Source organism: Bos indicus x Bos taurus, chromosome 6, assembly GCF_003369695.1.
Source record: "Bos indicus x Bos taurus breed Angus x Brahman F1 hybrid chromosome 6, Bos_hybrid_MaternalHap_v2.0, whole genome shotgun sequence".
NCBI lineage: Eukaryota > Metazoa > Chordata > Mammalia > Artiodactyla > Bovidae > Bos > Bos indicus x Bos taurus.
The window spans coordinates 72007194-72079282 of NC_040081.1; the positions used below are offsets into that span (position 1 = coordinate 72007194).

Below are 72089 nucleotides of genomic sequence, written 5' to 3' on the forward strand. Positions count from 1 at the left end.
TAAGTCTAGTAGAATGGCCATCATCAAAAAGATGAGATAACAAATGCTGCCTTGGATATAGAGCAAAGGGAATCTTTGGTACTGTTGGTGGGATTGTAAATTGGTACAAAATTTTCATTACAAGGAGAATTTTTTTCTATTGTATCAATATGAGATGATAGATGTTAACTAAATCTATTGTAATCATTTCATGATACGTGCAAATCAAACCATTATGCTGTACACTTTAAATTTATACAGGGATGTTTGTCAATTCTCAATAAAACTGGAAAAATAATATAGTTTGTTTTTTTTTTAAAGAGGGGGATTACATGGTAAAGAGGTTAACTCTCTAAGCAGATATAATGATCCTAAACGCAAGTGTATGTGCTTTGAAACAGATTTCAGTTCAGTCGCTCAGTGGTATCTATGACCTCATGGACTGCAGCACGCCAGGCTTCCTGTCCATCACAAACTCCCAGAGCTTGCTCAAACTCATGTCCATCCAGTCGGTGATGCCATCCAACCATCTTATCCTCTCTCGTCCCCTTCTCCTCTTGTCTTCAATCTTTCCCAGCATCAGGATCTTTTCCAATGAGTCAGTTCATCGCGTCAGGTGGCCAAAGTATTGGAGCTTCAGCTTCAGCATCATTCCTTCCAATGAATAGTCAAAACTGATTTCCTTTAGGATTGACTGGTTTGATCTTGTAGTCCAAGGAACTCTCAAGAGTCTTTCAACACTACAGTTCTGACTTAACACCACAGAAACACTTCAAGGAGGCACAAACAGCAGGTCAGGAGTACGCCCCTCTTCTTTTCAACTGCTTCTCATTTCTTCCGGGAGGAGCCCGGGTGGGCCCCAGCAGCTTGGAGTGTCCCCTTGGCAACCGGAGAACCCGCAGAGAGGGGCCCAGGGGGCGGGGCTTGTCGGGCGGTAGCCGCAAGCGGGTTTGGCTCGCTGGGGCTGGGCGCGGGCCGCCCGCATCCTCTTCCATCTTCTGGAAGGTGACTGGCGTCCGGCAGTCAACCAGCGGGAGCGTCTGGGCCCCCAATGGAGAGCCAAGAGTTTTCTGGTCCTTTTGGGCTGTCCGATGGGCACCACACGGCAGAAACATCCGCTCGCTCCGAAGCCCTCCAGAAGCCCCTTGTCAGGATATTCGACATGAACGAGCAGCTAGAGGAGTCTGAGGAGGCGGGGTTTTCCGAGGAGGCCGACGATCAAGACCAGCGAGGCGAGTCCGAGGAGTATGCAGAGTCAGAAGAGATCCCCAATCACCCCAAGGCCTATGAGCTCTACCAATCCTATGAGTCTCACAAGCCTCTCAAACCCCATGCACCCTACGAGCCCCATGCGCCCCGTGAGGTCCGCAAGCCCCGCGAGCCCCGAAAGCCCCGGGGGCCCCCTGTTCCCCGCGAGCCCCACAAGTCTCAAGAAATCGAGTTGCTTCCTAGAGCCGGCGTAATGGTCTCCCCATCTCTGCTGATGAGACTCCCGCCACGGATTCCGCCGTCTTCCCTGAGCGGTAGGTGTTGGGGTCTCTCCGGGGCACTAAGCAACCCAACCCCATCTAGACCTGGGGGCTCTAATGGGAAGGTTTGTCTGCAAGGGCCCATTTTGATTTAAAGGAAGGTGATACTTACGTCATTTACCTACTGCTTTTCAGTGCCCTGTCTTTGGACCTAAAGAAGCCCTGGTAGGAAATCAAGAGTCTTGTTAATGAAACCATCTCCTTTCTGCCCTCTCTCCACCTGGTGACTTCCTAGCAAAGAGTACATTCACTAAGTGTTTACTATATGCTCAGTCTTCACCAGGTTCACAAGATAACAGGGCTGATGGAATTTGGGGGTATAAACATCCAGCTCACTTACCGCCTCTCATTGATGACTTTACCCAGAACAATTCCTTATACACACTGGGTTTCCAGTCTCTTGGCTGACCATGTTTTATCTCATGTTCTCCTTGACTTTTCTTTATCAGTCTTGATTCTATGGTCTGTCATTTCAGTTGCTTACTCACAACATCTTCCACCACCCCAATGGCTCTCTGGCCATTCACCGTACTTCTAGGAAAACCTCAATTTTGGTTAAGCCCAACCAACCACCCTCTGCCTACACCTGAGCAGCTGACTCTTCCTGTACAAAATCACATAGCCCTACTGACTGTTTTTATTTCAGTTTCATGACCACAGATCTCAGCTGGTCACTTGGCACTGCCTAGCAAGCCCATTTTATTCACCTAGAAAATTAGTTCCCCTCCTTGGAAGAAAAGTTATGACCAACCTAGATAGCATATTCAAAAGCAGAGACATTACTTTGCCAACAAAGGTCCGTCTAGTCAAGGCTATGGTTTTTCCTGTGGTCATGTATGGATGTGAGAGTTGGACTGTGAAGAAGGCTGAGCGCCAAAGAATTGATGCTTTTGAACTGTGGTGTTGGAGAAGACTCTTGAGAGTCCCTTGGACTGCAAGGAGATCCAACCAGTCCATCCTAAAGGAGATCAGCCCTGGGATTTCTTTGGAAGGACTGATGCTAAAGCTGAAACTCCAGTACTTTGGCCACCTCATGTAAAGAGTTGACTCACTGGAAAAGACTCTGATGTTGGGAGGGATTGGGGGCAGGAGGAGAAGGGGACGACAGAGGATGAGATGGCTGGATGGCATCACTGACTTGATGGACGTGAGTCTGAGTGAACTCCAGGAGTTGGTGATGGACAGAGAGGCCTGGCATGCTGCGATTCATGGGGTTGCAAAGAGTCGGACACGACTGAGCGACTGAACTGAACTGAACTGAATCTGTGAGAAGATGTCTAAATGTCTTCTTTACATCTCCTCCAGCCTTCACATCTTTGACTCCAAACAGCTGAAGACTTTGCCTCACACTTGAGAAAGTAGAAGCAATGTCATTAACTCCCTTATTTTCTTACCACTAATCTATTGCCTTACTTGAATCTGCATCCATGGATTCTGTCTCTTCTCATACTGCAGGGAAGAGTCACACCTCTTTCTTTGAGAAGCAAATCTTCCACATGTGCTTTGGAGTCCACTCTTGTCTCCTGAAGAACTTTGTTCCAGCAATTATTCCCCTCTCTCCTACAGGATCAATTTCTCCCTTTCTAATGAGTCAAACCCATGAGCATACACATACACTCTAGAATCTTCTGTCTTGAAGTAACCCTTAACCTCAAGTCTTCTTCAGACCTTTCTCCTTCAGTCAGCTCCATTTTTCTGCATTTTTCTGCAAGTCATTGCAGAGCTTGTCAAAAGAGTTGTCTGTACTCACTGACTCCTTTTTCTTGCCTGTAATTCTTCCCTCAACCCACGTAGTCAGGCATCTTTCTTATCCACTCCACTGAAACTGCTCTAGTTGACTACCTTTCTGTCCACTGCCAACCCTGTTGTCATGCATGGAGATTTCAGTATCCATATAGGTGATCCACTTGGCTTCTTAGTTCTTTGACCTTGTCACCTTGAATGACGGGATCTTTCACCCCATCTTAGACATCTACTCCACTGGCCTTTGATAATGTCAATTGCTGTACCATTTCCAAAATATCTATTTCAAGCACTCTAATCACTTCCCATTTTTCCAGTTCACTTACTCTGACTTGTACCCTCTCAATTCTTCAGCTTCAAAGGGACCTGTAATCCATTGATGCTATCAACTGTTCATTATATATCACTCACTACCTTATGTCTTTTTGTCTCTCCTTTCTCACTTTATAGTCCATGGTCTACCAATGGAATTACTTCCTTGCAACTATTGGCTTCATTGTCTCTCCCTCTATCTTTCTTGATTATTTAAATCCAGTTCTTGTCTGCACTTGAAAAGATAAAAAAAAAAGAGAGAGAGAGAGGGAGAGAGAAAACAAACAACTGTGTTGACTGGTCTTTAAATCCATGACTGTAAAATTCAAGTGTGCTTTCAGTGGTGCTTAGCAATGAGAATGTGCTTAGTGGTGCTTACATTTCCCTAATCAATTCATTATCTAACATGGAACCTACCAAACTACCAGGTTCTATGTATATACTCTAGCTTTTCTTTTGTTAATAATAGACAAACTGTCTTTGTTCTTACCAGAGGCCATTCTCTCAACCTTTATGTTAGATCCTATCCCACATAACTTTAAGCTCTTTACTCCTCTCTTTCCTGTATCATTTTATTTCACTCTCAACTGGATCATTCCTATCAGCACATGAACTTGCAGCAATAACTCCTAGCTTGAAGAAACCAAACCTCCCCTTAGCCTTATGTATCCTTCCTGGTACCACTCCTATTCTCTACTCCTTTTTAGAGAAAAAAAAATCCTCAAAATAGTTGTTTATGAGTCATTATTTCCATGTTCTCTCTTCCCATTCTCTTGAGAACCTACTTAAGCTTTTATCCCCTCTACTTAGCTGAAGTTGCTCTAGTTGAGGTCACAATGACCTCTGCTTGCCAAATTCAATGACTGATTCTTCATCCTCATCTTACTTGTTTGATACCTTCACTCCTTTTTTCTTGGAGGTCTTTCTTTATTTGACTGCTGGATACCCCTGCCTTCATCATTATCCTACCTCATCGATTGTTCCTGACTCAATTTCATTTGCTAGATCATCTGTATCTTCCCAGCCTCTCAGTTGAAATGGGTGATGGCTCGGTGCTCTCAGATTCTTTAGACTTTCCTTGTTCCATGGGCAGTGTCATCCGTTCTAGCTTTAATCCTATGCTAATGACTTCACAAATTATCTCCAGCCTCAATTTCTTTCTTTCCAGAATTTTATAACCAGTTGTCTTTTAACATTCCTACTTGAATATCTAGTAGGAATGTAAAATTGAACATATCCATAACTGAACTCTTACTTTTACCCCCAAACTTGATCTTCCTCCATTGTTCCCCATTTCAGCAAATGACACCACCATTCATTCATCCAGGTGCTCAGGTCAAAAACCTGGAGTCATTCTAGACACCTGATTTTCCTTTACACGTTACCTCCAAGCCATTAGCAAACCCTGATTTTGAAATATGTCATGACAATATCCATTCTTAACATCCAAACTTTCACCACCTTTGTAAACCACTGTCATCTCTTGCTTGATCTGCTGCAGCAGCTTCCACTCTTGCCCCATTCACGCATCCCCCACTCTATTCCCCCAGTTCATGCTTCATGTAGCAGTCTCGGGGATCCCTGAGAACATAAATTATATGCAAATTTTCTGCTCTCAGCTCTCCAGAGAGGTTCTCATGTCACAGAGTTTGTAGTTGAAAGTCCTAAGCAGGCCTACAAGGCCTTATCTGACTGTCTCTCCAGCCTCCTGTCCCAACACTCTTCCCACTGTCTCTGCTCTCGAGCTACATGGGCCTCCTTGCTCTTAACTCAGTCGTTTCACTTGCTTTTTCCTCTGTCAGCTTGCTCTTCTCTCAAGTATTTGTCACCTCCTTATAAATACGTACCAGATCACTCTGTCAAAAATGTTCTCTTTGAATCACTACAAATGACCCAGTTTCATTCCTTTTTATGGCTGAGTAATAATCCATTGTATATATGCACCTCATCTTCCTTAGCCATTCCTTTGTCAGTGGACATTTAGGTTGCTTCCATGTCCTATCTATTATAAATAGTGCTGCAGTGAATATTGGGATATATGTGTCTTTTTAAATTATATAAACTTTCTTAGTGCTTACTCAGTTACTAATGCTATCCTAACATAGATAAAATCAGGTGAAATGAAGCATGTATTTGAAAATAGAGAAAAAAGCCACGAAAGTACAGACTGAGGGGTATGAGAGGAGACATAGCTTCATAGGTAGCTTGGGGAGGTGATATTTTTGAGCTCTAGTTTGCATGGAGGTCCCAGTTTTTGCTGTTGTTACATCAGAAAGAAGAGCTTGGCCTCTTCTTCTGCCTTCTCACCGGCAAGCAAAAGCCTTTCCCATACCACATGACCACATGACCCAGAGCTAAGGCAGAGGGGAGCACAGTGCGAGGGAGCTGCGCCTGAGAGAAGATCAAAGAAGGATGAATAGTAGTAATGATTATATAGCTTAACCTGTCATGTCAAAGAACATCCCAATGTCTGTTTACATGGTCATACCCAGCATAGAACTCGACTACTTTAAGACCAATCTTCAAAATCATCATGTACCTAAAACAAGCACAAATTTTACTTCAGAAAGCTCTGAGAAGTAATGTAGGTTTTACTGGAGTATATTCCAGGGAATTATACCATCTCATACAGAGCAAAGCAGGCTAAAATGTTATTGAGACACATCTCTTCCCAAGTCTCTGCCACCATGACAGCTGTCCCCCACAGACACCTTTCCTCTTCCTCTCAAGCGCCAGCTTGCCTCTCTCTTGCCCATAGATGTGTTCTGAGAGGTGCTCCCTGCCTTTCCTTGATAGATCAGTGGTGTTCTGGTCACACCTGAGGGCTGAGCAGCTCAAACATGGGCTCCTTAAGAAGACGGGGTAGAGGGCAAGGTGGAGAATAGTTATACTTTGGTACCTCATCCTTTTCATGTTACAAATGCTTACTGCTACACGCGGAAGGAATCTGGTGTAAGGAGTGCCCCAGTCCCCATCAGGGAACAGCCTTGATCATGCTTCGTCCCAGCAGATGGCAGCCTTCCCCAGAAGATGGTCTGGAGCACAAGCCAGCTCGTTCCACTTGCTGGCTTGGTGGCAACGTGAGCAGTGTAGTTTGTGTGCTAAGGAATAAAATACAGATATCTAAAGGGCATAGCACAGCAATAACATTCTGATTATCTCTTAAAGGGAGATGCTTTTCACCATCCTGCTCAGAATCCTTTCGGGGCTTCTTCCTGTCAAGAGAGTCCGAAATGCAGTACTTGGATGCAATCTCAAAAACGACAGAATGATCTCTGTTCATTTCCAAGGCAAACCATTCAATATCACAGTAATCCAAGTCTATGCCCCAACCAGTAACATTGAAGAAGCTGAAGTTGAACGGTTCTGTGAAGATCTACAAGACCTTTTAGAACTAACACCCAAAAAAGATGTCCTTTTCATTATAAGGGACTGGAATGCAAAAGTAGGAAGTCAAGAAACACCTGGAGTAACAGGCAAATTTGGCCTTGGAATACGGAATGAAGCAGGGCAAAGACTAATAGAGTTTTGCCAAGAAAATGCACTGGTCATAACAAACACCCTCTTCCAACAACACAAGAGAAGACTCTATACATGGACATCACCAGATGGTCAACACCGAAATCAGATTGATTATATTCTTTGCAGCCAAAGATGGAGAAGCTCTATACAGTCAGCAAAAACAAGACCAGGAGCTAACTGTGGCTCAGACCATGAACTCCTTATTCCCAAATTCAGACTTAAATTGAAGAAAGTAGGGAAAACCACTAGGCCATTCAGGTACGACCTAAATCAAATCCCTTATGAACCTAAATCAAATCCCTTATGATTATACAGTGAAAGTGAGAAATAGTTTTAAGGGACTAGATCTGATAGATAGAGCGCCTGATGAACTATGGAATGAGGTTCGTGACATTGTACAGGAGACAGGGATCAAGACCATCCCCATGGAAAAGAAATGCAGAAAAGCAAAATGGCTGTCTGGGGAGGCCTTACAAATAGCTGTGAAAAGAAGAGAAGCGAAAAGCAAAGGGAAAAAGGAAAGATATAAACGTCTAAATGCAGAGTTCCAAAGAATAGCAAGAAGAGATAAGAAAGCCTTCTTCAGTGATCAATGCAAAGAAATAGAGGAAAACAACAGAATGGGAAAGACTAGGGATCTCTTCAAGAAAATCAGAGATACCAAAGGAACATTTCATGCAAAGATGGGCTTGATAAAGGACAAAAATGGTATGGACCTAACGGAAGCAGAAGATATTAAGAAGAGATGGCAAGAATACACAGAAGAACTGTACAAAAAAGATCTTCACGACCCAGATAATCACGATGGTGTGATCACTGACCTAGAGCCAGATATCCTGGAATGTGAAGTTAAGTGGGCCTTAGAAAGCATCACTACAAACAAAGCTAGTGGAGGTGATGGAATTCCAGTTGAGCTATTCCAAATCCTGAAAGGTGATGCTGTGAAAGTGCTGCACTGAATATGCCAGCAAATTTGGAAAACTCAGCAGTGGCCACAGAAGTGGAAAAGGTCAGTTTTCATTCCAATTCCAAAGAAAGGCAATGCCAAAGAATGCTCAAACTACTGCACAATTGCACTCATCTCACACGCTAGTAAAGTAATGCTCAAAATTCTCCAAGCCAGGCTTCAGCAATATGTGAACCGTGAACTTCCTGATGTTCAAGCTGGTTTTAGAAAAGGCAGAGGAACCAGAGATCAAATTGCCAACATCCGCTGGATCATCAAAAAAGCAAGAGAGTTCCAGAAAAACATCTATTTCTGCTTTATTGACTATGCCAAAGCCTTTGACTGAGTGGATCACAATCAACTGTGGAAAATTCTTCAAGAGATGGGAATACCAGACCACCTGATCTGCCTCTTGAGAAATCTGTATGCAGGTCAGGAAGCAACAGTTAGAACTGGACATGGAACAACAGACTGGTTCCAAATAGGAAAAGGAGTTCGTCAAGGCTGTATATTGTCACCCTGCTTATTTAACTTATATGCAGAGTATGTCATGAGAAACGCTGGACTGGAAGAAACACAAGCTGGAATCAAGATTGCCGGAAGAAATATCAATAACCTCAGATATGCAAATGACACCACCCTTATGGCAGAAAGTGAAGAGGAACTCAAAAGCCTCTTGATGAAAGTGAAAGTGGAGAGTGAAAAAGTTGGCTTAAAGCTCAACATTCAGAAAACGAAGATCATGGTGTCTTGTCCCATCACTTCATGGGAAATAGATGGGGAAACAGTGGAAACAGTGTCAGACTTTATTTTTCTGGGCTCCAAAATCACTACAGATGGTGACTGCAGCCATGAAATTAAAAGACGCTTACTCCTTGGAAGAAAAGTTATGACCAACTTAGATAGCATATTCAAAAGCAGAGACATTACTTTGCCAACAAAGGTTCGTCCAGTCAAGGCTATGGTTTTTCCAGTGGTCAATATGGATGTGAGGGTTGGACTGTGAAGAAGGCTGAGTGCCGAAGAATTGAAGCTTTTGAACTGTGGTGTTGGAGAAGACTCTTGAGAGTCCCTTGGACTGCAAGGAGATCCAACCAGTCCATTCTGAAGGAGATCAGCCCTGGGATTTCTTTGGAAGGAATGATGCTAAAGCTGAAACTCCAGTACTTTGGCCACCTCATGCAAAGAGTTGACTCATTGGAAAAGACTCTGATGCTGGGAGGGATTGGGGAAAAGAGGAGAAGGGGACAACAGAGGATGAGATGGCTGGATGGCATCACTGACTCGATGGACGTGAGTCTGAGTGAACTCCGGGAGTTGGTGATGCACAGGGAGGCCTGGCGTGCTGCGATTCATGGGGTCGCAAAGAGTCGGACACAACTGAGCGACTGATCTGATCTGATCTGACCAGGGCCCATTGTGATCTGACAGTGAAAGTTAGTCGCTCAGTCATGTCCAACTCTTTGCAAGTCTTTGAACTGTAACCCACCAGGGTCGTCTGTCCATGGGGTTTTCCAGGCAAGCGTACTGGAGTGGGTTGCCATTTCCTTCTCCAGGGGATCTTCCCAATCCAGAGATCAAACCTACATCTCCTGTGTCTCCTGCATTGCAGGCAGATTCTTAACCTGCTGAGCTAACATTGCTGCATGCAAACTCTTTAGTTGCTGCATATGGAATCCAGTTCCCTGACCAGGGATCGAACCCTGGCCCCCTGCATTGAGAGAACAGAGTCTTAGCTACTGGGCCACCAGGAAGGTCCTTCTTGTATCACTCTGCAAAGTACTTTTTTTTTTTTTCTTCCTGAATGGGAAACTTTATTTTGTTGGAGTAGTAGGCAGGGGTCCAGTCTTAGAACTTCTGAAATTACATCTTGGTGCCAGCAGCCTTGGCGAAGTCCATGTTGAAGCACATTGTCTTGCTCAGAGGCCAGCACTCACCCGCTGTGGCAATGTTGAGGATCTTGACATCCCTAAAGCAGGAGGAAAGGTGCATGGACATATTCTTACGGTACGAAGTGGTTGATGCTTTTGGGTAGTGGAGGTAGTCTCAGTGATGCCAGTGGTCCTCTGCATCTTCATCTTAGCCACTAAACAGGATCCACACTTGGATGGAGATGATACCATTGGAAAAGAAAGGGCATTTCTTCTGCATATAAGTGGCCCCCCAGGCTTCCTTTGGTGTATTAAAGACCAGATCAATGTTCTTGTTGTATCGTGGGACCGTCTTCTTGCCAGTTTCTCTAAGCAGGACCCTCTTCTTATTTTGGAAAATGATTGGTTGTGTTTCGTAGGCATGCCCAGTCTGAATGTCTGCCATCTTCCTGGCCACTTGAAAAAAGGCTCTGCAAAGTATTTTTGTCCTCAGCTTACAGAAGAGGAATCTGAGACTAGGTAGTTTGTCTGCAGGTGTGTAGTGGTGGGACCAGCATTCAAAGCCCTGTCGGTTTGATCCAAAGCCTGGAATATCTCAGGGACTAGACGAGTGAGAGTGGGGATCACTGGGAGAGAAGAATGGTGAAAAAAAGTACTGTTGTTAATCTCTAGGAAAAAGGAGCTGGAAAGTATTTTAGGGAGTGTTACTAGAGTCATGCTCAGGAAGGTCTACCCAAAGGATGGATTGGATATGTACAATCCTGCCCTCGCCCCCAAAGAAATATGGCTGCTTGAACCCTGCTATGCCCGAGTCATGGCTCCAGCCACATTCTGGGAATTTCAATGCAAGCACATACTTAGTAGAAGAGGGAGCTTGATGCTATTGGAAAGAGCACTAAACTAGGAGGTAAGAGATTTGGAAGTTACTTTTGGTCTTGTCATAGATGCGTGTTTCCTTTCTAGTGAAATGACATGCATGAACCTGTTTCCTTTCTAGTGAAATGAGATGCGTGAACTCACTCTCTACAGACACTTGTAAATGCTGAGAGTCTGGATGTTAATACAACTGCTTGATTTGATACAGCAAGGTGTTGCCAAAGTGAGATTACTATAGATTCTTGAATATAAGGAAAGAAAAAGTTCTGGCCAATTTGAATAGATAATCTTTTAGGGAGAAACACAGAATAGACAAACGTTTGTTTAGAATTGTGTTAACTGTGCTATACCTATAAAATTAAAATAACATTAAAATCAATGGTATAATTTAGAAAGTTATTTCTAATGTCATATTTCATAGAAAAACAGTTTTATTCAACTTTTTCACTTGCATGCTTAATACCACTATGGTTGCCTCTTGACTAATTTATCAGTTTTTCCAGAAAAATCATTTTTATCTCTACAGCTTTATTATAGAAATATTCAAATGCACCCAAAATAGAGAATGTTATAATACACCCCCATCTAGTTTTAATATTTATCATTTTGCTAATCGTTTCATCTAGGCATTCTCCTGCCAACCCTTCCTACTGTGCACACATGCGTGAGCACATGCACAAGTGCACACACACACACACGTTTTGGGGCCTCCTGTAGGACAAATTGTTGTAAAGAAAATACTAGACAGCATGTCGTTTTGCCCATTATATCTTGTATGCCTTTCTAATTACTAAGGACTTTTTAAAAAAACGTATCATGTCATTATTTGCACTTTGAATCTACAATTATTATTTAATACCATCTAATACCTGTTAAATATTTAAACTTCCTTAATTGTCTCTGCCTGCAATACAGGAGACCTAGGTTTGATCCTTAGGTGGGGAAGATCCCCTGGAGAAGGAAATGGCAACCCACTCCAGTAGAGTTGCCTGGAGAGTCCCATGGACAGGGGATCCTGGTGGGCTACAGTCCAGGGGGTCACAGAGAGCTGGAATAACTGAGTAACTAACTTTCACTTGTAGTTGTCTCAAAACTGTATTTTTACAGCTGGTTCGTTCTAATTAGGCCTCAAACAAGGGTCACACGGCTCTGTTACTCTTTAACACTAACTCTAATACTCTCTCCCTTTTAAAACACACTTGTTAGAAAAATTGGGTAAAATATCCCATGTTCTGAATTTAATTTGTTTTTTGTGATGTCTTTAACTTGTTCTTTTAGCTCCTCTGTTTCTTGCAAAGCATATAGACTGAGAGACCTGCTTAGATTGAAACTAAATTGTTTCGAGCAAGAATTTTTCATAGGTGGTGCTGACACACAGTGTCAGGCTCTCCCGTTTGTGGTGATTCTCAGGTTGACAAGTGAGTTCAGGTGAGGTTGGCTCCATCCCTCCTTGGTAAAGCTCCCATCCACATTTCAGCAGCCGGTTTCAGTTTTTGCCTAGATTCCATCATAGCATTAGGGATAAGACAGGTCCCTTTTGGATCTATGTTTGATGCTGTTCCTGGCTATTGTTAGAAACCCATTCATGTAATGTAACAGAACTCTTAAAAATTCATTCTGTAGCTGTACTTTTATCTTCACAATACAATCACCTCATTCTTTGTGCTTTGTCTTTCTTTTTGCTTTTTAAAATGACATCCAACATCCAACGCTTAAGATTATAAAATTATATCACCAAAATATTATTAAATCTGTTTTAAATTTCTTTACCTCTTCCCTCTTTTGTAAAATACAGATTTAAACTTAAATTGTATGGAGAGCTCTATAATTATTCCATTCTAGCATTAACTGAAATTATTTCAGGCTGCTGTGTTTTTGTTTGCCATTTCTTTGTTGGGAAAATAAAGTAATTGAGGAAGTGCTTCCTAAGATGAGTTCTTATAAGGACTTGCATGTAAGGTAACCTTTTTTCTGAGAAATAATTTTTGGGAACAAAATCTAGCCTTATATTCAGTTATTATGATACTTTACTGAAAACTTCTTATTTTTTAAAATTTATCTTAGTTTCATGTAACACATATATCAAAAATAAAATTTGAAGAAGGAAAAATCTAAGAAAATAAGATTTTCTTCATCTTTTCATTATCAAGTCTTATAATTTATTTAATGTGTGTGTGTATAAAACCATTAAGAGACTTCACAAGAGAAGTTTCTTTCAGATTTCATATTAGGAAAAGTTTACGGCTTTTGCTTTCAGTGGTAAAATGTTCAGATATAATGGTACATGACTTTATTTTACATTCTTCATTTTGTATTTTTATTTCCCTTCTTCGTCCACTTTTTTTCTACCTGTTTTCCTGAATTTTTCATCTTAGATAATATCCTGTTATGTGTTTATGTAAGCAATCTCAAATCCTTTTAGAAATGAGGGGGAGGGTATAAAGGCATAAAGAATCCAGTGAAAATACATGTTAATACAGGTGCACAATTAGGTTCTCATTGCATTAATATTACTTTTCATAGTTGGAACCCTTAACAGTAAATTATTTAAACTTTACAATTACTCAAACTTAATAGTTACTTAAACTTTTTCTTTACTTATAGAAATTTAAGCAGAATCCTAATTTTAAAATTTTTAGTATTCCTCTGGGTCATCCCAGTGCACCAGCCCCAAGCATCCTGTATCATGCATCAGACCCGGACTGGTGATTCGTTTCACATATGATATTATACATGTTTCAACAGAGGGATGGTATGGGGAGGGAGGTGGGAGGGGGGTTCAGGATGGGGAACACATGTGCACCCGTGGCGGATTCATGTTGATGTATGGCAAAACCAATATAATGTTGTAAAGTAATTAGCCTCTAATTAAAATAAATAAATTTATACTTAAAAAAAGAAAAGAAAAAAATTTTTTAGCATTAATTATTTAATTTGCCCAAGATTGAACAGTTGAGTAAGTAACAAAACTGGGGTTTGAGCCATGTCTGTCTGATGTCAGAGCACACCCACTTTCCTTTACCCTGAACACTCCAGACGGTAGAAAATGTTATTTCAGAGCTCCCAGATATGGTTAGAAACTCCCCAGGAGAAACTGGAACAATTTGTCCTAAAGAGGCCTACTATAATAGGCCTTAGGATAAGGCCTATATTTGCCCACATTAAAAAAGAACTTCTAAACATGAATTTTAATTTGCTTCCATTTCGTCTGTTTTGGATAATACAGGTGTATCCAGCTTTTTACTGCTGAAGATACCACCGTTAACATTTTTGTGCATAAGTCTTTGCCCACACTTGTAGTTACTTCTTTAGAGGACTAAAGAAAGTGCTCTGAAGTACTTCTAAAGTACTTCTATTTTAGAAGTAGAATTAGGTTAAGGAAGGTAAGTATTGCTGACTCATACACCAAATTATTTTTCACAAAATGAACTAATTTAAATATCCACCAGCAGCATGGAAGTACTTACTTCATCTGATGCTTCCAGCATTGTTATCCTTTGTAAAAACTTTTTGCTAATGTGATAGTTTTTTTTTTAAATCTCATTCTTTATTTGCATGGTTTTGATTACAAGCAAGTTTGAACTTTTTATGTTTATTAGCCCTTCATACGTCTTCCTCTTCTTTGAACTCCTCTTTGTCTGTTTAACTTTTGAAACCTTTTTAGTGTTTTTCTTATTCATCTGTACTTTTATACTCTTCAGATATTAAGACTTTATCGTTTTGTTACTACATATTTCTCTCAATTTTTGTTTTCTAAGGTTTATTTTTTGACACACATTTTAAGTTTTAAATATTTTAATCTGTATGTTTCCTCTCTATCTTTCATCACCTTGAATGCAGATTAAAATCCAGTCATTAAGTACATATTCTCTTATTTTTACTCTAATTCAGTTTTTAAAAAGAAAAAATTTAACTATTTGATTTACTTGTGGTTTACTTTGGCAGATGTGCTGTGCTTAGTCTCTCAGTCATGCCTGACTCTTGCGACCCCATGGACTGCAGCCTGCCAGGCTGCTCTGTCCATGGGGATTCTCCAGGCAAGAAGACTGGAGTGGTTGCCATGCCCTTCTCCAGGGATCTTCCCAACCCAGGAATCGAACCCTGGAGACCAAAGCAGGTCTCCTGCTTTGCAGATGGAGTCTTTACTGTCTGAGCCACTTGGGCCTTTCCCCCAAATAGTTATTTTTTCTAGTCCCTTTGTTTATTGATTTGTAATGGCTATTTTTGATCATATCTTTTATTTTTTTTAAACTTATTTATTTGGCTGCCATGGGTCTTAGTTGCAGCTTGGGAATCTTCAATCTTCTTTGCAGCATGCTGGTCTTTTTTAGCTGTGGCACGTGGAATCTTTCAGTTGTGGTGTGCGGGAATATCTTTGATTCCTATTGAATCTTATTTTTGCGTTTCCTTTTCCTTTTGCAGATCCTGATCCTTGCGACTTTGTAAGGAAACGGTAAGAATATAGATATAGCACTATTTTCCCAGACTTTACTAGCTGAAAGGGGTACTCAATCTGGGGCATTTGAAGTGAAAGCCTATCTTGAGGGTTTTGAGAAGATTCCTGTTCTTTCCCTTTGTCATAAGGCCCTGTTCTAGGGGCAATTCCCTTGGGAAAAGGAAAGAAGAGAGATAAAGTGGTTAAGATAGAGATGTAGGAGAATTCTCGCTCAGGGCTTGCTTGTCGCTCAGTGCTGTGTGAGTCACTTAATAGGGCTGAACCTAAAGGTTAAGTCCCTAAAGGCACTTGGGATTCTGCACTGACCATCTCATGTCACAGATTTTGTGAAGCTCATGTTAGTGTATCTCAATCTCCTCTTGCCTCTAATTCAAAATTCAGTAGCTAATGAAATTCCAAGCAAGTGCCCTCTATGAAGAAAAAGAAATGTGTGTGTCTGTACATGTGGTGTGTACACTAGATGTCTCCTGAAGACAGATGCTTATTCTTGATTTGGTTAAGATACATTTAGAAGAGGTAATAGAATAAAATCATTCAAGAGAAAATACCAAAGGTTCATATCAATGGCTCATATAGATGAGAAGTAAATAATACCAGATTTTATTTCTTCACTCTTTTAATAAGTGCGTTGAAGTTATTCATATTGTTATTCTTTACCATCTACATTTATTGTTATTGGTTGGACTTAGTTTGCATTTTCTAAGTACTATATTTTCTAGTTGTTTTTTCTTCACCTCTTTTAGGCATTAAATACTGCTGCCTTATTTTTATGTACTACTTTGCTGTTTAAATTTTATTTTCTCACAAGAATCCTGAGAAGTTGATAGGGTGGATATAATCAACTAGATTTTCTGAGAGAAAGTGAAATTCAGAGTAATCATGTCACTTTTGTAAGATGACTAGGCAGCAAATCTGGTAGAACTAACCTTTACTGAGTATTACTGAATATCCACTTAAAATACCAAGTTACTTCAACTAAATGCATGCCAGGTGAGCAGACTCTCCTATTACTAAATAGACAGTGAAATCATTTACATCTGGAAAGCTTTTATACTTAAAAAAAGACTGTGAAGAGTGTTTCTTTAAGTGTTTCTGTTTTTGTTGTTATATTATTTCTTGCTTTCATTTGATTGGTTAATTTGGTTTGACTCTGTGAGAAAATTTTGTTCTGTATTATCTGTGCCTGTCCCAATTCTCTAAATAATCTTGTTAAACAAATGTGCTGTACCTGATGCTTTTAAAAGAAATATTTAGTATAAGCAAAATATACACGGGTGTTCAGTCACTCAGTCATGTCCAACTCTTTGCAATCCCATGGACTATAGCCCTCCAGGCACCTCTATCCATGAGATTTTCCAGGCAAGAATACTGGAGTGGGTTGCCATTTCCTACTCTAGGATAAGCAAAATAGTCAAGTGTAAAAGAGCATTCTGACGGAAAGACAGAATTATTTGGATTACCCCATCAATTCAGACATGAAATTGTTTCTTAATTGTTGCTATATAAACATATGTTTATTGCTCTGCTCCTAAAGTAAGAATTTCCAAAATTTTGTTAGCTATTGGCAAACTACAGGAGATTAATTATCAATGAAGACATGGAACAGCAAAGTAATCCTCATTAAAAAAGAAATCTGCCTTCAAGAGTTCAGATCCCTCCACCACATTCTTGTGTTTCTGCACAGGATCACGAGTAGATGTTGTAAGGTCATGTAATACTTGAGAGAGAAGACAAGCCTGCATTAAGATGAAGAGATGTAGGTTGAAGACATGGCTATGGTGACACAATGCACAATAAGTGAATGAAAAGGAGAGATCAGTCAGACCTTCACGATTAGCAGGAGTTAATGAGATCATTTCCAATTAAAGTAACAATACAGTTTAACTATCTATATAAATAAATGGAGAAACTGTCAGTAGTCTTATATATAAAGTGATGCATTAAAATAATATTATTTAGGTGGTAAAGAAAAGGTAGAAAGGGAAGAAACTGGCTTAGAGGTGATGATGGAGCCAGGAGCTAAATTGCCTGCAAAGATTCATATATAAGAAGATGTTTTGTCTGCACTATAGTTTGCTTTTTCCTCCACCTAGCCACCCTCTCTGAAAAGTTGGTTCAGGCCATCATAGCAGAGTTCGAACAGTACTTGCACAGCAAAATCATTTTTTTTTAATTGAGTAAGGGTGTAGTTTTTTTTTCCCTGGCAGTGGACATTATCTTCATTATTTCTAGACAATAGCAGACATATCTTGGGGCAGGGTGCATTGTATCAATTACATACGTGTGTGTTCAATCACTCAGTCGTGTCCAACTCTTTGTGACACCATGGACTGTAACCCACCAGACTCCTCTGTCCATGGGATTTTTCAGGCAGGAATACTGGAGTGGATTGCCTTTTCCTTCTCCAGAGGGAGATCTTTCCCACAGAGGGATTGAACCTGTGTCTCCAGCATCTCCTGCCTTGGCAGATGGACTCTTTACCACTGAGCCACATAGGAAGTCCATCAATTACATATCAGACCTCAAACATTTAACTGCTGAAGAATCTTTTGGTTATCTCAAACCACCATCACAATCTCATGTTTGGAAAGATTTGTTATCATTGTTCATTAACTTCTGCTGAGGATAGACATAATTAATCACATAGTTTCAAATAGCTGCAAAGGAGTCTGGAAAATGTAAAGGAACACATGGATACTTGGGGACCACAAACTGTCTCTGCTATAGGTGGATTCAGGATAGTCAGGGAAGTCCAAGGGAGCAGAATAGAGAAGGATGGAGGTTGAGTGGTACCCAAAGTATATTTTGCCTGTTTCATAGTTTACCTGAAGCCACAAATTCTGTCTGAAATTTTCCTATACAGTCTCTTCAACATCTAGTGCTATCAAGCATTTACAAATTTACTTTCTATGAAAATTGAGGGGTTTTGCCATTAAGTGTACATTTTACTTGGATTCTTCTGGAGACAGTACAGTCTTGGTTATATTGTGTATTTATTGTCTTTGTTTTATTGTATAGTATATTTTTAATGATTTTAAAAGTGAGAATTTGGGGTTCACAATATTTTTTAATACTTTTAGCTTTTTTTAGCACTCTTCAAATCCTGTATAATAGGACCTTGGTTTTTATTTCTCCATCAGATGAGATTTGTTTGATTACATCTAATGTAAACATATTTGTTAAGCATCCTCATTGAATTAATCTGCTGGTATTTGTTAGTTCTTTTTCTAGGAAGAGAATTCAAGATCTTTCTAGGCCTAAGAAACAATGGCGAGCCCCAGATAGGTAAGGTAATATTATGTAGTCTTGTTTGTGATGATTATTCCTTACATTCAATAAGTGTTATTTTTACCTGTCCACTTACTTTGCATCCTAGCCCCTCTGTGCTCAACTGGAGCCACTGAATCAGTATTGTCACCTCAGGTGAGTCAGCACATGGAAAGCGAAACTTAGGTCAATAATTCTCAAATTTGTCTGCACACTGGAGTCATCTGGAAAATTTAAAAGCTACTGATTCTTGACTCCCTTGGCCTGGGGCACAGTCTAGACTTCAGGAGTGTTAAAGACTCCCCAGATGATCCTAACAGGCAGACAGGTTTGAGAGTCACTGTCCCAGGGCATATTCTACACGCACGTGACACACCTGTGTCCATCCTCCAAGTTCGGGTTTGCCGCGTCTAACATCTGTGTCTAAGCCTCTGCCAAGAGCACGCCTGTTCTCTGGGGTCTCCAGCAGGCTGGACCTGCTGGCTTTCCACTCCTGGTCACAGGACATCCCCTTTTCTTTCTTGGTTCCTGAACAAAGCCTGATTTTTTCCCTAATCCATTGCTCTTTTATTTTCTAAATTAATGGATTTTATTTTTTAAAACAGTTTTAGACTTACAGAAAAACTAAAGTACAGAGAAAGTTTCTGTATTACCGCCCCTCCTCTAGTTTCCCCTAGTATTAACATTATTAACTTGCATTGAAAAGTGACAGTTTAGTGGCTTAGTCGTATCTGACTCTTTGCGACCCATGGATCGTAGGCTACCAGATTCCTCTGTCCAGGGGATTTCCCAGGCAAGAATACTGGAGTGGGTTGCCATTTCCTTCTCCAGGGGATCTTCCCGACCCAGGGATCGAACCCAGGTCTCCCACATTGTAGGCAGACACTTTACTGTCTGCCACCAGGGAAGTCTAATAAATTGCATTAGTGTGGTACATTTGTTACAGGTAATGAACAAATATTGAACATTATTATTAATGAAAGCCTATAGTTTACATTAGGGTTTACTTTTTGTGTTGTACAGTTCTCTAAGTCTTGACAAATGAGTAACGTTGTATATTCACGCTATATTATTTTACAGAATAGTTTCACTGCCCTAAAAATTACCTGTGCTCCACCTATTGATCCCTCTCCCTCTTTCCCTTCTCTCCAAACCCCTTGCAACCACTGATCTTTTAACTGTATCTGTAAGTTTACCTTTTCTGGAATGTTACGTAGTGTCGGAATTGTACAATATATAAATTTTCAGACAGGCTTCTTTCACTTAGCAAAATGCCTTTAGTGTTCCTCCATGGCTTTTCATTAATAGTACATTTCTTTTTAGCATTGAGTAATATTCCATAGTCTGGATGTACCATAGTGTATTCACTTACCGAAGGACATGTTGGTTGCCTCTGACTTGGTGCAATTATGAATAAACCTGCTGTAAATAGTCATTTGCAGGTTTTTGTGTAGATACAGGTTTTCAGCTCATTTGGGGAAAGACCTTGGAGTACGATGACTGGATCACATGGTAAGACTATGAGCTTGGCTTTGTGAGAAGCTGCAAAAATGTCTTCCAAAGTATCGGTACCATTCCTGCCACCAACGAATCAAAGTTCCTGTTGCGTCACATCTTCCCCAGTGTTGGTGTTATCAGTGTTTTCTATTTTAGCCCTTTTAATAAATGTGCAGAGGTGCCTCATTATTTTGATTTGCAGTTCCCTAAGGACATGATGTTGAGCGTATTACATATGCCTATTTGCCATCTGTGTATCATCTTCTCTAAAATGTCTATTCACGTCTTTTGTCCATTTTTTAATTGGGTTGTTTGTTCTTGAAATCCCAAGCCCCAGTGGGATAGTATCTGGAGGAGGGGTCTACAGGAGTTAATTAGATCTGACCACCTGGCACAGTGCTTCACCCGAGGTGAGGTCACAGTGTGGATAAGTGATGTGCTCATTTTATGATGATCTTACTGTAATTACAGCATCCATTACATTGATGGCAGAAACAACTGTCTCTAATAGATTCATTTTTGGTCCTCACCTTTTAAGACAGTAGATAAAACAGTCTTGTTCTTGTTTTAACTTCCATACATAGTTTATCAGCTCCTGATGCCTGGAAATTGTAAAATTTTATAATAGAGATAGTTCCTGAAGTGAAGTAAAATCAATAGAGAAGCCACCAAGAGCCATTTCTAAGATGTCAATTATCAGTGAATTTTCTTACCATTTCTTTTCCTGTTTTTTAACAGAAAACTGTTTTGGGGAAATCAAGATCCTATTCGCCCTGTTTCCCGGAATGCTTTGAAGGCTCAAATGACCCAAAGATTAGAGAATCTTGCCCAGTCTAAGGAAGTCTCCCACCGATATGTACCTAACAGGTTAGTATTTGTGTATTACCAGGTTGTGTGTTTTCAGAAACACAAAATTTACTAAAGATTAGGGACTCTATATCCATTTCCAATCTGATGCTACAGCAAAACTTTTCCAGAGCAACATCTAATATTTAGCTACTGCAGACTTGTATTATACCTTATAGTTTATTGGCTTATCATGATTTTGATTTTTTAATAAAATGAGGGTGTTATGCAAGGATATGTACTATAGATGGGCTTCCCGGGTGGTGCTAGTGGTAAAGAACCCAGCTGCCAATGCATAAGAGATGAGGGTTCAATCCCTGCATCGAGAAGTTCTCCTGAAGGGTGTGGCAACCCACTCCAGTATTCTTGCCTGGAGAATCTCTTGGACAGAGGAGCCTGATGGGCTACAGTTCATAATGTCACAAAGAGTTGGGCATGACTGAAGCGACAGCACACATGCCATGTACAATATATAACACTGTTGTGTTATATACTATATACTATATACTATTGTACTATATGTAGTACAATATATAACACTTATTTTATTCATGAAACTATGAATTTTCTATAGCACCTATGGGCTTGGTTATAATGAGGTAATTAGGGCATCTAAAAGTAATAATGTTGTTAAGACTTTTGATGCCCTTTGCAAATTTGTTTTCATTGGATATTTGTTGAATGACTGGACTTTCCTAGTTGGTGCTTTGAGGAAAGATGATAAGGTGTAGGGAAGATGGGTACAGGCATGAGGGAAGTTAAAGTAAAGAAAAAAGTGAAGATAACCATTATTTGAAGTTTGGTTTATATGATAATTGAGGTAGCCATTTCTCTACCTCCTTCAATATACAGTTTAGTTAAAAGTCAGCAAACTTTTTCTGGAAGGGGCCATATGTAAAGTTGGCCATAAATTGTCTGCTGCAACTCCAAGAAAGCACCTATCGACATATGTAAACAATTGTGCCTGTGTTCCAACAAAATCTTAGAATCTTTGCATCTATATTCGTAAGATATTGATCTGTAGTTTTCTTCTAATGTCTTTCTTTTTGTAGTGTCTTTGTTTATGGTAATGCTGTCTTCATAGAATCAGTTGGAAAATGTATAGAATTTTTTACTTCTTTGTGGGCTCCTATTACACTATTGGAGATTAGGTGCTTGGATTTGATCATTCAAATTCATGCCTGTCTCACTCACTTTCCCTTCTGCAACTTGCAGGGTTCAATATTATTATAGCTGTGGCAGAGAGTCTGTAATCTGGGAGATCCCCTCTCCTGCACTGTTTTGCCAACCTTCCAAAAGGATCCAGAAGCTGGCACAGCCCAACAGATCCAAGAGAGGGTACCTGATAGACAGGTAGAGTACCTTGAGAAGCTCTATAAATTCTCATCTGATTTGATGACTGTCACAATATTGTTGTTCTTATTTGAGTATATGCAATTTCACAAAATAGAAGTCCACTTGGTTTTCAAAGGATCAGAGTGAAAAATCAGAAGTTTGCAGCAATTGTAGGTAATCAGAAGATCATCATCAATAATTACATTTGACTCAAATTGTAGTGAAGTGAAAATTTACACCATGCTCACCAGTGTCAGCCAATTCAAAAATATTCAAATGAAACATTACAGGTTTTTGCGATTCATATTCTCATATGCCCCTGTGACTATAAATCCTCTTCCTTTTGCTTTAAATGCTGGATTTCTACTTGTCTTTAAAAGATCTCTGGGTTGGGAAATCCCCTGGGGAAGGGAACAGCTACCCACTCTGGTATTCTGGCATGGAGAATCCCATAGACAGAGGACCCTGGCAGGCTACGGCCCATGGGGTCACAAAAAGTCACAACTGAGCGACTTTCACTCTAAAAGACAGCTTTGGTTTTACCTTCCACATGAGAACTATGATTGTAGTGAGGTTATTGGAAAAAATGTTAGGTTGTATTAGTGGAATATGTACAAGGTTCACTTACAGGAGTGTGATACTACTACTGTGCACTACTTTAGAGCACATTAGGTGTGTATGTCCACTCATGGATGTTATACCTTAGGAAACTGATAATAAATTTGAGACTATTCAGATGGGAATGAATAAGATGTTGAGTCTTCTGGAAAATGAGTAATAGGAGAAATAATATGTTTAACTTAGAGAAGACACCAAGGAAACAGTGATAACTGTGTTTAAAAGGTAATAGCTGTGTTTAAAAGGTCAGCATCTGAAAGAGGAAGGGAAAATGAAGGCAATGGCACCCCACTCCAGTACCCTTGCCTGGAAAATCCCATGGACGGAGGAGCTTGGTAGGCTGCAGTCCATGGGGTCTCTTAAGAGTCGGGTACGAATGAGCGACTTCACTTTCACTTTTCACTTTCATGCATTGGAGAAGGCAATGGCAACCCACTCCAGTATTCTTGCCTGGAGAATCCCAGGGACAGAGGAGCCTGGTGGGCTGCTGTCTGTGGGGTCGCACAGAGTCAGACACGACTGAAGTGACTTAGCAGCAGCAATGTTTATTCTAGAACTTGAAGTAGAACAAGGAATTTATAGAGCAGCCAGTGTCACCTAAGTGTACAGAAATCTTTCTGATAGCTATTCAGTAGGGAAAGTGTTTATCTGGAGAAATCAACTGCTATCTCCACCCAATCCCCTGAAAATGTTCAAGCACAAACAGAAATGATGACTTTATGTGGATTTTAAAAAAGATTCCTGCATTCAGGGAGTGGTTGAACTGGACAACTTGAGTCTTTTTCCATCATAAAATCCAGTAAAAGTGGCCCAGTTTGTCCACAAAATTTGCTTATTTATCAATTCATTCAATAAAATCTGTTAATTTAGTTAAAGTATACATGTAAATTTGGTAGTTATAGATTTCAATTTATAAACAGAAAGAAGACTCATCTGTCACCAGTTTTTGAGACATTTGTAATGTTTCATATTAACCTACAATACCTACCTGACATTTATAGGACAGTATACCCAATAACAGCAGAACACACATTCTTCTCAAGTGTACATGAAGTATTCTTTAGGATAGATCATATATTAGGTCATAAAACAAATGTCAATAATTTGAGAAGAATTGAATTCATACAATTCAATTCAATTCATACAATTCATCAGTTCTCTGACCACAGTGAAATGAAATTAAGAACCAATAGCAGAAGGGACATTTTAAATATGTGAAATTAAATACCTTCCTAAACAAAAACAATGGGTCAAAGAATGAATCACTTTGATATTAATAAAAATAAAAACACAATATACCACAACATAGCTAAAATAGTGATTAGCGGGAAATTTTAGCTATAAATGCCTACATTAAAAAATAAAAGATTGAAAACCATAACTTAATCTTCCATCTTAAGAAATTACAAATGAAAATCAAGCTAATTCAAAAGTAGCATATAGAAGGAAATAATAAAGATCAGAGTAGAAACAAATAGGAACTAGGGAGATGGAGAAAAATCAACAAAATCGAACGTTGGCTCTTTGAAAAGATCAACAACGACAAAAACACTTTGGCTAGACTTACCAAGACAAAAAGATTCAAATTACTAAAATCATGAAAGAAAGGAGCTTCCCTGGTGGCTCAGTTGGCAAAGAATCCACCTGCAATGCAGGAGACCCAAGTTCAATCCCAGGGTGGGGAAGATCCCCTGGAGAAGGATGTTGCAACCCACTCCAGTATTCTTGCCTGAAAAATCCCAAGGACAGAGGAGCCTGGTGGGCTATGGTCCATGGGGTTGCAAAGAGTCAGACACAACTTAGCAACTAAACCACCATGAGAGAAAGAAGGGACCATTCTAAGGAATCATATGCAAAAGAAGAGTTACTACTATTGATCTTATAGAGATAAAAAAGGATTATAAGGGATTACTCTGAGAAATTATAAGGTCAACAGATTAGATAACATAAATGAAACAGACAAATTCCTAGGAAGACAAACTACTGAAACTTAACTGAATAATAGAAAATCTCAAAAGACTCATAATAAGTAAAGAGATTTAATTAATAATTTTTAAAAACTTCCTATGAACAGCTCAGGAACAGATGCTTTCATTGATAAACTTAGTGATATGTGTAGAGAAGAACTAACACCAATCCTTCAGTTTCCTCCAAAAACTAGGTCATGAGCCCCATATTATTCCTGATACCAAAACCAGGAAAGGTCATTACAAGAGAACAAAATGACAGAAATATCTCTTATGAGTATGTATGTAACAGTTCATACCAAAATACTACCAAACCAAGTCTAAATATACATGCAGCAGTCCACACCAGAATACTGGGAAAACAAATCTAACAACATATAGAAACAATTATACACCATGACAAAGTTGGATTTATTCCAGCAATACAAGAATATATTGAGTTCAGCATTCTGAAATCAATGTAGTACACCAAATAGAACAAAAAACCTTCTTCAAGAGATGAGGAATACCAGACCACCTTATCTGCCTCCTAAGAAATCTATATGCAGGTAAAGAAGCAACAGTTAGAACCAGACATGGAACAACAGACTGGTTCCAAATTGGGAAAGGAGTACAACAAGATTGCATATTATCACCCTGCTTATTTAACTTATATGCAGAGTACATCATGCAGAATGCTGGGCTGAATGAAGCACAAGCTGGAATCAAGATTTCTGGGAGAAATATCAATAACTTCAAATATACAGATGATACCACCTAATGGCATAAAGTGAAGAGGATCTAAAGAGCCTCTTGATGAAAGTGAAAAAGGAGAGTGAAAATCTGGCCTAAAACTCAACATTCAAAAAACTAAGATCATGGCATCTAGTCCCATCACTTCATGGCAAATAGTTGGGGAAACAATGGAAACTGACACTTTCTTTTCTTGGGCTCCAAAATCACTGCAGATAGTGACTGCAGTCTTGAAAATAAAAGACACTTGCTCCTTGGAAGAAAAGCAATGACCAACCTAGACAGCATATCAAAAAGCAGAGACATTACTTTGCCAACAAAGGTCCATCTAGTCAAAGCTATGGTTTTTCCAGTAGTCATGTATGGATGTGAGAACTAGACTATAAAGAAAGCTGAACGCTGAAGAATTGATGTTTTTGAACTGTGGTGTTGGAGAAGACCCTTGAGAGTCCCTTGGACTAAATGGAGATCAAACCAGTCAATCCTAAAGAAAACCAGTCCTGGGTGTTCATTGGAAGGACTGATGCTGAAGCTGAAACTCCAATACTTTGGCCACCTGATGGGAGGAACTGACTCATTGGAAAAGATCCTGATGCTAGGAAAGATTAAAGGTAGGAGGAGAAGGGGACGACAGAAGATGAGATGGTTGGATGGCATCACCGACTTGATGGACATGAGTTTGAGCAAGCTCCGGTAATGTACAGGGAGCCTGGCATGCTGCAGTCCATGGAGTCGCAAAGAGTCAGACATGACTGAGCAACTGAACTGAACTGAACTGAACTGAGCATGATTACCTGAATAGACTCAAAAAAAAGAACTTAAAATTTAACACACATCATACTCAACAATGGAGAAGGCAATGGCACCCCACTCCAGTACTCTTGCCTGGAAAATCCCATGGATGGAGGAGCCTGGTAGGCTGCAGTCCATGGGGTCGCTAAGAGTTGGACACGACTGAGTGACTTCACTTTCACTTTTCACTTTCGTGCATTGGAGAAGGCAGTGGCAACCCACTCCAGTGTTCTTGCCTGGAGAATCCCAGGGACGGGGGAGCCTGGTGGGCTGCCGTCTATGGGGTCACACAGAGTCGGACACGACTGAATCGACTTAGAAGCAGCATACTCAACAAACTAGGTATCAAAGTGAATTTCTTCAGCTTGATAAAGGGCATCTTCAAAAACCCACAGCTAACATTGTAATTAATGGTGAAAGACTGAATGCTTTTACCCTGAGATCAGGAGTAAGACAAGAACATCAGCTCTTACATTTTTATTCAACATTATGTGTGCGTGCTCAGTCACTAAGTTGTGTCTGACTCTTTTGCAACGACATGGACTGTAGCCTGCTAGGACTCATCTGGCCCTGGGATTTACCAGGCAAGAATACTGGAGTGGGTTGCCATTTCCTACTCCAGGATATCTTCCCAATCTAGGGATTGAACCCATGTTTCCTGCATTGGCAGGTGGGTTCTTTACCACTGAGCCACCAGAAAAGCTGCCATTCAACATCATACTACAGATGGAAGTCAGAGCAATGAGGCAAGAAAAAGAAAGGTTGGAAAGGAAGAAGTAAAACTCTCTCTGCTCATACATGACATGATCTTATATATAGAAAATCTCAGGAAACCCACATAAAAATATTAGTGTAGTCACCAAGTTGTGTTTGATGCACAATCCCATGGACTGTAGTCACCTCCTCTGTCCATGGGATTTCCCAGGCCAGAATACTGGAGTGGGTTGAATGAATTCAAGGAGGCACAGAATCCAAGATCAATATACAAAAATCATACATGCAATGGAATAAGAATACATGCAATGGAATATTACTCAGCCTTGAAAAGGAAGGAAATTCTGACACATGGTACAACAGGGATGAACCTTGAGGATATTATGCTAAACTAAATATGCCAATCACACACATATAATACTGTATGAATCCACTTATACACAGTACCAACTGCAGTCAAATTCATATACAGAAAGTAGTATAGTGATGGTGAAGGACTAGGTGGTGGGAAGAATGAGGAGTCATTCAGTGGATTTAGAGATCTGCAAGATGAAAATTGTTCTGGAGGTTGGTTTCATAACAATGTGAATGCATTTAACACTACTGTATTATAAATTTTAAAATGATTAAGATGGTAAATTTTACATTGTATGTATTTTACTATAATTAAAAATAAAAACAAAATACTTAGGAATAAACTTAACAAAAGAAGTATAATGTATGTACACAGAAAATGACAAACACTGTTGAAAGAAAATTTAAACACATGGAAAGACATTCTTTGTTCATAGATTGGAAGTCTTGATTTTCTTATGATGACAATTTTCACCAAATTGATCTACAGATTCAATTCAATACCTATTAAAATTCTAGCTATCTTTTTCGACCCCATGGACTGTAGGAGTCTATCATGCTCCTCTGTCCATGGGATTTTCCAGGCAAGAGTACTGGAGTGGGTTGCCATTGCCTTCTCCAAAAAGTTGCTAAAAATCTGCAATAATCAAAACAGTGTGTTACTGGCATAAAGATATAGATCAATGGAAAGGTCAAAAGACATAGAGATCAATGGAAAAGAATTGAGAGTCCAGAAATAAACCTTTATGTTATGTCGATTGATTTTTGACAAGGATGCCAGGAAAATTTAATTGAAGACCAATAGTCGTTTAAACAAGTGGTGCTATGATAACTGACATTTTTTTTTAAAGTCACTCAGTCGTGTCTGACTCTTTGCAACCCCATGGACTATATACAGTCTGGAATTCTCTAGGCCAGAATACTGGAGTGGGTAGCCTTTCTCTTCTGCAGGGGATCTTCCTAACCCAGGGATTGAACCCAGGTCTCCTGCATTGCAGGTGGATTCTTTACTAGCTAAGCCACAAGGGAAATCCAAGAATATCGGAGTGGGTAGCTTATCCCTTCTCCAGGGGATCTTCCCAACCCAGGAATTGAACCAGGGTCTCCTTCATTGCAGAAGGATTCTTTACCAACTGAGCTCTCAGGGAAGCATGATATCTGGGCTTTTCATTCCTTGTATGTTTGGTGTGAAGTACAGGTCCAACTTCATTCTTTTGCAAATGACCCCTACTTCACACCAAGCATAAAAATTAATTCAAAATGAATCACAGACCTAAATATAAGAGCAAAAATTGTAAAACTCTTAGAAGAAAACATAGGCATATATCTCTATAACTAAGCAGTGGCTTCTTAGATATGACCCCAGAAACACATGTGACAAAATAAATATAATAAATTGGACTTCATCCAAAGTAAAAACTTTCTTTGCATCAAAGGGCACTCTCAATGGAATGAGAAGAAAACTCATGCATTGGGAGAAAATATTTGCAGATTGTATAAGGGACTAGTATTCAGAACATATATATAAATAATTCTTCAGTTCAGTTCAGTTCAGTTCAGTAGCTCAGTGATGTCTGACTCTTTGCGACCCCATGAATCGCAGCATGCCAGACTTCCCTGTCCATCACCAACTCCCGGAGTCTACTCAAACTCATGTCCATCGAGTCAGTGATGCCATCCAGCCATCTCATCCTCTGTCGTCCCCTTCTCCTCCTGCCCCTAATCCCTCCCAGTATCAGAGTCTTTTCCAATGAGTCAACTCTTCACATGAGGTGGCCAAAGTATTGGAGTTTCAGCTTTAGCATCAGTCCTTCCAATGAACACCCAGGACTAATCTCCTTTAGGATGGACTGGTAGGACCTCCTTGCAGTCCAAGGGACTCTCAAGAGTCTTCTCCAACACCACAGTTCGAAAGCATCAATTCTTCGGCACTCAGCTTTCTTCACAGTCCAACTCTCACATCCATACATGATGACTGGAAAAACCATAGCCTTGACTAGACGAACCTTTGTTGGCAAAGTAATGTCTCTGCTTTTTAATATGCTATCTAGGTTGGTCATAACTTTCTTTCCAAGGAGTAAAATTATACAAAAAAGACAACCCAATTTAAAAAATAGGCAAGGGACTTGAATAGACATTTCTCCAGAGAAAATATACAATAAACCAAAATGCACATGAGAAATGCTGAATATCATTAATCATCTTGGAAATGCACATGAAAACCATGAGATTGTACTTCACACCTCTAGAGTGTCAATAATAATTAATATACATAAAATAACTTGAATTGGAGAAATAGAAACCTTCATACATTGCTGGTGGGAAAGTAAAATGGTGAAGGTTGGGTGGAAAATAGTTTTCCAGGTCCTCAAAATGTTAAACATAGAATTATCGTATGATCAGCAACGCTACTCCTAGGCACGCACCGAACAGAATTGAAAACATGGTCACACAAACACTTGTACGTGATTATTCACAGCAGCATTCCAAAGTAGCCAAAAAGTGGAAGCAACTCAAATGTTCATCAGTGGATGCATGAATAAACAAAATATGACAAGTCCATATAATGTGATATGATTCAGCCTTAAAAGAAATGACAATTGATACATGATTTTTGAAAATATGCAGAGTAAACCACACATAATAAGCAACATATTTGTATGATTTCATTTCTTTGAAATTTCTAGAATAGGCAAATCCATAGAGACAGAAAGTAGATTACTAGTTGTAGGGATGATAAATGGAGTAATGGGGAAGGACTGTTAATAGCTATGGGATTTCTCTTTAGAGCATTGAAAACATCCTGAATTTAGGCAGTGGTGATGATTGCACAATTTTGTGAATGTTCCAGAAAGCACTGAATTGTACATTTCAAAAGGGTAAATTCTATGATATGCTAACAATATTTCAGCTTTTAAATCTATCAGACTAATCCTAGAGGGCAATGGTATTTATTTGAGAAAAACTTTTTCCATACTGTGTTTGTAGGTTTGTTGCTTCACAGATCTGTGTTCTGGAAAAGGCATACATAGGAAAACCACTATGATAATCGCCCAGGTTGCTGGGAGTTATGGCCAGTACTCTCAGACTGCACTGCAGAGGAGCCTACCACAGAACGTTCTCAACAGTAACTGGAATTTTTATCTCAGGGTTTTAATATGAGGTTTTGGTAGACAGTGAAGTGTTTTTTAAACTGCAAGTCTCAACCCATCAGTGGATCATGAAACCAATTCCAATTATTTTTTTAATGAAATCAAGTGAAATTTTTAAAAAAGCCTAGGGAAAGCATCGTTTCATGATCATTTAGTTTCAGATACGCAAATTTAATATACTATATTATAATATAAAATGTACTTGGTACTGTGGATCATAGTAAAACAACTTTGAGAAACACCAATCTAATAGAAAGAGCATGGATGATTTTGGGAAAAGATGCTCCTGAGATAGAAACAATATATATATATAATTGATTGGAGGTTAATTATAGCAATGAAGAATGGAGTTATGGTTCTTCCAGTGATTATAATATTTCATGTTCCATTTGCCTATAGACCCTTCAGTGATTACTTAATAAGAGGTTCTCTTCAATTCTCTGATCCTTCTCCTCGGATATTACGACTCTCAATGGCCAAAGCCACAAATCCAAACTATGTTCCTCCAAAAAGTGTAAGTGGGTCTATGTGAAAGAAACAGTACCTATAGACTTTGTAACCTGACTGTAACTATAATGTGCTTCCCTCTTATTTCTACGTGGGTATTTTTCTTTTCTTCCTGTTTATTTTCCCCTCTCATCAAATGAACTTTTCTATTTCCCCTGGGCTAATATGTAAGTCAGGATTTGATGTGAGAAGCAGATTTCCAATGAGTATTATGTTTAATTAACCTTAAGAAATTATGGGAGCTGATGAGAAGTCTATGGAAGATTGTCATAGCAGCTGGGACTTGGGTCTGGTCATAAATCTAGGAGAAATAAGAGAGAGAAGAGGCAAAGCAGCAGTTCCCTAGAAAATGCTTCAGTGGCCATTTCAGATTCTTCAGTCTGGGAGAGTCTCGCCTCTTCAGACAAGGGAGGAAGGCTCAGGATACTCAAGGGTACCCAGCTTCACTGGAATGTACCCTTATGTTTCAACTCCAATTTTCAAGGTCCAATTCCTTCTCAATCATTGCCCTAACTTTAATATAGAAGATGATATGTTTGGGAATTAAATTTGCACTGAACTACACCTATTCACAGAAGTAGATTTTGAGTTTGGTTTTCAGTATTTTCAGTCCTATGACCATAGGAGATAAGGATTTATTTTGGGTAAGTCACAAAAACTTTTCCAGTCTCTTAACTACACCTTCAAGTGGGAATTTAAAGCCCTGAGCTGATAATTATTTTCTCAGTTTCTCCAGTGCACTTAGAGGCAATAAACCAACCCCATATACTTCTTTATTTCATTAAAAAGATTTCTGTCAGCAGCTGCTTGGTTACCCAAATGTTGCTTTCTGTTTGTCAGTGCATGCCATGGACTACTAGTGTCTTTTTTTTTTGACCCCTGGCAATAGGATCATTAACAGCTTTAAATCTAATCTGCTCAGAGAACAAATTCCAGATAGTCTAGAACTAATATACGTATACTTTGGAGATATTTTGGGTTCAGTTCTAGACCACCCCAATAATGCAAATATTGCAATAAGACAAGTCACATCAATATTTTTGTTTCCCAGAGCATATAAAAGTTATGTTTATACTACTGTAGTCTATTAAATATGCAATAGCATTATGTCTAATAACCCAATGTATATACCTTCATTAAAAAATATTTTACTGCTAAAAATTCTTAACCATAATCTGAGCCTTCAGTGAGTCATAATCTTTTTGCAATATTAAAGTCAAAGATCACTGATCACAGATCAGCATAATATAACAGTAATGAAAAAGTTTGAAATGTTATGAGAATTACCCAAGTCTGACACACAGATTCAAATCACACACAGGTGCTTTTGGGGGAATGGTGCCTATAAACTTGCTTGGTGCAGAGTTGCCACAAGCCTTTAATTTAAAAAAAAAATAAAGGACAGTATTTGCAAAGTACAACAAAACACAGTATGCCTGAACAGAGGACGCATCCTTAAGTTCTGATCTGGCTGTCTGTTGCTTTATACCAAACCACACCTCAGAATCTGCCTGCAATGCAGGAGACCTGGGTTCAGTTCCTGAGTTAGGAAGATCACCTGGAGAAGGAAATGGCAACCCACTCCAGTATTCTTGCCTGGAAAATCCCATGGACAGAGGAGTCTGGCGGGCTACAGTCCACAGGGTCGCAAGAGTTGGACACGACTGAGCAACTAACACACTAACACACACCCAAACACAGTGATGTAAAACAATAGTTATTTTGTTACACTCAAAGATTCAAAATAAATTTTTTAAAATGTATTTATTTGTGGCTGTGCTGGGTCTTTGTTGCTGCTCAGGCTTTTTCTAGTTGCAGAGTTGTGTCCTATGTTGGCAGGCAGATTCTTTACCCCTGAGTCACCAGGGAAGCCCACTCTCCTCAAGGATGTTATGAGTCAGCAGCTCTGACAGGGAAGCAGGTATGACTTGTCTCTGCTCCATGATGTCTAGAGCCTCAACTGGGAGATGTCTAATGGCTTGGGTGTCTCAAATGGTAGGCAGCTGAAATCAACTGAAAGCTCCATACCTGCCTTGCTTGGCCTACGGTATTAACAAAATATTGGAGACTGGGTGGCTTAAACAACAGACATTTCTTTCTCACAATTCTGGAAGCTGAGTAGTCCAAGATCAAGGTGCCGTTAGATTCTTTTCTTAATGAGGACCCTCTTCTGGGTTGTAACAGCCATCCTCCCGATATGTGTCCCATGACCTATGCTTTGTATATAAACAGAGAGAGTTCTGATCTCCCTCCCTTTTCTCATAAGCACACCAATCTCTTTATGGAGGTTCCACCCTCACGACCTTATCTAAACCTAATTATCAAAGGCCCCACCTCTAGTGCCATTGCATTGGGGGTTAGGATTTTAACATAGGAATTTGGCTGGAGGTTGGAGGGGTGTTGAGGGGGTGGATATAAACATTCAGTCCATTGTTGTTATTCAGTCGGTAAGTCCTGTCTAGCTCTTTGCGACCCCATGGACTGCAGTAAAACAGGCACCTCTGTCCTCCACTATCTCCTGGAGTTTGCTCAGATTCATGTCCATTGAGTCAGTGATGCTATCTGACCATCACATTCTCTACTGCACCCTTCTCCTTTTGCCTTCAGTCTTTCCCAGCATCAGGATCTTTTCTAATGAGTCAGCTCTTTGCATGAGGTGGCCAAAGTATTTAGAACTTCAGCATCAGTCCTTTCAGTGAATATTCAGAGTTGATTTCCTTTGACTTGTTTGATCTCCTTGAAGTCCAAGGGACTCTCGAGTCTTCTCCAGCACCACAATTTGAAAGCATCAGTGCTTCAGCACTCAACCTTGTTTATGGTCCAGCTCTCACAGCCATATATGACTACTGGAAAAACCATAGCTTTGAATAGATGGATCTTTGTTAGCAAAGTAATGTCTCTGCTTTTTGATATGCTGTCTAGATTTGTCATAACTTTTCTTCCAAGGAGCAAGTGCCTTTTAATTTCATGGCTACAGTCACCATCTGCAGTGATTGTGGAGCCCAAGAAAATGAAATGTGACATTGTTTCCACTTTTTTTCCATCTATTTGCCATGAAGTGATAGGACCAGATGCCATGATCTTCGTTTTTGAAATGTTTGCCTCTAAGCTATTTTTTTCACTCTCCTCTTTCACCTTCATCAAGAAGCTCTTTAGTTCCCCCTCACTTTCTCCCGTTAGAGTGGTCTCATCTGCATATCTAAGGGTGTTGATATTTCTCCTAGCAATCTTGATTCCAGCTTGGGATTCATCCAGCCAGGCATTTCGCATGATATAACCTGTATAGAAGTTAAATAAGCAGGGTAACAATATACAGCCTTGTCATACTCCTTTCCCAATTTTGAAACAGTCAGTTGTTCCATGTCCAGTTCTTGATCCACATACAGGTTTCTCAGGAGACAGGTAACGTGGTCTGGTATTCCTATCTCTTGAAGAATTTTCCACAGTTTAATGTGATCCACACAGTCAAAGGCTTTAGTGTAGTCTATAAAGCAGATGTTTTTCTGGAACTCCCTTGCTTTCTCCATGAAATGATAGCTTGCAATTTGATCTCTGATTCAGTCCATTACAACAACTATTTGTATTGCCCCCAACTGGAATGACTTGAAGGTTAAACTTAGCTGGGACTATTTACAGGGTCACTTTTGTATGGCCTTCCTATGTGGCTTAGACCTCTCTCAGCATGACAGCTGTATTCTGAGAAGGAATATCCTAAATTGTAATGTTACAAGGGTGAGCCTTCCAGGAGAATCAGGTAGAAGCTCCATGTTTTTCTTATGATTTCACCTTGGAAGTCACATTATGTTTCTGCAGGCATACTCTGTTGATTGATAAATGTACAAGTCTGGCCAAATTCAAGGAGGCAGGGCCGCAACCCCACCTCTCCATGAGAGAAGTAGCAAAGAATTTATAGGCACTTAAGAAAAACACTTCCACACCCAGTGATGTGAGTCTTTTGGTATCCTTGAGCATGGTTTTTGTATGAAGAAAAAACTGTGCAAAGGTATGCCCTTAAGTAATTAATAGCCAATTTTTAAAATTTCAAATTAGAAAATCTATTTCTTAGACTTTTAAGTTTAGTTTGGTAGTTTTATTATTCTATTTATAATTCTAGCAGTTTTTGACAGTAACTTTTAAGAGTCCTAAGTAATATTTGATATACAAACTTAATTCATTCAAATAGTTTATATTTATACATGCTTACTTGCTCAGTCGTATCTGACCCTTTGCAACCCCATGGACTGCAGCCCACCAAGCTCCTCTGTCCATGGAATTTTCCAGGTAAGAATACTGGAATGGGTTGCCATTTCCTTCTCCAGGGGATCTTCCCGACCCAGGGATCGAACTTGCATCTCTTGTGTCTCCTGCACTGGCAGGCAGATTCTTTACCACCGCACCACCTGGGAAGCCTAAATATATGAAATTTGATTTCTTTTTAGGTCACTTTATGTCAACCATCTACAGTAATAAAACCTCAAATATTAAATATTTATTTAAAAATGTAATACATTAAACTTATAAACACAGTGAACCTGAAGTTTTTTCTTTTTTTTTTTTTCTGAATTTTTTTAATGTAAGAATTGATACTGGCCCAGGTTCTTGGACTATTTAATCAACAAATTGATAAGAGGCCAGATGAAAAATTGAGGCAAGGCTTCATCGGGACTTGTGCTGCAGCAAGGGGGAGGGAAAACAAGTAACAGGTGCCCTTGCTTGCTTCCTGAGAGGGGGGTGAGCTGCTCCCTTAAACAGGGTGAGGGTAGGGGCAGATGACGTTTCCCAGGTGGGTCGGTGGTAAAGAATCTGCCTGCCAGTGCAGGAGAGGCAGGTTTGATCCCTGGGTTGGAAAGATCCCCTGGAGGAGGAAACGGCAACCCACTCCAGTATCCTTGCCTGAAGAATCCCATGGACAGAGGAGCCTGGTGGGCTGCAGACCATGGGACTGCAAAGAGTTAGACTCAACTGAGCGACTGAGCACAGAGGTAATGACAGGAAGGGTGGCTTAGGTGGTCTGCCAACTCCCTTGGTGGTGCTGTGTGCAGGGATCATGCATAGTATCCTGCTTTTGCTCCTGATATCTCAAAGTGGCAGTTGAATTTTAGCCTTTTTGTATCTTCTACTTACTCATAATTTGCCCCGGCTGTGCACATAAGCAGTTCTTTTTAGTCCCCTTATACTTTCTTTGTATTCTGTTGCTCCAGCAGGCATTTGTCGAGGTGCAGGCACTGCAATAAAGGGTCCCAGGTCCCAGCCTGTTTCAGAATGACATAAAGTTAAGATTTCAACTGAATGTCATCCTTCTAAATCAGTTTACTCCATGATACACTGCAAATTGCAGTTGCAATGTTATCATTCTTACAGGCCAAATTCTCTTAAAACGTGTGCGTATATTTATTTTAATATACACTTAGTTTTTGTTTCTAGTAATTTCAAATTTACTGACAATCCGCAAAAATTAAAGTCCATTGGCTTTGTCATTCTCTCTCCTCTGTGTAGGGTGTGTGTGTATTTAATTTTTTCCCTGCATCACTTTTCAGTTCATATGTTTTTCTTTTTCGGCCACCCTGCACAGCTATTGGGATCTCAGTTCCCTGACCAGGGATCATACCTGGGCCACGGCACTGAAGGTGCCAAATCCTAACTAGATCATCAGAGAACTCCCTCCCTGAATCATTTTTGAAAGTTAGTTACAGACGTTGTATACCCCTTCCCTCAGTGCTTTATTGTGTTTCCTAACAATAGGATATTATCTTTTAGAACTACAGTACTGTTACCAAGATCAGGAAATTTAACCCTGATATAGTACCACATCTATTCTACAGTCCCTGTTCAAATTTCATCAATTTTTGCACATACTTATTCTGAAGACAAAGTGTTATTTCTATGAGTTTTATTTTCTTAGCTATTTGATAGTTAATTCTAAATCTTCTAAGAGTTTAAAAATAACACACGCCCACAAAAGAAGTCAAGTTACTATTACAAGTGCCTGAGGTTACTTGCCACCAGAGACTTCTGATGGATACACTGTAGGAAGTCCTTTTACCTCTATGAATGTCATACTAAGTCTCTTTTAATAGTAACTGTTAGGACTATTGTTGTTCTGTTCTCCCCCATCTTTAGTTTAAAAATTCCAAAACAGCTGAGTTTGAATCTATACAACCTAGTTTCAGAAGGATGGAAATTGATCCTTTTGGCTATAATCATGGGTTACTATAATATTCTCATCTCTTCTGTTGAATTTACTGAGAAGTCTGGTCCAGCAATCAGATGCTACTTTGTAACTATGATCGAGACAGTATTTAGAGTTTGATGCTTATAAGTACTATTTTCTTTTTCTCCCCTAGATTGAAACCAAGATTTTGTCATCTGCCCTGACTGCTATTGCAGCTCCTAGAATTGTAGACCTTGCCCATCCACGGATCAAGATAGAGGGTCTGTGCTTTGAAAGAGAAAGAAGTGAAAAGCCCATTCGTCCTGTAAGCCGTCACTACCTTGGCATCCTTCAGCTCACTTTCTGCTCTTTTCCAGGTGTTACTTTGCCTCTGTAGGGCATAGACCAAAGTCACTGGATACAAAAACTTTGAAAGAGTGGTCTGTGGCAGGAAGGAAGTTCTAGCTGCAAGATATGGAGAGAGGTTGAGGGTGAAGAGCATCATGGATTTGGGAGTCAATAAGAGCTGGGTTCAGGTTCCTGCCTCACTACTGCTAGTTCTATGATGTTGTGATAACCTTCTTGAGCCTTATTCATTCAATAAGGATTTGAATCTCTATTGCATGCCAGACACCATGCCCATGAACACAATGGAGGGAGACCAAAAAAAAAAAAAGTAAACAGATAAGACGATGTCAAGTAGTGATAAGTGCTATGAAGAAAATGGGAAAGGAGTGACTATGGCTGAGGTTAGAGAACACGCTTCATGTGTATGGTAATCAGGGAAAGCCTCTCAAATGAAGGACTATTTGAGCTGAATGAGAAGGGGTCAGCTAAGTGAATGAGAAGAGAAGAGAATGTTCTAGTAAAGGGAAGAGCATATGCCAAAGTCCTAAAGTTGTGATGGCATTGTGAGCAAGGGGATTGTCAAGATAATAGTTCTCAGTTTCAGGACTGTTGTGACTTGTGATAATCAATAAGGCAGGTGTTTAGCACAGAGCCCAACACCTTCAGTGGTTTCCCTCATTCTTCCTCCCTGACACTCTCCTCCATTCATTGTAGTGGCTACTTGACTTCTAATCCCAACTGAGTTTTCAAAAAATACCTAATGATCATGTTGCTAAAGGAAATCAGACCGATTTCATCATTATAGGAATCTGAGCATTAGATGTGGAATTCTATTAGGAAATTCCCTAGAGAATCAATAAAACCTTGGGAGAGTGACTTGAGTTTGCTAAAATGACTTGTGACCTTTGGGCAAATCAAAACTTGATTCTCAGCTTTCTTAGTATGTGATTATAGCCATCTTTAATTGCTAGAATTGTCTGGGGAGTTAAAAAAAGTCTTTTAAAAAAATGATTCCACTGTAGATGAGGCTTCCCAGGTGGCTCAGTGGTAAAGATTCCACTTGCCAATGCAGGAGACGCAGGAGATGAGGGTTCAATCCCTGGATCAGGAAGATCCCCTGGAGAAGGAAATGGCAAGCTACTCCAGTATTCTTGCCTGGAAAGTCCCACGGACAGAGTAGCCTGGTGGGCTGTAGTCCATGGGGTCACAAACAGTCAGACATGACTGAGCAATTGAGCACGCACTACTGCAGATAATCATACTCTTAAGAGAGAGAGAATAGTAGCTATATGTCATCTTTCCTATTTTACCAATAAAGCAACATAATAGAAAGGCCTCCTGGCAGATGTGGTTTCCAAAGTAAGACCAAAATGAGTCAAAGAGTCAGTCAGTCAACATATCTTTATTCAGCAATAATTATGTACCAGAATCTAGTCTGCTGCTGCTGCTAAGTCGCTTCAGTCGTGTCTGACTCTATGTGACCCCATAGACGGCAGCCCACCAGGCTCCCCCGTCCCTGGGATTCTCCAGGCAAGAACACTGGAGTGGGTTGCCATTTCCTTCTCCAATGCAGGAAAGTGAAAAGTGAAAGTGAAGTCACTCAGTCGTGTCTGACTCTTAGCGACCCCATGGACTGCACCCTCCCAGGCTCCTCCATCCATGAGATTTTCCAGGCAAGAGTACTGGAGTGGGTTGCCATTGCCTTCTCCAAGAATCTAGTCTAGCTTTGGGCAAACAGGTATATCTCTCAAGCAGCTTATATTCTGGTGGGGAGAAGCAGACAATAAACCCCCCAACAATAAAATAAATGAGCTAAGGCAGGTGTTGGTAAGTTCTGTGAAGAAGATTAAATAGGGTAATTAGAATGGCCAATATGCCTTGGATGGTCAGGGAAGAGCTTCTTGAGGATGTGATGTTTGAGTCTAGAGACTTGAATGATGAAGAGGAGGCATGACAAGAATGGGGAAAGAGAGTTTTGAGCAGAACTAGCAAGTGCAAAGGTCTTGAGATGGAAAGAGCTGGGCCAGAGGGGTCTATGTGGCTGGGGTCTTAGTGATCAAGGGAGAGATGGAAGGAAGGTGGGGTCATGGAGGATAGCAGGCAAACCATGTAGGGCCTTCTTGACCACAGTAAGGAGCCTAATTCTTAGAAAAAATGGAAAGCTGCTGGAAGGTTTAAACCCTGAGAGTGACATGATTTGATTTGGGCCTTGGAAAGTACATCCCTCATCAAGTTATTATGGTGATTGCATGGGAATGATACAGGCAAATCACTGAGAACACTCTCTGGTTCATGGAATACACTTGTTAAAGTGCACCTTCTTGCCCTCAGTAACTGCTGTATGAAGGCTGGATTGTATGGGCAAGAAGGGAAACAGAGAGGCCAGTTAGAGAGTAATCAGGAGAGAAATAATGGTAACTCGATAAATGCTATACCTGGAAAGAGAGATGTGAAATTTTTGTGTCATTTTGTTTCCACTATAGATCTCCCACGCTGCCTTGCTGGCCCACCCCAGCCCTCGAATACTAGCTCTAGCTAAGGCCAAGCCTCTTCACAAAGATTATTTACCTCCCCGCAATGCCCTCTGGCCGGTATCTTATGCTGCTATCCATTCCAAGATATCTCCCAGAATTCAAGAACTAGCTAACCCAAATACAAGGTATTTCAATTAAAGGCTAAGATGGGACAGGAAAGCCTGGGGATACTAAGGAGAGGGAAAAGTTGATCTAGTAAGGTCAATGAAATGAATTGTAGGAAAACAATACATTTTTAGAATCATCTCACTTGTTACATTTATTGTGGCAAATCTATGGTCTTCTTACCATGAATTGTTGATAAGACTACAATTAAATAGTTAGTGGACTAGTATTGAGCTTCAGACCTAGGATAGAACTCTGTTATTATGGATATGGGATTATTTATCTATATTATTAAGGGAATAATCTATCTCTATTGTTGGGACTTCCCTGGTGGCTCAGGTGATAAAGAATGTGCCTGCAATGCAGGAGACCTGGGGTTGATCCCTGGGTCGGAAGGATCTCCTGGAGAAGGGAATAGCTACCCACTCCAGTATTCTTGCCTGGAGAATTCCATGGATAAAGGAGCCTGTTGGGCTACAGTCCATGGGGTGGCAATGAGTGGGACAGGACTGAACGACTAACACACATCTATACTTATATTGTTAAGGAAAACAAATTATAGAACAGAAACATAATTGTTACAATTTCCTACATTGCAGGCAGATTCTTTATGGGCTAAGCCATGGGGGAAGCCCCACTTATATTATCTCAGAGGAGTACATAATAAGCTGGTAACAATGGTAACTTTGGGGGCCTAGGGAGCTAGGATGGGAGGAAGACTTATTTTTCCCTAAATAGACTTCTGTAATTTATCAACATTTTTGCATCATGTACATGTATGAACTATTAAAAATAAATCAGAAAACATATTAAAGAAAAACTTGCCTCTAATTCCTATTCATTTTCAGAAGACCTCTCAACTTGCCTGAACCTCAATTCATTTCATTACCTTCAAGGGATAATACTTGATCCCCTTTTTCTAGCACCATCAAGAAAACATAATTGAAAATGTTGTAGTAGTCTTGAGCTCAGGGAATAGGAAATATATTCAATCTTATATAATAAAATATTTTAAAATTTTGCAATAAGTTTTTCTTTAAAAAAAAAAAAAGTTAAACATCAAATGAAATGACACGCATTCTTTGTACACTGACAAAGGAAAGGGAAGAGTAAGATCAGGTACTCAAGATTCTATCCTGGTAGAAAAGTTCTTATTTGGTGGTTAAGGATGGAAACTTCAAAAAAACATAATTTCTTCAAGTTCACTGGTGAACTGTCTGGCTTTGTTTTAACACTGCCAAATTATTGAGGAATTTCCAGAATTTGCTTTCTATGGAAAGAGGAAAGGCTTTGGAATCTGACACAAATCTAGATTTGACCACAGGTCATTCTTACGACTTGCCTGAGCCTTCATCTCCTTATCTGTATAGTGGAGGTCAATGATACCTGTTTTATGAGATGCTTATGAAAATCAAAACGGGATAATAACACAGTGCCTGACATATAGTGGATGCCTGAGGAGTGTTAGTTCTCTTTCCCTTTCATCCTATTTCAAGTTGAATCTTTTTTTCCATTTCAGGACTCCTGTGCATATTGTATATTATGATCCAGAAGTCTTTAAAGTCAAGCCAGCTGCTTTGAAAACACAATGTTCTCCGAGGATCCAGGAGTTGGCAGAACCTATTACGCGTTAAAAACAGAAAGCCACAGTTCCCTAGTCTGGTGCTGAGCGTTTGTAGTCCCCACTCCCTCAATACACACTGGACCGCTAGGAACACCACTGCTGCTGTTACCTGCAGTTGTGTCTTTACCAGGTCTGGGGACTCCAGCATGCGTTAGAGAGAAAACGAATGCCTGCCTTACTACCCTTACTTCTCTCCTCTTGCATGTCTTAGCGATCTCATTGTTCTGACTGTCCTGAAAAAACAAAACCTCCATATATTTGCTGGTTTTGCTTTTCTTTTCCCAGTGAGGTCTCTGTTCTCCAGTAGCTGATCTCATCTCACTGTCTTCTCAAATAAATCCTGAAGACTGAAATCATTCTTTGTGTTACTTTTCCATTGCCCCCTCATTACTGAGAAGTAGCACTGAAAAACAGTGAAGCCTTTGTGGATAAGTCAAAATGCTTTCTATAATCTGTAGATGAAATTTAGGAAACAGGTTACTATATTTTTTTGAGTGAGTAAATGAACATTTATTAAATATTTTTGTGACAAGTGCTACACTAGATACATATCAGGAAATACAGTAACCTTGAGATAATTATTATCATCTTCAGTTTACAAGCAAGAACATTGAGATCCAGAGTTTATATGCCTATATTATATTGCCATAGAGTTATAAATCAAATTGCAACTTTCAGCTCCAAATTGAAGTATAATTTTATTTAAAATATAGTTATATATTAAAATCAAATTATTGATAAAGTTGGTAATTTCTGCTTACTCTGGATCAGAATTTTTTAACCTAGAGTCTGAAGACAGCCTTTGCAGGGTCCATAAATCTTCTATGAGTTCATGTACAATTGCATGTATGTCAGTTTGCTGGGAATAGCACCCATGTTTCTTTCTTTTTTTTTTTTTCTTCCATGTTTCTTTATTTGGCTGGGCCTTCTTGCTGCTTGTGGGCTTTCTCTAGCTGGAGCACTCAGGCTCTGTAATTGTGGTGTGTGGGCTTAGTTTCTCTGGCAGCACGTGAAATCTTCTCAGACTAGGGAATGAACCATGTCATCTGCATTGGTCGTTGGATTCTTTGATCACTAGACCACCAGAGAAGTCCACATCCATGGTTCTGATCATAGTCTGTAAATAATTCATGACCTGAAAAAGGTTATGAAGCAGTGTTCTAGATGATAGCTTTTCATTTCTCAAAATATTTGATTAAACCAGTAGACTTTATGTTTTACTACTATATATTTATCACCACAACTGGAAGCAGAAGGGAGCCTTGGGTAGCTTTTGTAGCTCAAAAGAGGATTGAGTCTTCTGGGGAATAAGGTGATGGAGTCTTTTGGGTCTTCTTGGGGTTGCTGCGGCAGAGTGTTTTGGTCTCCATTTTGCAGAAGCATAAATGTCATGCAGCCAATGGGGAAGGCAGTGCTGCTGCCCCACTCCCCCCCGCCAAAAGAGTGCTGCCTCAGGTTTCCGTAGGAAATAGATTACTTTAAATGATTCCGTCCCCACCAGCCTCTTCCTTTTCTCATGCTCAGTGTCATTTATCATGAGTAACAGAAACTAGGCATTTGGTAAGCGCTATAATGCTTTGTCAAATTGCATCCACCCAGAATTTTTTTAATTTGTTTTATTGTCTCCGTGGATTAGTATTTTATGGAGTAAACTAACTTTTATGGCCCATCTAGATTTGCATGAATGAGCTTGTTTGGAAACCAGTTTTACAGATGATTGAGCTCTATCTCTAAAGCCTTTATGTTAAGCTAATAACTAGTGTCGTGGAGAGGTAATACCATGTAGTAGTTTTGGTTGTTTTTTGTTTTAGTTTGATTTTGGGGGTTTTTGTTTGTGTTTGTTTTTTTAGATAGAAGGAAAAGAAAAAAAAGCTAGGTTTATTGGTTAAAATGAAATATGGGGAATTCCCTGGTGGTTCAGTGGCTAAGACTTCATGCTCCCAATGCAGGGGGCCTGGCTTCCATCCCTGGTCAGGGAACTAGATCCTACATGTGGCAACTAAAGAGTTTGGATGCCTCAGCGAAGACGGAAGATCCTTCATGCCACAACTAAGACCTGGCAGAGCCAAATAAAACGAAAAATAAAGTTTCTGGAAATGACCCTTAAGCAGCAAATAAAGAAACATCTATTCAAGGATATCTATGAAAATTCAGTAAGAAAGGTGAGAGTCTGTGATATTCAAACTACTTTTAGGCAGAGTGTGTCTTGCCACAAATTCCAGTTCTGTCTTTAAATCCCTAAGTTGCATTCACTTTTTACCTGTTTCCTCCTTTGACTTGCACACAAGAATCTTAGAGCTTAATGAATGTAATGTTCAAATGTGGTGATCCCTCTCAGCAAATAAAATTCCTGGCATCATGCCTAATCATAGCAGGAAACCAAAAAATAACAGCTGCTACCATCATCACCTCCACCGCTACCCCAGGAGATTGCCAGCTTGTCTGTGCCGCTCTTCTGCTTGGTTTCTGGTATCAGTACTTTAATCTGAATTTGTTTTTACTTGCTCCCTGGAGTAGATATGTGTGTCTATGTTCATATGCATGTGTGCCTGTCTTTATTATGTGTTTGTGTATAAATTGAAAGTTTCCTAAATCCTTTAAAGAAGCAGTTACTAAATAAGATCACTGAGGAATTATACAGAGGCTTATGATTAACTACCAAAAGTTATACTAATTTCGCTAAGAAGCTCAAATGTCTTCTCACCCCATTTAGCTGTCAAGTGTAATAGCTGCAAATGTTCACCTTTCTGTAGCTTTTATTCCCAGATGGTTGTATTAACCGTCTCTGTTATGCCTTGGAGTGATTTTCAGCTCCTTATTAGCAGAAAGGTGGAGAATATTATTATTAGATTTGTGAAATTTGAGTAAGTTAATATTGTCCATTTTGGAAAATGGCATCAGTGAGACTATTCATAGTCTACCAAAACTATCAAAGGATTTTTTTTTTTAAGCCACTAGTTCAGAAAGGCCTGAAATTTCTCAGGACACAGGATAAAGATTAAAACTGTTTTATTCTGCCTCTGATGATATTCCGTCTTTCACTCCTCTGGCTTTAAGATGAAAGCTTAATTGAAAGTACTCATTAGGGAAGCTTAGTTAAACCATATTAAAATTATATTTTATGACCGTATTAAAATAAAGATGAACATATCAGTATTTTATATTCATACTTTTTTTAAACTAAAAGTTCATTTTTTCCTTCTCATATAAAAAGAACTAAACCATCTTTGTAAGTTCCTAAAAATTGTGGGCTGTAGGTACTGAGCCTGCTGTGTCCGGTGGGGCAGTCCACCGCGTTCAAGTAGGTAGTCCTTGGTCTTCGTGGCAGCGTAGAGACCTGAGAGCAGCCAGAGATACACACGTGCAGGTCATCTCAGTTAGCTGTGGTTGGGACTGGGGGTTGGTGAGAGGTAGGACCAGGAGACGAGGAATCCTGCTTTGGTACTTGCTGGTATTGGAGAAGTGCTGATGATTATGTTTAGGAGGGTATTGAGATGGTGATTATGCTTTTAAAAGCTTTTTAAAAAATATTGTTTTTCAGCTGTGCTGGGTCTTTGTTGCTGCTTGTGGTCTTTCTCTAGTTGTGGTGAGTAGGGGCTGCTCTCTAGTTGCGGTGTGCAGGCTTCTCACCATGGTGGCTTCTCTTGTTGTGGAGCATGGGCTCTAGGGTCCACGGGCTTCAGTAGTTGTGCATAAACTTTAGTTGCTCTGAGGCAGATGGAATTTTCCCGAACCAGGGCTTGAACCCATGTGCCCTGCATTGGCAGGCAGATTCCTAATCACTAGGCCACCAGGGAAGTCCTGGTTTTGCTTTTAAAAGCAGTTCTTTTTGAGATGGAAGCTGAGACATTTGTCAATAAAGTGATATCTAGAGTGTGTGTATGTGTGTGCTAGGTTAATTCAGTCATGTTCAATTCCTTGCAACCCTATGGACTGTAGCCTGCTAGGCTCCTCTGTCCATGGGATTCTCACTGGAGTGGGTTCCCATGCCCTCCTCCAGGGGATCTTCCCAAACCAGGGGTCAAATCTGCATCTCTCATGTCTCCTGCATTGGCAGGCAAGTTCTTTACCACTAGTGCCACTTGGGAAGCCCTATCTAGAGTTTGCTTTGCAATAATCCCAACAGGAGTAGATGAGAGTATAGATGAAACAACTCTTGGTTATGAGTTGGTGATTGTTGAAAGGAAGTGATGGAAGCATAGGGTTCATTGTAATAGTCTCTCTTCTATTATACGTCCTGGAAGTTTTACATAATAAAGTGGAAAGTCCAAGGGGAGCAGGGATGGACAGTTACAGGTCTCAACAGAGGCTTGAGAGGCCTGAGCAGCACAAAAGTCCCCCAACACTTCACACCACCAGCCTGATCTGCTTGCCTCCCACACAGTTGGTGTTAGGGCTATTTAAGTGGGGAAGTCAAGGTAATTTGTCTGTATTCCATGGCTGGTGTAGGGGAGAAATAGCACATACAAGATGGTGAGATATTTTATAATTTGGTGGAAATAGGATGGTGGAGTAACAACCCACTAGAAATAAAGTAAAGCAAGATAAACTAGTGTTCCTACCCCAAATCCAGGGGAATGGGCGAGACTTAGAACTTTCACCACACTTCTGGTGGGAAAGGGTTTTGAGTCAACTCTAATTGAATTTTCCAAGGTCGGGATGCCTCTGTTGACATCTGGGTTGCAACTGCTTGACTCTCAAGAGGTGATGAACAAACGGAAACAGAGAAGAAGCTGACTTTTGTTTGTTAACCTGGATTTGGTTGAAGGAAGGAAGGTTGGAGCATAAATGTTACATGGCTTTCTGCAATCTAGGAGAGAGGGGGTGAAGGCAGTGCTTTTTCTGTTCAAGGTTGTTGGCTCCGGAATGAGGCTTCACAGAGTATTAGCTGTGCAGCCTTGTACAAATTACTTCTCAATGAAAAGGAGCTAATAGTGTGTGCTGTTGAGATTTGAAAGTCTCCAATAAATTATACCTGTCTTTTCCTTGCCTTAGTTCAGAAACAATTGAGAAACCCAGACAAATGGAGTTCAACATAACTCCTTTACAACTGATAAAAAGGTGTTTGGAGAATGTGATTTTAATGAACCAATTGGATTTCTAAATACCTTTCCTCCAGGCACACCTGCCCCCAGAGCAGACAGAGCACACTCTGCTTATGGCTCTGAGATCTCAAGGAAGAAGAAATGCACTCCTTGTTCTAGATTCACCAGCAGAGGAGTCACTGCTCCCACGAGAAGGAGGAAATAGGGGTTGGTGAGGGCAAAAGTGAGGGAGTTCTTCTCTGGGGAATTCTCCTTCTCCACATGGAAACAGGAGCATTGGGAGATGTTTATCACTGGGTTCTTGTGAAGTGCTTAGCACAGGATCCAGTACATGGTAAGTAGGCTTTGTTTGCTTGAAGTGAAGTGGCTCAGTCGTGTCTGACTCTTTGCAACCCCATGGACTATAGCCTATCAGGCTCCTCCGTCCATGGGATTTTCCAGGCAAGAGTGCTGGAGTGGATTGCCATTTCCTTCTCCAGGGAATCTTCCCGACCCAGGAATCAAACCCAGGTCTCCCACATTGCAGGCAGACGCTTTACCGTCTGAGCCACCAGTTTGCTTAGTCATTATTAATAGTGAATATTAAGAAGCTTCCCACATCTTTGTGGATAAAGGAGTCACTTCCTCGTTGTACCCCCAGTGAAAACACAATACCCCTATCAAGAAGTGTAGTCCACTCCCCCACGCCTGAGTCTAGGGTCCCTGTGACTTGCTTAAACTGACAGAAGGTGGCAGAAGTGACACTGTATGACTTCCAAGGCCCCAGGGAACCTTGTGGCTTCTGCTCTTGCCTTCTTAGATCACTGCTCCAGAACAGCATAAAGAGAAACCCTTGAGAGACCTCCAGGAAAGAGAGGTCCCATCCCGGCGGCCAGCTTGCCCTCTGCTGAATGCATTCACATGATCGATCCCGCAAGACCAACAGAAAGACTGCCCAGCCAATCCACAGAATTGTCAGAAAAGAAAATGGTTATTGTTTAAAGTTCCTGTTTGGGGTTGATTTGTTATTCAGCAATAGTGAGCAAACAGGTAATAAGCCGGTGGAGCAAGAGACTGAAGCTGTGGTGGGTAGGAAAGGCCACAGGGGTTGCTGATTGCAGTGGGCTGATTTCCATAGTTTGTGAGCAAGTCCTTGGTTCGGGTCCGCTAAATGAGTGAGCAGACACTTCTACCTCAACTAGCTGTTATAAGTCCCTTCGTTGACATGTGTGATCTAACCTGTAGCAGACCTGAACTGAAGTGGCTCCTGGTGGGTCGGTAAGAAGCTACATGAATTGAGGCAGAGGAGTGTACTGGTCACTGACAAAGCTGAGCCCTCCAACCTTAACGAATTTCCCCCAGAGGATTTTGCTTCCTAAGGACCTATCTGAGGAGGTCCTGGCCTGAGACCACTCTTAACAGCAGAGATGCGGCCCAGGCAGTAGGGAGAGGGAGCCCGAAGGCACACGTTCTTCCACAGTTTGTGTTGGGTTTTCATCTCCATCTGGGAGGTGCCGCCAGATTGGAAAGCTTCCCCACCCATTGCTGCAGGCGTCTGCCTGCCTGCTCTCTGTTGCCAAGGCGTGGTCTGAAGGAATTTCCAGGATGTTGGACTTCCTAGTTTGCATTGCAAGACAGGGCTGGCAGCAGGCTGGAGACAGAGAAAGTGGACTGTGGGGTGGGGGAGCAGAAAGAAGCTGCTGGTCTTCAGTGTGAAGTGGAGCGTGAGTTCACCCTGGGACACCAGGGACACGATGGCAGTGGGCGGGCAGTGCTCTGTGAATGGACAAGGGTGGCTGAGGCTCGGGCAGATGGGCATCAAAGGAAAGCAGTAACAGACCCCAGGTAACACACTGCCTTTTCTGTAATGATCTCAGCAGGCAGGAGTGTCCTGGGGCTTGTATAGTTTAAAAGCACCACAGTCCTGGCTTCAGCAAAGCTTAAAGCATGGTGTAGGTCAGACAGTCATCCATTTTAAGTTCTGGCTCCTCTGCAATTTTTAAGTGACCCATGATTGTCAGGTTGGGGCTTCCCAGATGGCACAGTGGTAAAGAATCCTCCTGCCAATGCAGGAGATGCAGGAGACGTGGGTTTGGTGTCTGATCAGGAAGATCCACTGGAGAAGGAAATGGCAACCTGCTCCAGTATTCTCGCCTGGGAAATCCTGTGGACAGAGGAGCCTGCGGGCCCCAGTCCATAGGGTCTCAAAGAGTCAGACACGCATACACACTATTGTCTAGTGTGAAGCTGCATGAATTGAGGCAGAGGAGTGTGCTGGTCACCGACAAAGTAGAGCTTCCCACATTACCTAACTCACCCCTCTTTCTTCCAAAGGATTCTGCAACCTATCTGAGGAGGTCCTGGCCTGTGATGACCTTTGACAGCAGAGACACAGCCCAGGCAGTAAGGAGAGGAAGCCTGAGGGCACATGTTCTTTCACAGTTTGTATTTATTTTTCTTGGTTGATCCTTGGTAGAGGAAGAATAAGTGACTGTATTATATGATTTCAAATGTAAGGGGAGGTAGTGTAGATGTGGCTGAGAGTGTGCTTTCTAGAATCAGAATTGCAGGATTTGAATCCTGGACCCACCACTTACTAGCTCTGTATCTTTGGATACATTAACTAAGCCTCAATTTCCTAATTTGAAAAATGGATATAAGCATGGTGCTGTCAGATGCTGCTCCACAGGGCACCACCAAGGAACTGGTAGACAAAGCAAAGCTGAGTTTATAGCTCACTGAGATCAGGGCGATCCCTTCCTCGACAGAGTCTTAGCAGCATCTCATGAAGAGAGGGCAGTGATGGGATATTTATAGGTTTGGGGCTTGTTTAGGATTGAGCAAGGGCTTAACAGACACAGCAGGGCGAGAGTTTCTAAAGGAACCTTTGAGAATTGGTGAGACCTGCGGAGTACTTTCAGGACAGTAGCAAAATTTGTGTGTAACTTATCTCCCTGGGCAAGAGTTTCCTAAAGCATATTACTGGAGGCAGTGGTGAAAGTCATGCTAATACAGACAGTGAACTGTGTGGGTACAAAAGGTTTAGGTTCAAGTTCTCCTGATTTACTTCCAGCATTGTTGTGAGGATTAAATGAGACAATGGATGAAGTGCTAGACATAGAGTCATGAGAGTGCTAAATCGTTTCAGTGTCCAACTCTTTGCAACCCCATGGACTATAGCCCACCAGGCTTCTGTCTCCATGGGATTCTCCAGGCAAGAACGCTAGAGTGAGTTGCAATGCCTGTCTCCAGGGAATCTCCCCAACCCAGGGATTGAACTCACATCTCTTACATCTCCTGCATTGGCAGGCAGAAATACTCAGTAATAGTTACCATTAGTAGCATTATTTTCCAGTCCAGCCCCCATTTCTCCTGCCAGTTTGCTAGTACGATTCATGGGGTTGCAAAGAGTTGGACACGACTGAGCAACTGAACTGAACTGACTGAAAGTGATTTCACCTCCAGAATTGTTTTCTCGTGACCTAAAGACTTTATCCCTCTTTCAAATGCAAACACAGGAAGAAAGGGCTCACCAAATCTAATCAGGTATTTACACCTTGGAGTTTATAAAATCCTAAACAGGAATCCTGGAAGCTTAGAATATAAGCTTTACTAAGCTCTCAGAGAAATGGCCCCATACATCGTTCAGCTGTTCTGAAGGACCCTTACACATCCCCAGTCCACGTAAGACTAAGGACAATAATGCTAGGTCCAGAAGCCCTGAATTTCCCCCTTTCAATCTGGTGTCAGGCTGGTCCCATCTAGTAAGATGCTGTTACCTCCTTGGTGTTTGTACTTGTCCAAGTTTCTCCAGAGAAACAGAAACAGAAAGAAATCTTTCTTTCTTCCTTTCTTTGTTCCTTCCTTCCTTCTTCTTTCTTCATATCTATCTATCTAAATGGAGTTTATCATGAGGAATTGGCTCAGAAGATTATGGAGGCTAAGAAGACCCACAATCTGCTATCTGCAAGCTGGAGACCCAGCCAAGTTGGTGGAGTAATTCAGTTGGAGTCTGAAGGCCTGAGACCCAGGGGAGCTGAAGGTATAAATCTCAGTCTGGGGACTTGAGATGATGAGATGTCTGAGCTCTAGCAACAAGGCAAGGGAAAAAGGGGCAAATTCCACCCGTTTCTGCTTTTTGTTCTACTCAGACCCCCAGTGGATGGGATGAAGCTCAACCACGTGGAGGAGGGCCATCTACTGAGTCCACCAATTCAAATGGTTAATCTCATCTGGAAGCATCCTCACAGACACACCTAGAAATAATGTTTGGTCTGGACACTTCAGTCAAGTTGATACATTAAACTAACCATCACACCAAGTCATAGAGAAGAACTGAGGATTTGCAGATAGAAGAGGGATGGGTCATCATTTCTAGAGGAGGAATCCATCTTGCTCTTGAAATCACACACTACTGATGAGGCCTCTTATGTTAGGAGGTTAGTAAGCTGCCTCAGTTTACCCAAAGTACCTACACTCAGTCGTCTCTTCTGCAGGTTTCCAGACCATGTCAACAGGCTGTAGACCTGGGGAGCTCAGCCCAGGCTGTCCCTTAGAGTCAACAGGGCAGCTTTAGAAAATATCTAAAGCGGGTCTGCCGTTCAGGCCACTGCCCATTCGACCCTCAACCAGCTGAACCAGAATGTTATGGTGAGGCCCAGGCACTGCTCTTTCACCAAAGTTGCCCAGGTGATGGCTGACGCACAACTTGAGAAACACTACTCCAGATCAGTGCTACTTAAACTTTAGCTGCACAGATGTCATCCGGAGGACTTACTAAAACACAATTCGGGGTTTCACTCTCCAGAAATTCTGATTCGGTGTGTCTGAGTTGGGGCTTGAAAATGAGTACTTCTAAAATGCTCCCAGGTGATGTTAATGCTACATATTAGTTTCTGAGGGCTGCCATAACAAAGGATCACAGACCTGGAGACTTAAACAACAGAAATTTATTTTCTCACAGTTCTGGAGTCTAGAAGTCCAAGATCAAGATATCAACAGGGTTGGTTTCTTCTGAGGCCTCACTCTCTGCCTTACAGACAGCAGCCTTCTTTCTCCCTGTACCTTCACAAGTCTCCCCTCTGTGCATGTCTGTGTCCAAACTCCTTAAAAGGACACCAGTCATATAGGATTAGGGCCTACACTAATGACCTCATTTTAATTTATCTCTTTAAAGACCCTACTTCCAAATATGGTCACATTCTAAGGTCTTGGCAGGGGGTAGACACAATTTAGCCCCTCACATTCTGTCTGCTGAGTGTGTGAACCCCACACTTTCAGTAGCAAGGCTCTAAATTACACAGATCACAGAAATAGTACGTGTTCACCAGGTAATATAAGGTATAAGTGTTAATAGCTCAGTCATGTCCGACTCTTTGTGACCCCATGGACTGTAGCCTTCCAGGAATGAATTTACATTCCAAAAAGATAAAACAAAAATAAACAAGTGGGACTAGCTCAGCCTCAAATGCTTCTACACAGCAAAAGAAACAATCAGCTGTGTAAAAAGGCAATCTAGAGAATGTAAGAAAATATTTGTAAACTGTATATCTGAAAAGGGGTTAATCTGGTAAGGGATTAATCTCTAAAATATGTTTAAAAACTCCTACACCTTCATTGTTTTAACTCGTCTCCATAGGTTTGATACACATGGAGTGGTTCTCTTTTTTTTTTCTCCAACTTTTTACTCTGTATTGGGATATAGCTGATTAACAATATTGTGATGGTTTTAGGCAGCACCTGAGAGTCACAGATAAGGCTGGCAGGCTGGGGTTCTTCAGCATCTACATTACTGAAACAAATGTAAGAAGTTAGCTGAAAAATGGCTGTTTCAAAGCCTCTTCCTGCAGCAGCATGTTGTAAGAACTGCATGGGAAATGGCAGACCATAGCTACAGCCTGCCTCCTATTTCTGCAAAGTAACTCTCAAGGAAAAGAAAGTCACAGCCCAAGAATCAGACTGATTCTTACATAGCCAGGACAAGGCCTTTTTAAATCAGTTGCTGTTGTTTAGCTCCTTGGAAGTTTTTCATGTTGAAAAAAAGAAAATCCTTGGATGTTAAGTAGACATATTGTGGTGATCATTTTGCAATATATACAAATATCAAATAATTATATGTGCTTTTGAAACTAATAGGCTTAGTCAAAACTATGGTTTTTCCAGTAGTCACGTACGGATGTGAGAGTTGGACCATAAAGAAGGCTGAACGCCAAAGAATTAATGCTGTTGAGCTGTGGTGTTGGAGAAGACTCTTGAGAGTCCCTTGGACTGCAAGGAGATCAAACCAGTCAATCCTAAGGCAAATCAATCCTGAATATTCATTGGATGGATTGTTGCTGAAGCTGAAGCTCCAATACTTTGGCTGCCTGCTGCGAAGAGCTGACTCATTGGAAAAGACCTTGACGCTGGGAAAGACTGAAGGCAAAAGGAGAAGAGGGAAGCAGAGGATGAGATGGTTAGATAGCATCACCGACTCAATGAACATGAATTTGAGCAAACTCCGGGAGATAGTGGAGGACAGAGGTGCCTGGTGTGTTGCAGTCCATGAAAAGTCAGAAAGAATGGGACAGAATTTAATGAACAACAACAACTAGTATAATGTGAATTTTCTTAAAAAAAAAAAAGTAACACCTCAAATTTCTTTTCTTTTCTTTTTTTTACATTTGAATAGAAAATTTATTATTTTCATTTTCCAAGTGTTTTCTTTTTCTATCAGGGGGAAAAAAAATCTTAAGGATAGTTGTCACTTGCTGCCAAGTTGAGGGTAGTCTTTCTCTGGTGGTTTAGTCTCTAAGTTGCGTCTGACTCTTGTAAAAACCCCTTGTAAAACTCTTGGACTGTAGCCTGCCAGGCTACTCTGTCCATGGGATTCTCCAGGCAAGAATACTGGAGTGGGTTGCCATTTCCTTCTCCCTCAATTTTCTTAAAAAAAAATTTAAAAGATTACATTCCACACACACAAAAAAGTGTTTTTTTGATAATCAGATAAAATGAGTTGCAGCTTGAAGGGAACAAAACAAACTTCTAATGTTTTTAAGGCATATATGAAATTCAGTGGGGCAGGCTGAGGGCTGCATTCAGCTGTGGAAATGCATGGTAAGCAAATTTGATTCTTGTGGATCTAAAATGCTAGAAAGGAAAATCTTCTCTACTCTGTGAGGTTTAGTGTTTGTAAGCCTGTGAATTAAAGACACAAGAGAGGTTAACAAGAGAAAAAGGTTTATTTGCATGCAAATGAAAACCAACAAAAGAAGCAGTCGGTTCTTTAACTGGTTTAAGTTAGAGGTTTATAGACTTAGCAGGGACAAGGGAGGGAGGAAAAAGACCTTATGAGAAGACAAATAGGTTTCTTTAGGAAAGACAAGTGGATTTTTAGGAGAACAAATGGGATAAGACGTTTGTAATAATGTTTGTTTATGCAGGTGCAGTAGTCTTTCTGCCTTCAGAGCCGCACAGGGGATTTATGGCAGCCTCATTTCCCAGAAGCTACTGCTTTTAGTCAGATAAGGGAAGCTCTGAGAAGGTTTCTTTCCGCATCTGCTGAATCTCAAAGGTCTTCAGTTTAAAAAAATCTTTGTATCAACTCTAGGTCCCAACAATGGTAGTATGATACAGAAGTACTGTCTTGCTGCCTAAGGAAGTGACTTGTAAACTGTTCTCTCTTGCTGCCAAGCACCTGGCAGAGTCCTTTTAGCTGGCAAGCTGTGTCTTCTTCATGCTCAGCGTCAGCAGAACTATGGTTATTTGAAGACATCTGGAATTCTATTTGTAATTTTAGCATGAATTATATTGTTATTCTGACATGCCTGCATGCTCAGTTGCTCAGTTGTGTCTGACTCTTTGAAACTATTCTGACATACGCTATTTCTATAATTTGAAAGGTTTTATAAATCCTATAAAATACAATTCAGGTCACGATATTGCTAAAACTAAGCCTTGGAAAACACAGCTATAAGTCAAAAACTACAGAATAAAAGTTATATATGATAAAATGGTATTTATAAGGCCATCGACCAAATTAATACTATGCTATTAAGGCTTCCCAGGCAGCACTAGCGGCAAAGAACCCTCCTGCCAATGCAGGAGACATAAGAGACGTAGGTTTGATACCTGGCTCAGACAGATCCCCTAGAGGAGAGCATGGGAACCCACTCCAGTATCCTTGACTGGAGAATCCCATGGACAGGGGAGCTTGGCGGGCTACAGTCGATAGGGTTGCAAAGAGTCGGACATGACTGAAGTGACTTAGCACACATTAAGAGATAGCCTTGTGGGAAAATTTTTAAATATTGCTTAAAAATTAAAAGGAACATTAAAGTAAAAATGTGCTGCAATAGGTACAGATTTTTGTACTCTAGGAATGAACTCCTCATACACTATTCCTTTGGGAAATAAACTTGACCTATGAGAGAACTACAAAAGCTTGTTCCTTGAGTGAAATATGGACAAAAACTAAGACATCATTTAGTTCATGAGTAAAGAATCAAACTGTGATTCAATGGCAAGTGTTTATGTAGAAGAGCTAGAAATTGAACAAACATCTAAAAACTGTAGGGCAGTTAATCCTGTGAAATCATGGCAACTATGAAGTAGTTCATCTTTAAAATTATGACAAGATTAGAGATGATAAGTATGTGAACTCTGGTTGTACATGGAAATAGATCTCTGAAATAATGTTGACTGAAAACAATTAGAATTCAAAATAGTACAGTTATTTCAACTATGGAAAAATACAAGCTTGCCTACTGGCAAAGATGGGGACTTAATTTAAACCTATGTAAATAGTGCTTATATTTACAAGGGCCTTATTTTCTCCTGAGTTGTGTTAATGATAAAAGTCAATTGCAGAGGTAGACAGTTTGGGGAGGGGAAGGGAGGAAGGATGAACTGATGGAGCACAGGGGATTTTTAAGGGAATGCAACTATTCTGCATGATACTGTAACAGTGGATGTGTGTTATTATATATTTGTCAGAATCCGTAGGCTACACAACACAGAGAATCCTAATTTAAGCAATGGACTTTACTTAATAATAATGTATCAGTATTGGCTCATCAGTTGCAACAATTGTACCACATTAATACAAGATATTGGGCTTCCCTGGTGACTCAGACAGTAAACAATTTGCCCGCAATGCAGGAGACCTGGGTTTGATCCCTGGGTCAGGAAGATCCCCTGGAGAAGGGAATGGCTACCTACACCAGTATTCTTGCCTAGAGAATTCCATAGACAGAGGAACTTGGCAGGCTACAGTGCTTGGGGTTGCAAAGAGTTGGACATGACTGAGCTTAGCAGGAGAAATCGTGGGGTGGGGAGTAGCAATGAGGAAGTATATGGGAACTCTGCATTTTCTGCTCAATTTATCTGAAAATGCAAAACTGACCCCCTGTTAATAAAGTATATTAATTAAAGAAAAGAAGTAAATTGGTGGATAAAGAGATTGCTGAGTCTTGAGGAAATCTTGAATCATCAAGACTAAAACATGCTTTCAGTTCTTTGTTTACTTTGCCTACAGGTGCATTGTTTATTTTGCAAGGGCATAAGGATTAAGATGGAGAAGGCAATGGCACCCCACTCCAGTACTCTTGCCTGGAAAATCCCATGGATGAAGGAGCCTGGTGGCTGCAGTCCATAGGGTCGCTAAGAGTCGGATACAACTGAGCGACTTCACTTTCACTTTTCACTTTCATGCATTGGAGAAGGAAATGGCAACCCACTCCAATGTTCTTGCCTGGAGAATCCCAGGGACCCAGGAGCCTGGTGGGCTGCCGTCTATGGGGTCGCACAGAGTCGGACACGACTGAAGCGACTTAGCAAGCAGCAGCAGCAAGGATTAAGAACAAAATGAGAGCAATAGAATGTCTTGCTCTGGTTGCCAAAAGAAACTTTCTCATTTGGGTGACTATTATGAACATTGAATCAATCTATTCAGAGGAACAAATTTTACTCTTTATAGGATAAGTTCCAAATCTTCTTCAATTGATTTGGTAAGAAAACACTGTATCTTAGCAATTCTCACTACAGGATTCACAGTATCAGCAAACATATTTGAAGGTGTTCAACAAAGTGCTTTTCTGTTAGTATCTTGTTGATCAGCAATCTCACTTCATCAGAACACAGCTTTTGCTCAGGGGAGAACCAGTTCTGTAATCCTTTCTCTGTAGTGGAAACTCCATAATGCTGGAGAATTCAAACTCATTCTCACAATCAGACCTCAGTCTCCTCCAGCCCTGGAGCCACTTACCCACTCCCCGCTCTGGCCACTCGCCACCTTCTCTGCCTTGAATCCTGGGCATAAACTCAGGTCTACGAAACAAACAAAACCCCAGGTCTTTATTCTCACTCAGCTTGCTTTCTGACCTCAAGCCTTACTATGCTGAGCTGGTGGAAAAACAGCCTCCTGAATGCCAAGGAACGCTGGAATGCCAAGGAACCTCTGAATGCCAAGACGCTGAGTGGTGGGGATGGGGTGAGGCGGGGAGAATCCTCTGGGCCTTGGCCCATGCGGGTTACTGCTTAGACATGTCATCTCTCTCCACAAGTTCCTTACAGGTCTTCCCGCTTTCTGCTGGTTTCCCTTGTGACTGGTGTGTGGGAGTCTTTGGCAGGGCTACCTCTGATCCTATCTGTCTCGACACAGCCATCTTCCCTCTGGGACTGTTTGCCTGAGTAGTGACTGTGCTGCAAAGTCATGACTGTAACACACAGTAGTGCTGTGTGCCAAGTCGCTTCAGTCATGTCCGACTCTTTGAGACCCTATAAATTGTAGCCCACCAAGCTCCTCTATCCATGGGATTCTCCAGGCATCTCTTCCAGGGGATCTTCCTGACTCAGGGATGGAAGCCGTGTCTCCTGCAGTGGCAGGCAGATTCTTTACCACTAGCACCACCTGGGAACCCTGCTGCAAAGGCAGGCACAGATCTTTTCTGCTCCTGGAATCCACCACCTCTCATTTTTCCCTCTTGACTCCCACCTGTTAAAAACACCTTCCAGTCTGGGGATGACATGGATTCTCTTTCTTTAATTTTTTCTGCAATGCCCCCCACCCCCAGGATTCCCTAAAGGGTTACATTTTGGGAATACGAAGCAAAAATACTTTCAAACTATATGTTTTCTCCTATGAGCAACCCTTCCTCAAGGCAGTGAGGCCAGAGCCTACTGTGATGGACGGAAGGGAAAGGAGCCCTAAGAGAGAAAAAGGAAGAAATCCATATTTGAAAATATTATTTGGCCACATATTTTATTTGCATGGAGGCTCATTTCTGTTAATGTATTTTAGGCTGTCTGATAGCGTGACTGGTTTTCTTATGTCCTCCCCAGCACCTGTGGAGTGAGAAGGTGTGCTCCTGACGACCTCTGGTTGTTCTTCTTTTGACCTTGCCCAGCTTTGAAGCGAGCTCGGCAGTGCCTCTGTGGGGCAGTGATGGTCACATCCCGGCCACTAAATCCTAAGATTTCCCTTCCTAGTCATTGCCAACAATTACATTTTTGGCCACCTTTGGAGACACTGGATACCTCTGAACACAGTTCACCAGATCAGGTGGATTTTTAAAACTGTTTTTCAGCCAGTGGAAAGGCTTGAGTCCAAATCATTAAGAGAATGGTGAATGTAACAACCATATTACTATGGCAAGGGGAGGGAAGGGGTGGAAACCTTACTACATTGCGTTTCCTACCCCTAAATGCCACAGTGCTTCCCCAGCAACCTCACATCGAATACTCTTCTAAGCTGAGGCACCAGAGGCCTGTCTTAAAATGTAAATGTGCTCTTTGGTGATGCTCTTAGATGACGTCTGTCTGATACTCAGCAGAGAGGAAACCCTGAAGAAATGAGACACTGGACAAGTAAGTTTTGATGGAAGAAAGTGAGAGGGAGGAAGGAAAAGGCCACAGCACCCCACCCTATCCCCGGCCCCACCATGGGAGACTAGGGCAAGAAATGGAATGGGAAAGGGTCTCAGAAACCAGCCCAGAGGTTTGTAACTTTGTCCAGGATTGGTAGGCCCTGCATCTGTGGAAAGGGCATTGTGTGAATCCATCAGCTTTCTTTTCTGTGAGTTGTCCAATGACAGCTTTATTCATTTTCTGATCAACTCCTTAGGGAGCCTGCCACTATGTGTGAAAGTGAAAGTCACTCAGTCGTGTCTGACTCTTTGCGATCCCATGGACTGTAGCCCACCAGGCTCCTCTGTCCATGTAATTCTCCAGGCAAGACTACTGGAGTGGGTTGCCATTCCCTTCTCCAGGGGATCTTCCCAACCCAGGAATCGAACCCCAGTCTCTTGCATTGCAGGCAGATTCTTTACCATCTGAGTCACCAGGGAAGCCCCTGCTGCTGTGCATATTGAGTGGTATTCAGCTCCCCAGGGTTTTGGCTGTGTGGGCTGGAGTCCCAGGGCTCTGGGTGGCTCCCCCTGGTGGGTACCATGATGATAAAGAAAGGGGAATAAGCTCCTCTGCTCCAATCACTTCTCTCCTGCTTTCACCACCTAGGGCTGATGGAATTCTCCATGCCGCTCCACCCCTCGAAACCCTGAAACTTGTCAAGGCCATTAACTTTTTTTTCAACTATATCAATTTAAGAATTTTTTATTGAGATGTATCCGACATCTAAAGTTATATTAGTTTCAGTTGTACAACATAATGATTCATTATTTGTATGAAACGTGGAGGCGGGGTGCTGAGCAGCCTGTCTAGTGAGTGGTCCTGGCCTCATTCATCCCTACACCCCAGTGCCCAGCCCTGTGTCTGCCACCTGGGGGCCATCCCCTCAATGTTTACTGTATTGAAATGAGCTTCATTTAGTCCGTGTTTGTGGAATTTGGGTGTACCTCACCAAGCTTTTTAATATCCTCTAATAAGTCACAGATTCTAAAAAACATAAATTAATTTTACTGGGTGACTCAGATGGCTCTAATTCCTTGTCTTTGCTTTTCTAATTGTTCTCCATGCTCCTTAAGCATCAAGGAGTGCAATGGACAAAGGAACAGAAAGTGAAGGAAAAGGCCCCTTATTATCAGACAGTCGTGCGCTTTTATGGAATAAGTGTTTTATACCAAGACTGGACAACAAAGTGGACTCCTGATGAGAAAAGATGAAAGGAATGACTTAGTTGGCCAGGGCAGGAATACCAAAGGCTCTCTTTCCTCGGGCCAGCTGCTCAGCTCCTGGAAGCAAAACAACCCTTCTGTCTGGGATTTGTGTTAGACCTGACCCTGCCGTGGCTTTTCTCCCTGACTGTGTAAGGCAAGTTCCCTGCTTAATATCCTTGTTCAGACTCAGTTAAATTCATAAACAGGAACTCTTAGGTTGCTGCTATTTTGAAACTTTCTGGGCTTTTGAAGATGATCTATGACTGAGACTTCCCTGGTGGTCCCGTGGCTAAAACTTTGTGCTCCCACTGTAGGGTGCTGGGGTTCAATCCCTGGTCAGGGAACTAGATCCCGCATGCGGCAACTAAAGACTCTGCATGCCGCAACTTAGACCGAGGAAAGCCAAATTGAAAAAAAAAATGCAGATGGTCTATGACTGATTTATTAATTACCAAACCTCTGTTCTTGTTTCATTAACTCAACCCTCATAGCTCCCAATTATTGGTCCAAATGGAGTAACCTAGTTGAGATGCAATTGAATTATTTAAACTTGCAATAGATTTTAAATGGTTGCTGTTTGACCTTGTGGTATATATGTGGCAAACTGTTTTCTTAACGTGATTAATGTGATAAAGGAGATGTGAAATCAAGACTGTCTTGGGAATGCGTTGTATGGTCACTTTATTTATATTGCATATTACTTATTTTGTAATAACCTTATTTTGTTTAGACAGATATTATAACTACTTGTATTCTGTAACCTCATACCAATTTGAAGGTACTGCAAACAGTCGTGGTAAGAGGAAGAAGGGAAGAGATAAACTGGTTGAGGGCTTTGAATGAGTGTTTCAGAAATATGGGTACTATTGATCTAAAATTAGTTATTTATATTTTATTTTTATTACATAGCATATATTAATATGTAAATCTATTTACATGTATTAAATTTAATGTATTATATTAATATACAGTACATTAATATATTGTGAACATATGCTTAATTTATTAACAAATACATTACTTTACATTTACTATATTAATATATAATATAACATATAATGTATGTCATATTCAGGGCTTCCCAGGTGGCTCAATGGTAAGGAATCCGTGTGCCAATACAGAAAGCACAGGTTTGATCCCTGGGTTGGGAAGATCCCCTGGAGGAGGAAATGGCAACCCACCCAAGTATTCTTGCCTGGCGGGCTGCAGTCCATGAGGGTCACAAAGAGCTAAACAAGACTGAGCGACTGAGCATGTTACATTAAATATAAATTATATATATATATATGGCTGGAAATCCCTTTAGTAAATAAAACAACTTGTGCCATGATGGGTCAATGAATATCATTTGCTTAAGCACCTGAATTCCAGTTGCCAGATTGTGCTAGTGGTAAAGAACCCTCCTGCCAATGCGGGAGATACAACAGAAGTGGGTTCAACCCCAAGGTTGGGAAGATGCCCCAGAGTAGGAAATGGCAACCCACTCTGGTATTTTTGCCTAGAGAATCCCATGGACAGAGGAGCCTGGCGAGCTACAGTCCATAGGGTCACAAAGTATGTGACTGAAGCGACTGAGCACTTCAGAGGCAGGAGTACTTTGCTGCCAGGGCTTTAGTTTGGTTGATCATTTTTCCTTGTTTTGCCTTTGCAGAAAGTCAAATTATGAGTTATCTATTGCTGTGTAATAAACTACCCTACAACTCAGTGCCTTCAAATAATAAGTGCTTATTATCTCAGTTTCTGTGGGTCTGGAATCTGGGTGCAGCTTAGGTGGGTGCTGTAGCTCCAGGCTGGCTGTTGACTGGAAACTTCCCTCAGTTCTTGGCATGTGGGCCTCTCCACAGGCAGCAGGATCCCTCACAGTGAGTAAGAGTGAGCAAAAGAGAGTAAGCAGCAGTCTTTCTGTCACCCAGTCTTGGAAGTGACACCCCATCACTTTTGTCGTGGGTACCACTCTTGTGGAACCCCATACCCAGTCAGGGGTATGGGGTTCCACAAGAGCATGAATCTCAGGTGTAGGGATTTGGAGCCATCTCAGATGCTGCCTGGATGAGATGGCTGGATGGCATCACTGACTCGATGGACATGAGTCTGAGTGAACTCCAGGAGTTGGTGATGGACAGGGAGGCCTGGCGTGCTGCAGTTCATGGGGTCGCAAAGAGTCGGACACGATTGAGAGACTGAACTGATCTGAACAGATGCTGCCTGCCCCAGCTAAAGAGAAAAAAATGACTATATTTATCAAAATTAGTGTCACTTAAATATGATACCAAATACACAAGTAATCAAAAAAAAAATAGGTAAATTGGACTTCATCTAAAAATGTTTATGCATCAGAGGACACTATTGAGAAAGTGAAAAGACAATCCATAGAGTGGGAGAAAATATTTCTAAAACCATGTATGGAATAAAGATCCAATAGCCAAAATATATAAAAAGCTCTTACAGCTCAACAATTAAAAAACAAAACCAAATAACCCATTTTAAAAATAGGCAAAGGATTTAGATAGACATTTCTCTAAAGATGGTATTCAAATGACCAATACGTGTATGAAAAATGCTCAGCAAGTTATTCACCAGGAAAATGCAAATCAAATCACAATGAGTACCACTTCATAGGCACTATATATTATTTTAAATGGAGAACAATAAATGTTGACAGCAATACGGAAAAACTGGAATCCTCACATGCTGAAGTATAAAATGGTGCAGCCACTGTGGACACAGTTCGGCAGTTCCTCCAAAAGGTAAATACAGACTTACTGTATGAATCAGTCATGCCATGTCTAGGTGTGTATTCACCCATGAGAAATGAAAATATACATTCACACACACACACACAAAAACTTGTACATGAATGATCGTAGCAGCAATATTCATAATAATTGGAAATAATGCACATGTCCATCAACTGATGAGTGTATACCCATGGAATGTTATTCAGTCATAAAAAGGAATGAAGCACTGATACACGCAACAACATGAATGAACCTTGACGACATTGTACTAACTGAAAAGCCTGACACCAAGGCCACATACTGTGTGATTTCATTTATATGATATGTCCAGAATAGGTAAATCTACAAAGAGGAAAAACAGATTAAATGGTTGCCAGGGGCTTGGAGGAAGGGGGAATAGGGGCCGTCTGTTAATAGATACAGTGTCTACAGTGATGAAAATGTTCTAAAATTATATTATAGTGTTGGTCACACAACTCTGTGAGTATACTAAAATCCAATGAATTATATACTTTAAAATGGTGACTGTTGATATATGGCAGAAACCAACACAATATTGTAAAGCATTACCCTCCAATTACAAATAAATAAATTTTTTTAAAAATGCTGAATTTTATGTTATGTGAATTTTATCTCAATAAAAATTCTTTTTTAAAATTACTATGACCAATGGTAACAAGTATTTACTGAATGTTTGGTAGCCTGCTAAGTTCCTGCTGGGTTCTGGAGCTTAGGTCAGTGGTTTTCAACCTTGGCGGCACATTGAAATCACGTGCAAGATTTTAAAAATCTTGATGCCCAGACCACGGCCCAGACCAAGTAAATCAGAATCTCTAGGGTAGAATCCAGACCTCAGTGGTTTTTAGGGCACTGTAAGAAATCCCAACATGCAGCCAAGGTTGAAAACCACCAGCCTAGAGCATTAAACATGCATGCATGTTCTGTCGCTGAGTCGTATCTGACTCTTTGTGACCCCATGGACTGTAGCCAGTCAGGCTCCTCTGTCCATGGGATTTCCTAGGCAAGAATACTGGAGTTGGTTGCCATGTCTTCCTCCAGGGGATCTTCCCGACCCAGGGATCAAATCTGTGTCTCCAATGTCTCCTGCATTGGAAGGCAGACTCTTTACCACTGAGCCACTTAAGAAGCCCAGAGCATTGTGACTTCTTAGCAAGTTGGGTTCCTTCAAGAAGTGACCACTCTCATGTCCTATCTTCTTTCCATTAATAGTAATCAGCAAAGAAGGCTGCTTGTCCTCAAGGACAGACTCTTCCTCCAAGTCAAGAAGGTCACTTGGTTTCTCCTAATTCACCATTATTTTCCTTTCTGTGGGTGACTCAGAATGTTCAGTAATTTAAAGAGGGATATTTGATGCTTTGAAGTTGTTTCTTAGTTTGGATTAGCTTGGTATGACTCAACTGTGGGCAGAGAATCCTTTGTTCCCTTTGGAACAAAAGTTGAATTCTGTCCAAATGAGTTGGCACTTTTGCCCTGAAAAACCTGAATTTTATAGTTTGTGAAGTTCTGAGCAAAAAGCTAAGATGAAAGGAGCTAGAAATGTGAAGACTTTCATGGGCCTATGTGCTGTGTTTTGTATTTTTTATCTAACTGTGGTAGTTTATTTAACCGTCTTCATCTTGGCTTCCCAGAACCTTAGCCGTTAGTGTCCTAAACCCTCTGTTGCCAGCAGCTCGCCAAGCTGCTTTTGCACGGCATTCATTCTGTTTGGCAAACCTATGTGGACTTGTGTCCCAAACCACAAGTGGTCCTGGTTAAATCCACCAATCAAGGTACTAGAAGCTGAAGCCAATTCGTGAGAAAGATGGAAATGGGCAAAAAAAAAAAAAAGGAAATTAGAAGATTTCAAAGAGCCATAAAGAAAGGATCAGCAACAGCTACATTTGGTTACAGAAGGGCAATGAGGGTTTAGCTAGTAACCCACCTGGTGGTAGGTGATGGGGGTAAATATAGTCAGACCTCTGAACCCCAGGGTTCCATATCCACAGAATCAATAAACCACAGAACAACAAACCATGGATCAAAAGATATTTGAGAAAAAATTCCAGAGTTCCAAAAAGCAAAACTTGAAGTCGCCATTTTTAAGCACCTATTTATGTATCATTTACTTTGTATTTGCAACAATCTATACAGTGTTTATGGGGCGTCCCAGGTGGCACTAGAGGTAAAGAACTTTCCCACCAATGCAGGAGATGTAAGAGACATGGGTTCTATCCCTGGGTCAGGAAAATCCCCTGGAGGAGGGCATGGCCACGTACTCCAGTATTCTTGCCTGGAAAATTTCATCGACAGAGAAGCCTGGTAGGCTACAGTCCATGGGGTTGCAAAGAGTTGGACACTACTGAGTAACTGAGTGCACACACATACCAGCACCATAAGCAATCTAGAGATGATGTAAAGTCTATAGAAGGAAGTACACAGACTGTTTGCAAATACTATGCTATTTAATATGAGGGACTTAGGCAGCCAAGCATCTGGTATCTGTTGAATATCCTGGAACCAATCACCCAAGGACCCCAAGGGACAATTGTACAAAGGATCAAGTGTACACAGGATCAGGTGTTCACAGGACAATTGGACTCAGGATCAAGTGTACATGGGACAATTGTACACAGGATCAGCTCTGGCACCACTTGCAGCAACGAGAGAAAACTCTAGAAAGGAGATTGAACAAAGACTGGCAACTACCAAAAACTTCCAGTAAGGACAAATGAAACTGCAGAGGCCTCTGGAGTGGAGGAAACCCAGAAAAGAAAGGACAGGGAAGTAACAAACAGAGGCATGTGGATCTGCCCCTAGAAGGTAGTAGAAACCAGCCATATTTCTATTAAATGAAGTAGAATGCTCAAGTCTTAAATATTTAACTCGATGAATTTTTACATATATATACCTATAAAACCACTAGCAAAATCATTACTTAGAACATTTCCAACTCCCCAGAAAATTCTCTCATACTCCCTCCAGCTCATTAGCCCCCTCTCCTCACCCAGAAGTAGCCTGTAATTGTATTCATATCACTGTAAATTGGTTTCGCCTTTTCTTGGTAATTCATATGAATGGAATCATACAGCATATATTCATTTGTGTATGGCTTCTTTTGCATGGCCTAACGTTTTGGGGATCCATCCATATTGTTATGTGTATCAATTGTTTGTGCTTTTATTATTACTGTATATAGTATTTTATGATATAAATATGCCATAAAACTTATCCATTCCTCTGTTTATGGACATTTGGGTTATTTAAAGTCTGGCATCATTCGGAATAAAGCTGCTATGAACACTGGGGTACATGCCTTTTCATAGACATACACATTCATTTTTCTTGAGGATATATCTAGGAGAGGAGTTTCTGGGTCAGAAGATAGGTTTAACTATCTTTAGTTAAACAGAAGATATGTTTTAACTTTCGTGGATACTATCAAACAGTTTTTCAGAGGTGACTATCATTTGACACATTCACTGAGAACTCCAGTGGGTGTTTTTGAGATGAAAAGAAAATCAGTAAATACCTTAACCTGAGCCAAGTTCCTGGCTGCATAAAATTTGCCATGACCTGTGGGATATGAACTGGCCATGCTTTGCAGTTGAGTGATGAAAGAAAAATAATACACAGAGGCCATGGAGGGCACCTGTAACTGTCCCACCCCAACCAATGCAGCAGGAAGAAAACCCTGCAGCTATTTTGGGGTGGTTTCCTAGCAGGGACATTAGCTAGTTATTAATAAAAGGGAAAGGGAGTTGACAGAATGGGAAATGCTAAAGTTGTTTCCAATTTGCCTGTTGAAAATGGGTGATTTAAAAAACAAACAAACAAACAAAAAAAAAAAACAGGCTAAGTAGCAATGTCCCTCGAACTTTACTGGGAGGAAAGCTAGTTAAAAATTCGGAATCTGCAATTTTAAAGAGATACCCCAGGGATTTCCCTGGTGGTCCAGTGGCTAAGACTTGGTGCTCCCCATGCAGGGGGCACGGGTTCAATTCCTGGTCAGGGAACTAGATCCCACATGTTGCAACTAAGAGTTCGCATGCTGCAACAAAGATTGAAGATCCTGTGTGCCACAACTAAGACCAGGCGTGGCCAAATAAACAAACAAATATATTTTTTTAAAGATACCCCAGGTGGTATCACTGGTGTTTCAAACACTACTCCAAAACATTGGTTAGAGGTTCAGCAACACTTGCATGTAATGTGTGCTGGGGAAAATAGCAAGAATATTTCCAATTCATTTTACATCAGAGCACCTTGTCGAACTGATCTTTTTGATCCTTAAATGTTTTGTTGAGTATTCTTTTTAAACACATAAAAATTGGGGGAAAGCTTGTGCCTTTCATTTTGCCCCCCGGGTGTCATCTTCTTAGCAATGCAGAGTTTACATATGAGAGTCAGTTTCTTTCCTCCCTTCCTCGTTGCCAAGGAGGACAATCAACATAGGTGACCCCAGTCCTCTTTTAAAAGGATTTACTGTTAGTTTTAGTGTAGAGCTGTGAGGAGATATCAAAAATTACTGATACATCATTGCAAAGTTAAAGCTATTTTGGCACATAGTAGGTATTTGATGCTTCCCTGGTGGCTCAAATGGTAAAGAATCTGCCTACAATGCAGGAGACCTAGGTTCAATTCCTGGGTTGGGAAGATCCCCTGGAGGAGGGCATGGTGATCTGCTTCAGTATTCTTGCCTGGAGAACTGCATAGACAGAGGAGCCTGGCAGACTACAGTCCGTGGGGTCACAAAGAGTTGGACACAACTGATTGACTAACACTCACTCAGGTACTTGACACACATTGAGACAGTTCCATTTACTTCATTAAAAAAATGTTTAAGATTTTGATGGAGGAGCAAGAAATAGAATGGGGTATTGGGGGCAGGGAAACAGCAGAAAAAACAAAATTTAGCCACCTGTCATCGCTGCCTTCTTGGGGTAAAAAGCTGCTGTTGAAGGAATTCCTTTATGTGGCTGTGATTAAACCAGGGAGGGTCAGAGAGATGGTTATTTCAAAAATAAAGGAAGAGGCCAAAGAGTAAAATATTTCCCAGTATAATGAAAAAAAAAGCTTTAAGTGCCTGTTGTGTGATAGGCACTATACTAAAGCAAGGAATCAGTTCAGTTCAGTTGCTCAGTCATGTCTGACTCCTTGCAACCTCATGAACCGCAGCACGCCTCCCCTCCTTGTCCATCACCAACTGCCGGAGTCTACCCAAAGCGAGGAATACCTGGTGGGAAAGAGAGAGGAAATTTCTATTTTCAAGAGGTTTTCATTCTAATGTGGAACTGTGTTAGTCAGGGTAACGTCACTAACAAAAACACACAAACAAACAGCTAATTCTCAGTGGCTTAGCACACATAGAAAAAAAAAAAAAAAACAGATTCTTCAAGCATGAAGACAGGTGTTCTGCTCCATTCAGGCAGCAGATCAGAAAGAGAGTTTAGGAGCCTGTATGGGTAGTTTTCATGATAAGGCCTAACCTGGAAATGGCAAACATCACTTTACCCATGCTGCATTGACCAGACTGAGCCACGTGGTCACACCTAACTGCAGTGGAGGTTGGGAAACATAGCTGAGCGCACAGAAGAGAAAGGAAAGAGTTTAGTGAACACACTCAGTCTCTACAACAGGGGTCAACAGTGAAGTACAATCTGGTGTGGCAAGTGCTCTACTATGGGGAGGTAAAGAGTGCTTTTGATAATACACGGGAAAGACACCTAACCCAGACTGGGTCGGGCAGAGACTATCCTAAAAGAACTGATGTCTCAGCTGGGGAAGAAAAAAGTTCATTTATCTCTAGAACATGTTACCTTCTCCCTTAATAAGATACTACTCCCTTGCATGAACAGTTTGTTTAAATCCAAAGAACATTTTTTTGCTAAAGTAGCCATTAGAGAATAATAAGCTCTTTCTCGGGTTGCTCTTTTTCTCTGCCTTAAGAAGAAACGGTGTGGGAATTCCCTGGTGGTCCAGTAGTTAGGACCTGGCACTTTCACTGCCAGGGCCCTGAGTTCAATCCCTGATAGAGGAACTAAGATCCCACAAGCCACTCGATTTGACCAAAAAAAGAAAAAAGAAAGAAAGAAAGAAAAGAAACGACTTGGACTTCTCTGGTGGCACAGTGAATAAGAATCTGCATGTCAGTGCAGGGGACATGGGTTCAATTCCCGGTCTGGGAAGATTCCACATGCCACAGAGCAACAAGACCCCTGTGCCACAACTACAGAGCCTGTACTCTAGAGCCTGTGAGCCTCAACTACTGAGCTTGCGTGCTGCAACTACTGAAGATCGAGCACCTGGAGCCTGTGCTCCACAACAGAGAAGCCACCACAGTGAGAAGCCTGAGCACAACAGTGAAGCGTAGCCCCAGCTCCCTGCAACTAGAGAGAAAGCCCGTACAAAGCAACGAAGATCCAGCACAGCCAAGAAATTAATTAATTAAAAAAAAGAAATTTATATATGAATATATCTTTATATATAAATTTTTACCTTCATCATCAAACGGTGATAAAGTAATTATTTTTGTTTTATATTTACTTGGTGCAACGTGCCTGGCATAGACATTTTCTTGCTGTAAAAATGTATTTTTACCTTTAAGTAAATCTATAATAAAATTTAAAAAGAAAAAAAAAAAAGAAATGGCTTAATGTGGAATATGCTGTTTGTTGACTGCTCAAATCCATTCCTCCCTCCTCCTTTTTTAAAAAAATAATTTTATTTATTTATTTTTGGCTGTGCTGGGTCTTCATTGTTGCACAGGCTTTCTCTAGTTGCGGCTAGCGGAGCCTACTGTATTAATAGTTGCCGTGCACGGGTTTCTCACTGCAGAGGCTTCTCTTCTCATGGAGCACAGGCTCTGGGGTGCAGGCTCAGTAGTTGTGGCGAATGGGCTTAGTTGCTCTTAGGCATGTGGGATCTTCCCAGACCAGGAACTGAACCCATGTCCCCTCATCGGCAGGCAAATTCTTTACCACTAAGCCACTAGACAAGCCCCTTCCTTCTTCTTTGATAAGAAAATACAAATTTTCTTCCACCACCCAACAATGTGTTCTAGGAAAATGAATTCTAGGAAACAGAGTGTAATTAGTCTAAGGCAACCTTGGCAGTCCAATTCACCTTTCATTTATTTGGCAAATGGTAAATGAGCTCCTGCTATGCACAAGTCTGCTCTAAGTGCCGATTATCTTTGCCAGTTATAAGCGTGGAGTGGCCATGTGGTGCAAATCCCAGACAATGAGGGGCAAGGGGAAGACTGCTGGGGGCTTCTGGGGAAGGCTTTTTCTCCAGAGTAAAATGAGAGCTACTTGAAGAGAAAGCCAAGGCTTCGCCTTCCTGTGTCTGGACAGTGTTATGTGAGAGGTGATGCTTGGAACTGAAACAGTAATCTTGCAACCATGAGGAGAAAGAGAAGAGAAACTCAGAGAGGAGGATACAGAGCTCTGGCCTAGTTAGCTTGTCTAATTAGCCAAACCTAGAGTCACCTACTGGAGAAGGCAATGGCACCCCACTCCAGTACTCTTGCCTGGAAAATCGCATGGATGGAGGAGCCTGGTAGGCTGCAGTCCATGGGGTCGCTAAGAGCCAGACACGACTGAGTGACTTCACTTTGACTTTTCACTTTCATGCATTGGAGAAGGAAATGGCAACCCACTCCAGTGTTCTTGCCTGGAGAATCCCAGGGACGGGGGAGCCTTGTGGGCTGCCGTCTATGGGGTCGCACAGAGTTGGACATGACTGAAGTGACTTAGCAGCTTAGCAGCAGCAGAGTCACCTACTTTTTTTTCTTTTTGGACTGGGAAAATCACTATTTTGTTTGGAGCAGTGGGCAGCGGGTCCAGTGTCAGAACTTCTGGAACTTCCTCTTGGTGTCGGCAGCCTTGGTGACCTTGCGCACGTGGAAGGGCACCGTCTTGCTCCGGGGCCAGCAGGTGCCCACTGTGAAAATGTCCCCAATCTGGATGTCCCTAAAACAGGGGGAAAGATGCACAGACATGTTCCTGTGGCCCCTCTCAAAGCGGTTATACTTTCGGATGTAGCGGAGGTAGTCTGGGCAGATGAGAGAATGGCCCTCTCCATCTTCATTTTGGTCGCTAGACAGAATCTGCCCTTGGATGGAGCCATTACCAGTAAAACGGCATTTCTTGTCAATGTAGTTGCCCTCGATGGCTTCCTTGGGTGTCTTGAACCCCAGACTGATGTTTTTGTGGAATTGTGGGAACATCTCCTTGCCAGTTTCTCTAAGCAGGACCCTCTTCTTATTTTGAAAGATGGTCGGTTGCTTTTGGCATGCATGCTCAGTCTGAATGTCTGCCATCTTCCCTGTTCCCTGAAAAAAGGAAGGCCTACCTTTCTTATATGAGAAAATAGAAAGCCTGATAAGACACTTTCAGTTGGATATTCACTCACTTGTAGTCAAAAGCATCCTGACAAAATACGCATGATTTTGTTGGCGTTGTTTGCTTTGTATTAGAATGAGTGAATATTTTAATAAATGGATAATGACTCATATTTTTCATTTTCTTCTCCACTGTATTGTTTGATCTTAGAGGAATTTATATTTCATTTAGGGATGAAAGTCATTTTCCTTGATCTGTCTCTTCCTTCAGCCACTGCAGATCCCTCCACAGGAAGCTGACGGGTCTGGCAGTAAAGCTGCATTGTCTTCTGGGTTCCCCTAGCTGTTTGGCCTTGGGGAGCACTCCAAATTGAGGGTATTTTGGTTTTTTAATGTGGAAGAGGCAGCTCCTCGTTTGAAGAATCACCTTTCTTACTATAAATTTGATAGGCAGTTTCGTTCCTTCCTCTCTCTCTCCCTAACCTTCCTCATTCTCATCCCCTAGCCCTCCACGCCACCAGTCTCTCTCACACACACTCTCATTTGCTACTTTTTCTCTTTCCTTCTTTTACCCGAGGTGAGTGAGGCTGTGAGCTGTACCCTTTGTGACCTGTGAAATTTTTGGAGGCTCTTTGAATCTTGTTCAAACAGAAACCTGGCAAATTTCATGTTCTAATTCAAAGCTTCCTGGCTGAACTCAGTGGAACGCCAGCTAAGGAATTAAGTTGGTAAGCCAGTGATATTAGAAATGAATAATGGAGATATTTGGGGATAAGCTTTAATTTTGGAATAAGTGGGTCAAATAGCTTTTGCTGGAACAATTTTAGTGTAAAGTTTTAGGATGCCACTTGGCTTCTCACCATCTTGATGATGCCAATAGAGGGGATAGATTTCCTGTGCATTATGAGATCTGGGTGCTAATCCCTGTTTGCTCTTTTTATTACATTGTTGATCTAAAACATCATCACCATCCTTCTGAGATTTTCACATCTGCCCATTTCTTATGTCATTGCTTATTCTGACTAACAGCTATAAGTCCAGGGAGGAGTATTGTATTGGTTTGGGTACTGACAGGAAATAGATATCAGAAGTAATTAAGAGAAGGACATGAGTTTGAG

The 72089-nt window shown here is 41.0% G+C and overlaps 2 protein-coding genes and 1 pseudogene across 2 annotated transcripts; 1 reads left to right on the forward strand and 2 right to left on the reverse strand.

Moving 5' to 3' along the window:
• The first annotated feature begins 1030 nt into the window (after positions 1-1030).
• Positions 1031-42027, forward strand: THEGL (theg spermatid protein like). The gene is made up of 9 exons (XM_027545304.1): positions 1031-1508; positions 15201-15231; positions 18454-18519; positions 20737-20865; positions 22060-22197; positions 30908-31022; positions 37360-37491; positions 39998-40173; positions 41673-42027. Exons 1-9 carry the CDS (start codon positions 1031-1033, stop codon positions 41785-41787), a joined length of 1380 nt encoding a protein of 459 aa, XP_027401105.1. The 3' UTR covers positions 41788-42027.
• On the reverse strand, positions 9880-10347 carry LOC113894721 (annotated as a pseudogene).
• Positions 42028-70476: 28449 nt separating the features above from the next.
• Positions 70477-70950, reverse strand: LOC113894722 (40S ribosomal protein S11-like). The gene has a single exon (XM_027545395.1). It carries the CDS (start codon positions 70948-70950, stop codon positions 70477-70479), a length of 474 nt encoding a protein of 157 aa, XP_027401196.1.
• Positions 70951-72089: the final 1139 nt, after the last annotated feature.

Bases quoted from the DNA above. Each gene is read 5' to 3' on its own strand.
- THEGL (XM_027545304.1), top strand. From the start codon at position 1,031: ATGGAGAGCCAAGAGTTTTCTGGTCCTTTTGGGCTGTCCGATGGGCAC. The intron at 18,520-20,736 runs GTAAGGTAATAT...GTTTTTTAACAG, and splicing joins CAATGGCGAGCCCCAGATAG to AAAACTGTTTTGGGGAAATC. The intron at 37,492-39,997 runs GTAAGCCGTCAC...TTTCCACTATAG, and splicing joins GTGAAAAGCCCATTCGTCCT to ATCTCCCACGCTGCCTTGCT.
- LOC113894722 (XM_027545395.1), bottom strand. From the start codon at position 70,950: ATGGCAGACATTCAGACTGAGCATGCATGCCAAAAGCAACCGACCATC.